Raw genomic sequence first — 72089 nt, forward strand, 5'->3', positions numbered from 1 at the left:
AGCACAGTTCATTATATACAAGATAACTTTAACGATCTCAAGTCTAAGGACACTTGTACAACTATCACTCAGTGAATAACTATTGACACGTAAGTAATCTCCATTAGTTGTTCAACTTATCGAGTCATGTTTAGTGAACTTATTCCCTAATAAGCACCTACATACTAGCTATAGTGCCACCACACAAATGCTTATGAGAACAGACATCCTCCTGAAGGGAGCAAGCATAGTATGTACCAATCTTTGCGGATCCATTAACATCCGATTAGTTGTCCTATGATCAGGAACTGTTTAAGTCCAGAGTTATCATCTTCTAGATCTTACTATTATAATCTCATTATAATTCTAGAAGCTTTACTCTAAACTATGGAGCATCTTATTTAAAACACTTTAAATAGATAAAGCCCATAATAAAACCTAAACAAGTCTTTTATTAATTTCAATGAAATCAAATAGAAATACAAGAAAGTTCTTCCTAACTCATCATACATGATTGGATTTAGGACAAACACTTTCACAATGCTCCACATTTCTCCCCCGTTCCCAAGTATATTGGTGTCACATAATATCCAGATCATGAAGTTCTGTATCTCTTAAGCAATCATTAAAACCTTCAATGAGCCAAGTCGGATATAAGTGACCTCCTCATTTATCCTGCCGGGAAGTAACATTATTAAAATCTCCAATCAAATACCATGGCAAATTTGCATTTCATGCAAGGTGACGATGTTAGGTCACACAACAATGTAGAAGGGGGTTGAATACAGTGTAAAATATAATCAAATCCATTTAAAGCACAAGTAACAGAAAACAAATGTATTCGATATAATAAACTCTGTTACAATGGAACTGTTCTCTCTCAGTGATAAACAAATATCACGAGAGCTGTTAGGTTACTATATATGTTCTTCTCGATGATCGTAACTCTTTTTGAGTAAACCCTATGACTGTGTTTATATAGACACACAGTTACAAGATAACTTCTAGTTGATATGGAATATAATTTTGTATCCTAAAATATATCAACCAGATATCTTATATAATTCTTCTTGTCCTCTAACTCTTTCCATGCATATCTTCTTCTTTTATTAGTCTCGATCTTCTTTCCTGTGAATCAGCTTCCTTCTTTAACTGTTTGTCCTCCAGTACTTAAGTTCTGATATCCATCTTCTGATATTATCTTCTGATAATCTAAGTCCTGATATCCTTAAGTCCTGACTTCCAGTAAGTTTTGATTCCAGTAAGTACTGATATTTCCTGTTAGTTAAGATCTGAAAACTAAACATGAAACATATTAGTCATGACATATCAAATATATCCAACAATCTCCCCCAACTTGTAAATTATGCAAGAATGTACAAGTTAATAGATTTGATGATGTCAAAAACATTTAAGTTCAAATACAATAAGAGTTTAATAAGACTATTAATTACAACTTACAAAACATCCAGTTTTACCAACATTACTGAATTAATCTGAATCCATAATGATTCTTAACAAAATTATTTATCAGATTATCTTCAGCTTTCTTTAGAACTTCAGCTAATTATGCTTTGACCTGCATCAGTTCTTCTTCATTACTATACCAATTTGATAAATAGCTGTTCTGAGAGCTTGAATGGATGTTCTTTCAAGTCCATCACCAAGTCTGATAACCTTAGGATGTGAAGAGTTTTCATTATAACATAAGCATCTTCCTTTCAGAATAACTTCCACCTTAGCAGAATTCTTCAGCATAGGAATTTCTCTTCCATCACCTTTAGTAATTATTGGACTGTAATGAGAAGTCTTTGTACCAGAGATTCTGAATAGATCTCTTATAGCCTTCAAAATGTATTCTGACCATCTTCTTGTTACATCAGATTTTACTTTCAGAAGATAGTGAATATGTTAAAGTTCTCTGATAGACTTTTTTAATACATCAGTATCAGCTAATCTATAAGTCCTTCCATCATTGAGAAATAAGATTAATTTCTCTTTTAGATTCTCTTTGTCATGAGCATCTATCACAACACCTTATCAAGGTGCCTTTGTTTGATTTGTTCATATGGTTTGTCTGTCAACATGAAAGGATCTCTTAGAGTAACCTCTACTCCTGTTTGAATCTTCTCTTCGTCAGAACCTAATCCAGCTCTATCTCTAGGTTGCTTGGCTTTCAACCCAAATGTAGCAAGTTGATTAATCATGAGATTGGATTTTGGTTCAACTAGAGTAGCTTTCTTTCAAAACAGCTTCTTCTTATCAGCAATTGTCATTTTATCCAAATCAACTTGAGCATTGTCAGTAGTTGATGTCTTGATAGCTTGATTAGAATTTGCTATTTCTTCTGTACCTTCCTGTCCTTTATTCTGAATAACAACTTGAGCAGTGTCAGAGGTTATTTTAGAATCTTCAATTATCTTTCTTCTTTTCAGAATTTGAACAGTTTCATCTTCAACAAGATTATCATCAGTTACTTGAACCAGTTTACACACTGGTTTCATCAGAGCTTGAGAAGTTTTCAAGTCCAGTGACTTGGTTGGTTCATAAATTTTTCCTTTCCCTTTGTCTTTGGGATCACTCTCAGTCTATAATCTAGTTTTGACCTTTGAAGTTTCTGAATTTGACTTTTCCTTGATCACAATGCCTTTTTCCTTAGGCCTTGGAGGTTTTTTTGCATCAGAAGCTTTAGACTTATGATTTGTCTTCTCAACAGAAAATCTAGCTTCTTCCTCCTTGAGAGTTTCTAAATCCATTCCTGTATTGTGTTTCAGAAATAATCTTCTTGCTATCTCCTCATCAAGTGTCTGGATTTTAGGATCTTTATAATAAACAGTAGTATGCTTCCCCTTTAACTTCAGAGTTTGCAAGAACTTCTAAGAGTCTTCCGATCCTGACTGAATCAAAATATCAGAAGTTGATATCAGACTTTGCTTATCACCACTTAACTTTAATCTTTGAGCATTCACAACATCAGAACTTGACTTGCTCTGAATAGAAGTTTTTCCTTGAACTTTTCTTTGACCTCTGCTCTTTTCAGAGTTTCCCTAATCATCACATTTATCATCCTTTTTCTTCAGTTCTTGAGTAGGTGAGCATTTGGACTTAACTACCTTCTCCCCCTTTTTGGCATCATCAGGAAGTAAGAGAGAAAGAAAAAGTTCAATTGAAGATTGGATTTCATCCAATTGAGCTTTCTGAGAAGCTTGATTAGCCAGGAACTCAACAATTTGGGCCTGTTGCTTCTCTTGAGTTTTCTCAATGGCTGCAACTTTTTTAGAAGTAGGTCTGATATACCTGTTATTGTCAAGCTTGATCTGTAGATTGAACTTATCAGCTTGTTCCCTGAGTGTATCAACCTTTTCATGAGTAGAAGTATGTAGACCTTGAAGATGTTTTGTAGACAAAGCTGTGATCTTGAGTTGTGTCTTGAAATCAGCATTTGTAAGCAACCTAATCAGCTTTTGCAATATGCTCTGTCAGAATTGTAGAACATGGAATAAAATCTGATTCATTCTACTTCTTGGTCCACTCAACACCTCTGTGAGTATCCTCCCAAGGAATAGGTGCTTCATTTTCAACAAATTTCTTCACCAATTCTTCCTTGCCCAGAGTAGGTACTGGAGTCTCAACAGAAACACTGTCATCAGAACTTGAGGAAGACTCATTCTGTTCTGATAGCTCAACAGTGTGTGAAGCAACTGGAGATTCAGGAATAACATCATCTAAATTCTGATCAGCAGAATTTATCTCCAGAGCTGGTGTCTTTGATATAGATGGAGCTTCCACATAAAGAACTTTAGGTATATTCAAATTATGAATATCTATTTCAGAATTATCAGTTTTTTCTTTAGCATCATTTGTAGCTTTAATAAGAGAGATAGGAGGAGTAACAACTGTGTCATTAGCAGTGTCTTTGGCTTGAGCTGGAAGGGCTTCAATGATAATTGGTTCTTGTGAAATCAGAGATTTCTGATCCCCTTCCTCAGCTTCTTCAGTATCTTCTGATATAGCCTTAGCCAAATACCTCATTGCCTTCATTTTCTTCAATCTCCTTTCCAATGAAGGAGTTGCTTCAGCAACATCAGAATTTACAGATTTCCTTTTCAAAGTATCAGAACTTTGAGCTGCTTTCCCTTTCTGAGAAGTAACATTCTCAGCTTCAACTATCGCAGGTTCAGATGCATGAACTCGTGCTTCAACTATTTCCTCTTCACTCTCAGTCTCATCACTGAGAATCATCTTCCTTCTCTTTTGTGAAGGTTGAGGAACAGACTTTGTCCTTTTAGAAGGTTTAGAAGATGAAGGTATGTTTGTGTGTGCTGATGGTTGAGAAGTCTGAGGTGTTTGTGTAGAGGTGGTAGGTGCTGATGGTTGAGGTTCTGATGGTTGGACATCAGGATATAGTGCAGTGTATTTAACTGGATCATAAATTATTAAGGCTTGTTTGACAGATAAAGGAACTCGGAGGGGTCTTTACACAGCCTTCTTATTATCAGTAGATAATAAGTCATTAAAAGCTCTTTTAGCTAGTCTGAATGATATAATTAATTCAGTAGCTGATTGAGGCTTATCATCACAACAAAAACTATATATAAGCTGACAGAATCTAGCAAAATAAACAGTATTTTTGTCTTCTATCATCCTATCTCCAATGAACCTTAAGACAACACTTGCATAATCAAAATCAGTTTGATTAATGAGAGCATACCCGATTTGTTGACTGAATATGGGGATTGCATCGAAGTTAGAACATTTGTTTGCAAAAGCCTTGGTAATGCAGTCAAAGAAGAAACTCCATTCCCTCCTTATGTAAGGTCTCTTCAATTGACCAAGCTTTGCTAATGTCTTTTCATACCCCAGACTGGCCATCATATTTTGAAGAACTGGCTCCTCAACTGTAGAGTAAACGCAGTTCTCAGGCAGCTGCAGTGCTTGTCGAACCGTGGCCAATGTCACGACATGCTCGTCCTCCCCTGATGAAAAGATAATACTTGGGGCCCTGGAGCACCACCATCATCATATACTCCACTTCTCCAGAACTCCAATACTTGAGTTCCAGAGACTGCATCAGGTTGGGTCAGAGCATACCTAATATCAGAATTAGCGAGAAAATCCTGAATGAAGTGAAGTTTCGATGGAGCTTCAGCCTTGCTAAGAATGGCGGAGTAGTTGTTAGGAACAAACTTAGCTTCATTGAAAATTACGTCTTTTGGTGTCATCTCTGTAAGAAATTGAGAAAGAGAGTGTTTGCAAAGTGTTTGTTATAAGTCCTGAAAGAAAACGCTTCAGAGAATATTATAGAGAGAGAGAATAAGAGAGATGAAAAATAGAAAAGTATGTAAAAGATTATAAAATCCGTTAACTCCCATATATATACTCTCTCCACTCAACAGTTATATTTTTGAAGCATAATTACACTTTACACGTGGCACTGTGTGAACAGTCAATAAACGGCTAGAGGAGTTAATGGGCACGTAAAATAAGCAATAATTACCGTGCACATGCAGGTTTTCAGGACATACACGTTGACCACTAACCCATAATGATTATGACTGTTTTTATCTCACCCAAATTTATTCTGATTTAAATATGACTGTTTCAGATTTTACCATAAATAAGTCAAGTAAAGAAAAATGCCACGTAAGCATCAAAGATTCCATCAGGATTTAATATCAGAACTTAACTTATATCAGATTTTAACAGTCATCAGAACATGGCTTCTGTACTCAAAAAGTGAATATCTTTTTCAGTGATTTTTCATACAAATAATGACTTGTTTTCTTCAGAATTTAATTATCAAAACTTCCATCAGAACTTGTCCTCAGAAATTATGCAAATGACACTTAACTGTTTGTCAAAAATAACTTAATCATCACCGTAATTTTCATCATTCATATGGAGTGAAAGTGTGTTCATTCAGCAAAATATCAGATAGAGATTAAAGTTTGATCAACTTCAGTACATCTTAGAAGTAAGGCATAACTCATAAAAATGCTTAAAATCTGTCATCAATCATGATGTCTACTATAGAACAACTTTATGCATGAGTCCACCTCAACTGTTTGTGCTCATTTTATGCATATTTTGAAATTCCTTTTTACAGTGGCTTCTCAGTGTAAGTGAGACACTACTGCTTATCAGGATTTATGTTGTAATCAGAGTGTGTCTCCAGTAATCATAGAGTGTGAAAAGTCACCAAGAATTTTTTTTTGCTTTTCTAATGCATATTACTTAATACCAGCAATGCACTTGGGTCTTCCCTTCCATATTTTTACTCTAGATCTCAAAGGAGTACCTGACTTTTTTTTTTTTTTTCTTTTCTTTTCTTTTGATAAGTGAGGCTTATCAGTACTTAGTTCATTCTCAAGATTTACTGACAACAGAATTTGACAGATAAGAAACAAGAATCTAGTTTGTGCCTTAGTAATAAGATATACAAAGTAAACTTGACTAAGCTCAATATCATAATCTGCTTGTGTTAATGAGTTTCCACATAAACAACTAATTCAAACATGGGATTTCTAGTATGTTAAAGACTACTAAGTAAGCATCTAGCACAATTATCCTCATTGGATTGAATAGTCACAGAACATTCAAAACACTTATCAGAGTATATAAATCCACCTAGATAACAATCAGCATTTAATGAATTTTCAAATTAAGCACATATTACATATAGATAATACAATCTGTAAACACTGATCATAAATTCAGATGCAAGAGAACAAAAACTAAGCAGATTTAGAGAAAGAACCTGAAACCATTCCAAGTTCATTTACCAATCTTATAAAAGTAGCTTCACATAGTGGTTTTGTGAAGATATCTGCTAGCTGTTGATCTGTTGGAACAAAATGCAATTCCACTCTACCTTCATCCACATGTTCCCATACGAAATGGTACCTTATGATGATGTACTTTGTCATTGAGTGTTGAATTGGATTACCTGTCATAGCAATAACACTTTGATTATCACAGTAAATAGGGATTTTAGAAAATTCTAATCCATAATCCAGTAACTGATTCTTCATCCAAAGAATATGTGCACAACAGCTCCCTGCAGCAATATATTATGCTTCTGCAGTTGATGTGGAAATTGACTTTTGTTTCTTGCTAAACCAAGAAACCAATCTGCCTCCAAAAAATTGACAGCTTCCACTAGTGCTTTTTCTTTCTATTTTGCTTCCTGCAAAATCTGCATCTGAGTAACCAATTAGCTTAAAATCTGATTCTCTAGAATACCACAATCCTAGATTAGTTGTACCCTTAAGATACTTGAAAATTCTTTTCACAACTAATAAGTGAGGTTCTCTTGGATCAGCCTGAAATCTTGCACAAAGACAGGTAACATACGTGATATTAGGTCTACTTGCAGTTAGATAAAGTAAGGAGCCAATCATACCTCTGTAGTTAGTAATATCTACTGATTTACCAGCATCCTTATCTAACTTGGTTCCTATGGCCATGGGAGTGGATGCAGTTGAACAATCTTGCATTCCAAATTTCTTCAGTAAATTTCTCGTATACTTGGATTGACTGATAAAAGTGCCTTCTGCAGTTTGCTTGACTTGAAGGCCCAGAAAATAGCTGAGTTCTCCCATCATACTCATTTGATATCTTGACTGCATTAGCTTTGCAAACTTCTCACACAGTTTGGAATTAGTAGAACCAAATATGATATCATCAACATATATTTGTACCAAAAGTAAGTCATTTCCATGGTTGAGGTAGAATAAAGTCTTGTCAATTGTGCCTCTGTGAAATCCACTTTCCAGAAGGAATTGAGCTAAAGTCTCATCCATGCTCTTCGAGCTTGCTTAAGGCCATAAAGTGCTTTGTCAAGCCTGTAGACATGATTTTGTAATTTAGGATCTATAAAGCCTGGAGGTTGTTCAACATATACCTCTTCATCCAATTCTTCATTAAGAAAAGCACTTTTTACATCCATTTGAAAGACTTTAAACTTCTTGTGAGCAGCAGAAGCCAAAAAGATCCTTATGGCTTCTAATCTAGCAAATGGTGCAAATGTTTCATCATATTCAATACCCTCTTGTCGAGAGTAGCCTTTAGCAACCAGTCTTGCTTTATTCCTTGTAAATATGCCATCACTGTCAGTTTTGTTTCTGAACACCCATTTTGTACCAACAATTGATCTATTCTTTGGTCTTGGCACCAGGGTCCAGACTTTATTTCTTTCAAATTCATTTAACTCTTCCTGCATTGCTTGCACCCAGTCAGCATCTTGAAGAGCTTCTTCCACTTTCTTTGGTTCAGTCTGAGATAGAAAAGAATGATAGAGACATTCATTTGAAGTTGCAGTTCTAGTTCTGACACCTGCTTCAGGATCTCCAATGATCAGATCAGGTGTATGTGCTTTAGTCCACTTCCTTGCAGATGGAAGTTGATCTCTAGAACTGGATCCTCCCCAATGATCCATGCTGTCTCCGTCAATATTATCTGATGCTCCCCCTGTAGTTATGCTCTCTGAGACTTCAGAAATTGAATTTGATTTTTCAGGAGTTGAAGAATCAGAGCTTCCAGAATTATCAGAATTTGGCTCATTAGAACTAGATGAATCAGAACTTGAAGAGCCAGTGACAGGTTCTGATGCTTCTTGAGAGTCTTGAGATGTGGTAGTTTCTTCAGCTTGCTCCTCCTGGACAGGTGCATTTTCCTTTAGAGTTGTTAACACAGTTTCAACGACATCAGAACTTAATCCATCAGAACTTACAGGATCATGATTTAAGTCATCAGAATTTCCAGAATCAGAATTTAAATCTTCATTCTCAAATCTCAGCTGATCATGATCATCGAAATCTTCAAGTCCGGTAATCTTCTTATCATCAAAAGAGACATTGATAGATTCCATGACAACTCTTGTTCTCAAATTGTAGACTCTGAAGGCTTTTGTGGGAAGTGGATATCCAATTAAAATTCCTTCATCAGCTTTTAGATCAAATTTGGACATCTGTTCAGGATGAGTCTTAAGAACAAAACACTTACAACCAAATATATGAAAGTATTTCAGATTTGGCTTCTTCTTTTTTACCATCTCATATGGTGTTTTTCAATGCTTATTTATAAGTGTAGCATTTTATGTAAAACAAGCAGTCTACACAGCTTCAGCCCAAAAATAGGTTGGTAGCTTTGCTTCATCAAGCATTGTTCGTGCAGCTTCAATGAGAGTCATGTTCTTTCTTTCTACAACTCCATTTTGTTGTGGAGTTCCAGGTGCAGAAAATTCCTGTTTGATTCCATGATCTTTGTAGAACTCTTCCATTACTGAATTCTTGAACTCAGTGCCATTATCACTCCTTATGATTTTAACAGAATATTTGATCAATTTATCCAGTTGTCTGACATGATCAGTTAGGGTAGATGCAGTTTCAGTCTTCTTGTGGAAAAAGTACACCCAAGTGTACCTTGTGAACTCATCCACTATAACCATAACATATTTCTTATTTGCAATAGACATGACATTGACTGGACCAAATAGATCAACATGTAGTAGGTGATAAGGCTCAAAAATTGAGGACTCAATTTTGCTCTTTAAAGAATATTTTCTTTATTTTGCCTTCTAACATGAATCACAAAGGCCATCAGGAGCAAATACTGTTTTTGGCAGTCCACTCACAAGATCTTTCTTTACAAGCTCATTTATATTGTTGAAATTTAAATGAGAGAGTTTCGTGTGCCAATTCCAGCTTTCTTCAATTGATGGTCTACTCAACAGACAGATTGCAGAACCATCAGTACTTGTTGAAAGTCTGGCTTCATAAATGTTACCATGCATGTATCCTTTCAGAACCACTTTGCCTGTTGAATTACTTATAACTTCACAGTGTTCTTCAAAGAAATCCACATGATAACCCCTGTCACATATTTGACTTATACTCAACAGATTGTGTTTAAGTCCTGAGATAAGAGCTACTTTTTCAATAATGACATTCCCGAGATTGATCTTGCCATATCCCAGAGTTTTTCCAATGTTGCCATCTCCATAAGAAACTTCTGGGCCAGCTTTCTCCACAAAATCTGATAGTAGGGCTTTATTTCCAGTAATATGTCCTGAACATCCACTGTACAGAACTAGGATATTCTTCATGTTGCCCTGCAATCGCAAAGACCACTAATGGTTAGTTTTAAGGACCCAGACTTGCTTGGATCCTTTAGCCTTTTTAAGTTTGTTAACATTTGCAGCGGATTTAACATCAGAGTTTATGCTAGCAATTTTAGTATTAACAGTATCAGATTTTGCATCATACTTTACACTAGAAGGAATTAAAGCAACTTTCTTCAAAGAAAGTTTTATATGATAATAGTCATAGTACAAACTATGATATTCCTTACAAGTCATTTTATTCCACAATTATAAGTCATTACACCTCAAAAGGGTTTCTGAATAAATTTACATATTCTTTGTCATTATTACAATTCATAAATATACATAAGTCTGGTACAACAAAAGTTAAAAGCCTAGCCTATTGGTAGTTCCTACCTCAGCTACAACGGCATCAACGCCTACAGGAAACTGCGGAATGTTTCCTAACCGCTCACAAATTGGGAGCTTGATCATGTTCATCTTGTCTATCTGTTGTTGTGTGATGAAAGAAGAAAGCAAGGGTGAGCAACAAGCCCACCAAAATAATATGTATAATAATTACAATATATGAGCATTCTCATAGTACTCAAGAAAGTCTTGGTCAAGTAAAAATGAACCAGTTTGATACCTTACCGCGACCAAGTCGCAAAATATTCAGTATATATGTATATATACTTTTCAAAATCTTGGAAGTCCTCTGCCATGCATAATATACACAGAGTTCCAGTTTATAACTGTATAAAAATATCGTTGCAAGGTGATCTCATATATTTAACCTTGTCTCAACGTTTTTTTTTGTGAAAATCTTTGTCATGCATAAGATAATCATTAACCAGATATAAGTTGAAAAGATGAAGTTACAAGATACTCCAATATACTTATATCTTTTCCGGATACTACTTGAACTACCACCGTTCAAGGTATCATCAGTTTCAAAAGTTCATCACACAGATGAGACTTGAATATATTCAATCTTTGAAATATTATTGAATGAAATGAAGTTACGAGATACTTCATTAAGTCCCGATATATATATATATATATCCATATATATCTCTCATACATTTCCTGAAAACCTCTGTCATGTAAAGTATGAACAGAGTTGCAATATCCAATGAATTTGGAAAGAAAAGAATTTTGGCATAAACCCGATATCTTGCTGATCAGGCAAAGATACCAATAAGTAACCTTTTCTACCGTAGATGGATGAATTCCTCGCCGGTCATCACCCTGGCCGCATTAGAACCTCGCGCTAGACCGTTACCCGGCCACTCACGCGTGGATGGACTGTCACCCAGCCTCTTACACCTTCATAGACCGTACCCCGGCCTGTCGCTTATGCCGACTCAATTAGATGGACTTACTTCCCGAACGTTGGGCAAGTAATCAAATTGTTTTCTCAAAACAGCAACCTCGTTGCGAATATAAAATACACCACAAAGCCGGATCCCTCAGATTTTTTAGCAAGTATTCAAGTCCCCTTCGAAAGGAAGATCTTAAATATAAAAATGAGTTTTGGGATCCGCTCTAACTTTTAAAAATCATTTTGAAGACTCGAATTTTTTTTTAAGAATGTTTGGAGTAATGCTGATTTAATAAAATAAATCAGTCCTGATATATTAGGAAATATCTGAATATTATTATTTAAATAATATTCCCATAAAGGATGATCTTTATAAAAATAATTGAAGTAGAAGTTTTAAAACTTATACTTGGAATGAATAATAAATAACCCAAGATATACTTATACGAAAGTACGATCTTTATTTGAATAATCGAAAATAAGTCTGATTATCGAAACATTATTCTTTAATAAAATAAAGAATATTATTTAATAAAATAAGCGGAGTCATAAGTCCTCGAATGAATATTCAAAATAATATTCATTAAATAGAATAAACAGAGTCATAAGGCCTAGAATGAATATTCAAAATAATATTCATTAAATAGAATAAACAGAGTCATAAGGCCTCGAATGAATATTCAAAGTAATATTCAATAAATAAAATAAACCGAGTCATAAGTCCTCGAATGAATATTCAAAGTAATATTCATTAATAAAAATAAATTTATCGAATAAACCTTATTCAATTAATAGTTTTGAAAACTATATATATATATAAATATATATAATATACTCGGGAACATCGACTCCCGGTTTTAGAAAATGTTCACCTTTGGGTCCCCTATACTAAGGGTATACGCAACTACTGCTTATCTCTAGCATATGTATTATGCAACTTATAAGCATTTGAATTGATAATAGAATATCAAGATTACAAAACAGGCATGCATATATATATCATACCACATGCTCCAATATATCGCAAGATTTTGCTAATAACAATCATGCACTTATCACAAGATAATGCATATACATATATACATCACAACAACAGTATAACAGGTAGAAAACTTGCTTGAGTGTTCCCGGATAGACTTAAGCTTAGAGTGGGTCCGATAACCTATGAACAACAACATAAGTCGGAATTAAACCCCGGTCGCTTAAGAAACTAGACTTTAACCAATTAGACTCTAACGCTCGCTTTTGCGCTTAACGATTCACTTAAGTCGCTCGAGTACCCTCGGCTCCACCATTTTTAATAAATTAACCATTAAGAATTTTAAGGCGATTCTTTCGCGAGTCCCCTACCAACTGCCTAACCCACTTTACATAATTTTTTCATACTCCAATTAGTCATTTAAGGGCCTTAACCAAGGTTTTAAAGTAAGGTGAGGGGTAATGGTTCGTTCGCGAAACGCCGTTACTTGAAACGGTCGTTTCTCCTAAACCGTACATCGGATTCAAGCGAACCATATATCAAAACGAAGCTCGTAACATGAACTATCTAAACATGGCAAAGGTAGAATCTTTCAGTGAGTTCACGGGTCCTAAAGTTAAGAACAGAACAGTTAAGGAAAATCGGGCATTATGATATTTCTGTTTACGCGATTTCCAATTTAATTAACACTCTAAATTATCATCAATTCACTCACAACTACCAATACAATAATATTCAACCATCATACTACAAACTCAGTCCCCAACTCCAAGTTTTACCAATTTATCCAACCAATCAAAGACCTTCAAAACCAATACAAATCCACCAAAACTACTTATAATCAAAGATCAAGCCTTAATACTAACAATGCTTCAATAAAACTTAATGGAATCATAAAATCAAAGCTAGGGTTTGAAGTTGATACCTTACTTGGTAGGTGTTAAGTTGCTAGGAAGCCTCAGAGAGCCTTAATCTAACCTCCTACAAGCTTGATCTTTCTAAATAAATCAAGAACACAAAGTTAGGTTTTGAAGTTTCTAAAAGTCATATTTAAAGAACTGTCAAAACGAGGGTCTTACCATGCTTATTTGGATGAGACTTGTGAACAAGAGTTGTAGGTCATCTCAATACCTTTCCAAAGAGCTATAAAACATACTATTTGAGTGAGTATTGAAGGAGATATGGTAGTTTGAAGTTGCTGCTCTGGTTTTTGCCGAGAGCTTGCTTCTTTAAAATGAAAAGTCAAGTTTGTGTTATGATTTTTTTTGTTTTGTTTCTTTGTTTATGTCTTTGCTAATTTTGAGGATTTACCATGGTAAAAAATTAATGGCTCACAATCAACCAACAACACACTTCTTTTTGTCATGCTTAGGTCATCATTCTTATGTCATCCAATTACCACATGTCTCTTCCTTGTGGTTTGATGATGTCACAATCCCTGGCTTCTTGTACAAGCTTGTCTCTTGGTCGCTTATTTGTTTTACGGTTCGCTTAACTTTCGTTCTCGTTCGTCGTTTGAGGGATCATATCTGGGATCTTATTACTTGGGTTCCCCTAAACCTTTCTCAATATTTTATATTCCTTTTTATGATCCCCTCTTAAAATCCTTGAATTTAAATCCTTTTTATCCTGTCACCTTATACTCAATTCTTTCGGTATCTGGTGGATTTTCGGGAAAAAATTAAAGTGTTCGAATTTGGATTCTGACGATCTTTACATACATTTATTTACTTTATGGAGTACTAATACGATCTTAGAATTTCCATAACAGTACTCCTATATAGCGTGGTCTGATAATTTTCCTTAATCATCATCATCAGCAAAAGTTACTATTCATCCGTGTTTCAAAATTTTCCAAAAATTGGGGTTATTACATATACTACCACAATGAAAACAAGGATTTTGTGGCTTAAATCTAACAGACTGACTCTTAACTCCTGACTTAGAAGGTAAGGAGTTTATATTCTTATTCTTTCTGCAAAAAGAAGCCAGATGGTTAGAGTTTCCACAGTTATAGCATTTCTTTCTAGGAGCATTAAGAACAGGCATATAATTGTTACTTTTATTCACACGTTCCTTTCCATTCCTATTTTTCCTTGCTACCTTTACCTTGTTTACACTGGTAATCTCTTTCAGCTTATGTTTAAGCTGCTTCTTTGTCATTAAGCCTATGTTAACTTCAGTTGGTTTATCCTGTTCTAATTTGTCAGAAGTTGACTCTACTATCACTTCTGTCTCAATAGCTTTCATCTTTTCAGAATCAGACTTTACAGTTTTAGCTACAAATTTAACATGATTTACCTTTGGCTTAGTATTCTGTTTAACAATATTTGGCTTAACTTGTTCAGTTCCTTTTACACTTTTCTAATCTCCATAACCTAAGCCCTCTTTCCAATTTCCACTACTTAGTATATCCTGAGTTGCTCTGCCAGAGTTAGTCCAAGTCCTGATAATCTCTCTCTCCTTTTCTAACTCAGTTTTTAGAGATTTATTCATTTTTAGCACTTCATCTCTAATATAGAAAGCATCATCTCTATCCTTCTGAGTTTGATGGAACATAATTAACTCTTTTTTTAAATAATCATTCCTCTTTTTAAAAGCAAGATTTTCAGAAGTTAATCTTTCACATGTTAAAGTTTGATCTCTATAGCTAATAAACATGGTTTTAAGATATAATCTCAACTCAGTAATATCATCAGTATGAAAGACATAGGTTGTTTGAGGTACCTTTAACTCAGCAGCATCAGAACTGCTATCAACATTTGCCATCAAGGCATAGTTCTCCTCATCTTCAGAATCTGAGGTGTCTGTCCAGCTTTTCTTCTTTGTGATAAGAGCCTTGCCTTTATCACTCTTTCCTTTCTTGCAGTCAGGAGATATGTGGCATTTCTCACCACAGTTGTAGCATTTGACATTTGAGTAATTTCCTCTGTCAGACTTTCCTCCTTTGCCTTCAGATTTTCTGAAGCCCTTCTTATCAGAACTTCTACCTTTCTTGGAAAACTTCTTTCCTCTTCTGAATTTCCTGTAGGCTATCTTTGTGATACCCTTCACCATAAGAGCACACAGCTTCATCATCTCTTCATCAACATCTACTTCAAGTAGACTTTCAGTTTCTGAATCATCATCATCATAACTTGATAATTCTGAATCAGACTTTGTGATGAGAGCCTTGCCCTTGCCTTTCTTTGAGACAACCACTTTGGGGGATTCCTCCTCAACATTAAGAGCAATTGTTCTTGACTTTCTCCCATGTCTCTTGCTTCTTTGATCCATCTTAAGTTCATAAGTCTTGAGCATTCCATAAATTTTATCAAGAGTAGTTTCATCAAGAGCATAGTTATCTCTTATAATAGTAGCTTTCAAATCCCAACTTTCAGGAAGAGCTAAAAGGAATTTTAGATTTTAATCTTCAATGTCATATTCCTTGTCCACCAATGACAGATCATTCAAGAGTTTGACGAATCTGTCATATGAGTCAGTTAATGACTCATCACTTTTTTAGTCAAATTGCTCATACTCTTGAGTGAGTATAGTCCTCCTATTTTCTTGATTGCATCAGTTCCCTGACACCTTATCTCCAAAGCATCCCATATCTCCTTTGCAGTTTTGCATTGAATTACCCTATTTGACATGACATTATCAATGACACTATGTAGCAAATGTCTTATCTTTGCATCCTTGGCAATAGATGAGATATCTTCATCTGTGTATTCACTTTTCTCCTTTGGTATTGTCTTTGCTGGCTGATCTGCTACTATAACATAGAGCTTGGTTGGCTTATGTGGTCCTTCATAAATTCTGTCAAGGTATTCTGGATCTGTAGCTTCCAGAAACATAGCCATCTTCACTTTCCATATGGGATACTCAGAAGGTCTCAACATGGGAACCCTGATAGTCTCATATCGACTATGGGTTTGAGTCTTTGGAGTTTCTTTAGTTTTGGCGGGCTTGATTGGATTTTCTTCTTCTTCAGACATGATTGTTTTAGATCTTTACTGTATGTGTGTTAACAGATTGCTCTGATACCACTTGTTAGGTCACACAATACTGTAGAAGGGGGTTGAATACAGTGTAGAATACAATCAAATCGATTTAAAGCACAAGTAACAGAAAATAGATGTATTCGATATAATAAACTCTGTTACAATGGAACTGTTCTCTCTCAGTGATGAACAAATATCACGAGAGCTGCTGGGTTACAATATATGATCTTCTCGATGATCGTAACTCTTTTTGAGTAAACCTATGTCTGTGTTTATATAGACACACAGTTACAAGATAACTTCTAGTTGATATGGAATATAATTCTGTCTCCTAAAATATATCAACCAGATATCTTATATAATTCTTCTTGTCGTCTAAGTCTTTCAATGCATATCTTCTTCTTGTATTAGTCTCGATCTTCTTTCCTGTGAATCAGCTTCCTTCCTTAACTGTTAGTCCTCCAGTACTTAAGTTCTGATATCCATCTTCTGATATTATCTTCTGATAATCTAAGTCCTGATATCCTTAAGTCCTGACTTCCAGTAAGTTCCGATTCCAGTAAATACTGATATTTCCTGTTAGTTAAGATTTGAAAACTAAACATGAAACATATTAGTCATGACATCTCAAATATATCCAACAGAAGAAGTAACTCCCAAGTTTTACGAAGTTGAGCTCTCACAGGTTCACCGTAAACTCCCATAAGCCTCCAGAGTTCTTTGCCTACCGTTTTAACTGACACATCTATATATTCCTTGACATACTCAGTAAAGTGACATCCTCCGTATTCTTCCACAACAAAGCAAGCCCACCAATCTTTCCTTGCGGCTCAACAGTAATTAACCCTTCAAACTTGAGCTGCGAACATAATTCTTCTATCTTTTTACGACTGGTAATAGTTTCACACAAATAGACACAAGACGGTTGTTCATAGCGGGTGACTTCTCTAAGGAACTGAATTTTCCCAGGTGCACCCAACCCCTAGCAGTTACAAGATAAAGTATTCATAATGATTGGCGGGTCTGCACAACAGCACCCGCCAAAAAATCATTTTTTAAGTTGTTCATGTCCTCCTCACCTGTCTCCAAATTTGTGTCAGTCTTTGTTTCATGTTTATCACTTATTTGTTCGAGGCCCGGTCTACGTCTTTTCAGGTCCACTATGAAAAGTTCTGAAGAGTCCAACCCACTAGAATTTTGCCTCCCCATGATTTTTCAAATTCTGAATAAAATCAATAATAGCCCGTGATAGATTAGAATTAACTCTTAAATTATCTCCTTTACTTACCTACAACCTATCACCTTTACTACCTCCCACAATATATGATTTCTCAATAACCACCTTATCCAATCCAGTCCCTTAGTTCATGCTGGTTTGTTGAACGGTACTCAGGGCCGTTCCATTAGATTAAAGGGCCCAGGGCGAAATACTAAAAAAGGCCCTAATTCCCCTCCCCAAAGATTAGACTATAGTAATATAAGCAACAATTTAAGTTAAATTTAAATATAAGTTACAGTCATTAAACATTATCATACTCACATAGAAATTAATGGTAATAAAACAATTTTAACTAAAACTTGAATAGCTAACAATAGGAGAGTATTTATTATTTAACATACCGTACACAAGTGATGGATAATGAAAAACAACTTCTCCTAGCACTCCTGGATGCGAAATCAGTGATAATTGTATCCACGTCAATGTTCTCCAACATGTCTCTTTCAATACATAAAACAGCAAGACCATTTAACCTTTCTTGTGACATCGATGACCGTAAATAACTTTTTAATAATTTCAACTTAGAGAAACTTCTTTCAGCTGATACCACACTCACAGATATAGATAGTAGTATTCTATAAGCAATGATAACATTTGGAAGACAATCCAAAGATCTGACAAACTCGAGAATCTCAATAGCAGATGTCAAGTCATCGGGAACATAAAATTGCAACCCCAAAGTACTAAGACATCCAATTCAAAATCTGACAACCCGTTATGAGAGAAAGTAGTAGCTAGATTACTACAACATTTTTTTATTTCACCATACCCCAAAGATTTCAAAATTTATGGATCAAATAAAAACCCAAAAACACTTTTAAATGCATGTAATTGTTCAAAATGATTTTTCAATGAACTAATTGCTAATTGCAATATCAACCAATCGCACAAAGAAATCAATTCGAAAAGACTCCTCAACTGTTCTCACTTCTTCACCATCATCACTTTCATCAAATTGTTTTTTCTAAGGGCGCGACGCTTAATAGGAAAAGTAGGCTCTATATCCATATCAATTGCAATTTTTTGGCAACTTTCATGCTAGAGACAAATCCTTCTTCCCTATACTTTTCAAAAAATACCAACACACTTTCCAATTATTTCATAATAGCATCAATGCACATAAATTTAGATTGTAACTTTTTACTTACCATATTAACGGAAAATAAAATGGCATGCCAAATGACCATACCAAGTAAGAACTCAAAACTCTCAATAAAACCGATCAAACTTTTGACTTCACTAACCGACTTAGGATCATTAGAAGATTCTTTTAATTCCAACAAATCCAACCTAATTTGTGGAGCTTGAAATCTAATTGCTTTCACACTTTTTACTCGACTTTCCCAACGAGTATTACACAAAGATTTCACAGTCAAACCCGAAACATTGTCAAGCAAAATCTTCCATCTTTTTGGAGAACTTGAAAATAATGTGTAGATTCGTTGCACAACACTAAAAAAAGAAATAGCTTTCACACAAGAATTAGCCGCATCACAAAGAGTAAGATTAAGACTATGACAAACACATGGCAAATACAAAGCTCTTGGATTTATATCAAGTAACCTTTTTTGAACTCCTTGATGTTTTCCTTTCATATTGTAACCATTGTCATAACCTTAACCTCTAATATCCTCTACATTGAGATCAAAAGACTTTAAAGCGCTTATTAATTCATCAAATAGGCCTAATCCGGATGTGTCATCTACCTTTAGAAATTCAAGAAAGAACTTCTCTACTTTGATTTTATTACTTGACATGTTCACACATCGCACAAGCAAAGTCATTTGTTCTTGATGACTTATATCCGGAGTGCAATCAAGAATAACCGAGAAGTATTTAGCCTTTTTAAAACACTTAAAATGGAACTTCTAACAATATGAGCCAAAAGAGAAATCAACTCATTTTGAATTTTGTGGCCAAGATAATGATGATGTATCTCGTGATTTTGGATTCTTCTAACATGATCTGGCATTACCAAATCAAATTCCGCAATCATCTCAATTAATCCCAAAAAGTTACCATTACTTTCTTGGTGAAGTTTCTCATTAGACCCTCTAAAAGCAAAATTATTTTTAGCAAGACACTTCACAACCGAAATTATTCTTATCAACACTTGTTTTCAATATTCTTTCTCCTTGGATATTTATTGGAGACCTTTATCAATGGTTTGATTTTTATTCATTCTCACTCTAAATTCATTCCAATTGTTCATGTTAGTAATATGCTCAACACTATTTTCATGTTGTTTGAACCTCTCCCCATGATGTTTCCAATCTCTCAACCCATCATTTATTAATGAACTTTTCATTTGATGATATTTGAATAACTTACAACAAAAACAATAGATCTTATCAATTGATCTACAATAAATCAACCATTTTCTATAAACAATCTCCCCGTTATTTAATCCTCTATAATAAAAGGCATACGAAAAATGTCTTGAAGTATCATCTAGTGGGAAAGTGAGATTTAATTCTCTTAGAGGCCCTTTTTTAACTAAAATATCCCTCTCATTGTTGTTTAAATTATCCCAATTTCTAGGATCATAAATATCTTTAAAAGGAAGACAAGACTCATCTTCTTCAACACTTACATTTTCCTCATTCAAATTTTCATGTTCTATATTTAAATCCTCCAAATTTTCATTACCAATTCCCGAGCCCTCCAAATTTTCACTTAGTTCTTGTTTCGAAGTTTCTACCTTTTTAACAACAAAGTTATCCATGGCTCCTCTTTGTGACTCTACTAACTCATTTACTCGCTTTCTTTTTTTCCTTTTCTCATTTTCGGATGGTTGTTTTGGTGGCATTGTACTCCAAAAAAAACAACTAATCTATATATCTATATAAAGGAGGATCTCGGGTGATCCTACGTGGCAGCCTCCCCTTTCTTCCGATTCATTTTCTTAGCTACTAGCCTATTTTGTCACGATGGATCTCATCTCACCCAATTGAATGCTTATTATTCCAGAAACTGAGAGGTCACTTCTTTAAAATTCAGTTATGATCTCGCTATCTTCCATAACCGATAAACTTATATCTATATTTATATATTATATATTACCTGTTGTCCGAACCGGCCCTCGCATCCATTTCTAACTCCTCCGCCCCCAATCGAAGCCCTGGACGATATTGTTCTGATTAGGTAAATTATGCTTTCGATCAATTTTATCTTTTTTCGGTTATTTCTCAATAACTTTCTTGGACTTTATGTTATTATACATATGTCCTTCTAATTCTCCAGTGCTTAATTTTATGTACTGTCATATTTTTTTATTCACACACACCATGCTTGCATATGCATATATAGATTTGTGTCTATATCACAAAAAAAAATATTTAAAGTGAGCTATTTATGTGTAGATGTTATATATGGTATTATTATGTATCTCATATATTCTGAGATAATGGTAATTTATATTTACAATTGAAAATCAATTGATGCTTAATTGTATTTGTCAAATAAGTTTGGTTATTTGAATTTGGGTTGATCATTCCATCGGATACATTGAACAACACGAAGAGATGAGAATGGAAGCAGTAGCAAAACTACTGGTCAACCAATTCTGAACTCAACTTTATTGGGAAGCGAATCAACCATTTTAATTTCTCTAGATAGAACTTTACTTAAAAATTATAATAATTTTTTTCTATTAATGCTAATTTTGGTTGAGTCGATTTATAAATGAAACAGTGAAGTCATTGGTTTACTATATAGAATCTTAAGTTTATTAGTGGATGCAGGGAAATAATTGACAGCTTGAACATTTGGTGGATCACCCTTTGTGAAGAATATGTATTCTGAAAGAAGCGGAGCACATGTACATTCCAGTTAGTATGCTTTTTGTTTGGATTTGGTTGGCTATAATATATTGTTTTTTGCTTAATTATGAAATATCTTTAGCTGTCTAGATAGTGTGTAGACCCCTTATTTGCTAAATTGTAATCCTAGCTTTATTTTGAAAAGGGCATGGTTAGGGCTGCTTAGGTAATAATGTGTATAAAACATTATACTTGCAAATATTGATGAGTGGTGTATATTTATATGATGCTGGATAGTGTTCTTAATTATATGATGAAATGATCAGGCTTAAGTGGTCTTAAGAGCCTAAAAAGAAAGAAAATCGAAGGCTTTTTAAAAATTTTGTGAGAATTAATGTATGTTGTCATCACATTTTTTTTACTTGGCTATTTGGGCACATATGCCATTGAATTTTCTGTAATAATAATTTTTTATGGTATGCAGCGCATACTCATATTACATTTTTGGTGGAGAACAAGGACAAGGCAACTCTTACATGGCCATGGTAGAGGTAATGTCTCCTCGAGCAACATATATTTAGGATATAGGGAAATGGAGACTTGTTTTAATCTATGAGCACTTCCAACATATTTTCTGCTATTGGATTCTTTTATTGAGATTTGAGAGGGAAATGTAGGCAAATTGCTGGTTGTTTTTATTTTTTTTATGTTTTGATATTTTGATTTGATATTCTTGGGAGTGGTTTACTCCTAAAAAAATATACTCGAAAGTCATGGTGGAGTGCTAAACCTCCCACATAATTCTAAAAAAATATCTTCCCGTACTTGAATACATTAATATATATTTTTATCTATCTAAAATAATGAATATTGAATAACAATTAAGTAGCTTATGACATGATGCATGATTTCTTTTTTTAAAATGGCTAACACAGTTGCCAAAAACTATATTTTCTTTTCTCCAGCATTTCAAGGTACTTTTTTAGGCATTTACTTGGAGGTTGTACAATTGTTAGTACTTGTGTACTACATTTACATCTTAACTTATGTTTAGTCCCTACCATTCTTTTTGTTCCAAGCAAGTGAACATTCTAAATAATGATAAGTATTTAGATTATAGTGACATTTTACTCTTCAGTTTTGCAGATCAGGAGATCATCTGCTCAACTTCAGTACTCGAGTTTCAAGCTAATGGACAAAGATAATTTTGTCCGGATGGTGCGGGTTCTTTGTAGTTTGTGGGTATTTAATTTTTCCTATATATGTGTTATATGGTAGATCCAACTATTAATATCACTATTAAGTTACTAATGTAGTTCTTCATTTACAATTAGCTCAATTGATTAATTTGATCAATTGATATTTTTTTTAATTTATTATCAGGCTATGTATTCCTTCCAACAACTTGTATCCGGAGTGCCATTTTGCCATTTCTGGTTATCTTCTGACACTGATATTTATTCTCTATTTGAGTATTTGAGTCTATCGACCCGTGAACACAGATTTTTGACTCCCCGTCTTAAGATCTATGATTTTTGTTACTCTAAGTTTTGAACTTATAATAATAAACATTCAGTCTCTCGACCATTATTACATTTTCCTTGAAATTAGCTTACAAGTTTTCTTGGATATATGAAGTAATTTTAAGGTTTTGCACACACACTATTAAACTTTTAAGTTTTTATGGCTTTATTAGTGGTTTGATTATGCAATTTGATTACTAATTAAACTATTATTCTACAGGCATCTTTGCTGTACATCAAGGCCGCCATCAACTGTTGGAACTCTTACTCGTATTGATCCCATTGTTATGTCTTGCATTGAAAATGATGGAAAAGTATTTGATGCAGAACGAGTATTACTAAAGGTCCCAAAAATTTAAGGTGGTTATCTACGCCTAACAAATAAAAGTTAAAGTTATATCCGTTGAAAAAAAGAGACAATTAAACAAGGAATTGTAAAAGATATGTACTACAACTTGTAACATATGCCAACTATATAATACTACATGTCATATTCTCCTTGACAAATTTATAATAGTAATGTGGTTTAAGCAATTGTATCATTTCTTAACCATTAACTGGCAGTATATATCATTGAAAGATACAACAGAGCAAATGTTGGGTGCTTAGGTTGATAATGATTTGGAATGTGGTAAAAGGTAAAAACATGAGTTGAAGATTGGCGTTCCAGGTAAAACATTATCATACTCACATAGAAATTAATGATAATAAAACAATTTTAACTAAAACTTGAATAGCTAATAATAGGAGAGTATTTATTATTTAACATACCGTACAAAAGTGATGGATCATGAAAAACAACTTCTCCTAGCACTCCTGGATGCGAAATCAGTGATAATTGTATCCACGTCAATGTTCTCTAACATGTCTCTTTCAATACATAAAACAACAAGACCATTTAACCTTTCTTGTGATATCGTTGACCGTAAATAACTTTTTAATAATTTCAACTTAGAGAAACTTCTTTCAGCTGATACCACACTCACAGGTATAGATAGTAGTATTCTATAAGCAATGGCAACATTTGGAAGACAATCCAAAGATCTGACAAACTCAAGAATCTCAATAGCAGATGTCAAGTCATCGGGAACATAAACTTGCAACATTTCTACTTCATGTACTAAGACATCCAATTCAAAATCTTACAACCCGTTATGAGAGAAAGTAGTAGCTAGATTACTACAACATTTTTTTATTTCACCATACCCCAAAGATTTCAAAATTTATGGATCAAATAAAAACCCAAAAACACTTTCAAATGCATGTAATTGTTCAAAATGATTTCTTAATGAACTAATTGCAATATCAACCAATCGCACAAAGAAATCAATTCGAAAAGACTCATCAATTGTTCTCACTTATTCACCATCATCACTTTCATCAAATTGTTTTTTTCTAAAGGCGCGACGCTTAATAGGAAAAGTAGGCTCTATATCCATATCAATTGCAATTTTTTTGGCAACTTTCATGCTAGAGACAAATCCTTCTTCCCTATATTTTTCAAAAAATACCAACACACTTTCCAATTGTTTCATAGTAGCATCAATGCACATAGATTTAGATTGTAACTTTTTACTTACCATATTAACGGAAAATAAAATTGCATGCCAAATGACCATACCAAGTAAAGAATCAAAACTCTCAATAAAACCAATCAAACTTTCGGCTTCACTAACCGACTTAGGATCATTAGAAGATTCTTTTAATTCCAACAAATCCAACCTAATTTGTGGAGCTTGAAATCTAATTGCTTTCACACTTTTTACTCGGCTTTCCCAACGAGTATTACACAAAGATTTCACAGTCAAACCCGAAACATTGTCAAGCAAAATCTTCCATCTTTTTGGAGAACTTGAAAATAATGTGTAGATTCGTTGCACAACACCAAAAAAAGAAATAGCTTTCACACAAGAATTAGCCGCATCACAAAGAGTAAGATTAAGACTATGACAGGCACATGGCAAATACAAAGCTCTTGGATTTATATCAAGTAACCTTTTTTGAATCCTTGATGTTTTCCTTTCATATTGGAACCATTGTCATAACCTTGACCTCTAATATCCTCTACATTGAGATCAAAAGACTTTAAAGCGCTTATTAATTCATCAAATAGGCCTAATCCGGATGTGTCATCTACCTTTAGAAATTCAAGAAAGAACTCCTCTACTTTGATTTTATTACTTGACATGTTCACACATCGCACAAGCAAAGTCATTTGTTCTTGATGACTTATATCCGGAGTGCAATCAAGAATAACCGAAAAATATTTAGCCTTTTTAACAACACTTACAATGGAACTTCTAACAATATGAGCCAAAAGAGAAATCAACTCATTTTGAATTTTGTGGCCAAGATAATGATGATGTATCTCATGATTTTGGATTCTTCTAACATGATCTGGCATTACCAAATCAAATTCCGCAATCATCTCAATTAATCCCAAAAAGTTACCATTACTTTCTTGGTGAAGTTTCTCATTAGACCCTCTAAAAGCAAAATTATTTTTAGCAAGACACTTCACAATCGAAATTATTCTTATCAACACTTGTTTCCAATATTCTTTCTCCTTGGATATTTCTTATTGGAGACCTTTATCAATGGTTTGATTTTTATTCATTCTCACTCTAAATTCATTTCAGTTGTTCATGTTAGTAATATGCTCAACACTATTTTCATGTTGTTTGAACCTCTCCCCAAGATGTTTCCAATCTCTCAACCCATCATTTGTTAATGAACTTTTCATTTGATGATATTTGAATAACTTACAACAAAAATAATAGATCTTATCAATTGATCTACAATAAATCAACCATTTTCTATAAACAATCTCCCCGTTATTTAATCCTCTAGAATAAAAAGCATACAAAAAAATGTCTTGAAGTATCATCTAGTGGGAAAGTGAGATTTAATTCTCTTAGAGGCCTTTTTTTAACTAAAATATCCCTCTCATTGTTGTTTAAATTATCCCAATTTCTAGGATCATAAATATCTTTAAAAGGAAGACATGACTCATCTTCTTCAACACTTACATTTTCCTCATTCAAATTTTCATGTTCTACATTTAAATCCTCCAAATTTTCATTACAAATTCCTGAGCCCTCCAAATTTTCACTTAGTTCTTGTTTCGAAGTTTCTACCTTTTTAACAACAAAGTTATCCATGGCTCCTCTTTGTGACTCTACTAACTCATTTACTCGCTTTTTTTTCCTTTTCTCATTTTCAGATTGTTATTTTGGTGGCATTGTACTCCAAAAAAAACAACTAATTGATGTAAAGGAAGAATATCACCTTGAATAGAAAATTTCAAGATCCAAACTCCAAAGCATTCACAATTTTGAAATTTCAAGTAAGATTGCTTTACTCTTGATTATAGCTGTGAAATCATAACAAGAAAATAAAAATATAATCATTAAATTAGCATAAAAAAGACATAAACTAAATTTGATCACAAACCCTAAATCTCCCCTAAATGTATAAAATATATTATATATTATAAACATAATATATAATATAATTATATTCATATATTTCTAAAATACTATATAATATTAATAATATAAAATATAGAAGTAAGAAAAGAGGGAGATTGGTGATCGAGTTGTTTACCTGATTTCGTGAGTCGTGACTTCAAAAGATACAGTAAAAAAGCCAAGAAGCAGTTGGGGCAGAGACACAGAGTTTTGCAAAATAAAATAAAGAAAGACTCTTGGGCCTATAAAATATTACATGAAAGAGGTATACTAATATTAATATTACATGGGCTTATAAAATTTTGGCCCCCCAGACAAAAAAGGCCCAGGGCAGTTGACCTGGTTGCCCTGGCTGTAGACTGGCCCTGACGGTACCACTAATCAAGGAGGTCGTCTTCCCCGAGTTCTACTCACAGTTGGCACCAGAATTTGTTTCCTGAATTATGTTTGGACCTCTCAACCATTTTGACCCCAGTGTATGTGACTTACGCTTGGGTTCTGCACGAAGCCATGATCCATACGCCTTCTCAATATTAACTCATGTTCCTTCAAATAGTTTTGCACATAATTTCTCCCCATGGCCAATCATTCCACAGATAAAACAAAATATGAGAATTTCCTCATATTTAAAATTAACCCAACACCAGTTTTCTGCTGATTTTTTAAGCTTCATTCTCCATTTGATTGGAATATCCAAAGGTATGGAGACCCGAATTATCAAATACTCTCGCCAAACACCAACGAAATTGTTCGTGTCACTCTCTATGAATTTACCAATATAGTTGCCCACATCCGTAACCTCCAAGTGATATAAAACCCGCACTCATGTCATGAAGCTGAACCCATGTTCCATTAAGAGAGATACTATATAGAAGTTGCAACTAATCATTCAAGAGTAGATAATTTCTTATTCCAAACCACATCATTTATATATATATATATAGGGGGCTACTCCAATAGAAACCAATTTATAATAGAAACTAGAAATCAAATAATTTTTTTTTAAAAAATAGTTTGAAATATAACACATATGGTATGCAAATCGATTGTTGAAAGATGTAGAAAAATACAGTGAAATCGGATTTTAAAAAAACTTACGGTTTGACGGGAAAAATTAAATTAAAAACGGAGGGGAAAAGCTGAAATTAGGTGTGGGAGGGTGCAGAGTAGTTGAGTGGGGTGATTTAGGGGGGACCATTAGATTAAGTAGATCTAATGGCTTAGATTGATTCCTAGTTTCTATTTTAATTTTATTTTGTATTTGATCATTCCCCTATATATATAATTTTGGTATGGTCTAGAGTTTGTAGAAGTTTGCAAATCTCCATTAAAGTATGAAAAGCAAGCATGAAGCAAAAATGTATACACATATTATTATAAATATATTTATATCTCAACAAATGATAACATAAATGTTTACTTGAAAAATCAAATGAATTGAACTACAAATGTTCTAAATGGTGTCTATTTATTGGTGGACTTGGTTTAATTGATTGTTAATTACTTGTAGAGTTAATACTTTTCCGGCGAATTGAAATGTGATAAAGAGAAAATATTCAATTTGGAAAGCATATTCCGTTTAACTGTGCGAGATAATCCCTTAGTTAAAATGTCAGCAAGTTGATGAGTTGTATCAACGTTATTTGCACATGTTCCCTGACAAAGTGGCATTCAATAGCAAAATGTTTAATTTTCGGATGAAATATAGGGTCCACTGCAATTTCAAGTACAACATGACTATCACTAAAAATCGCAGTTAGATATAATTGAGGAATAAGAAATTCTTGAAGCAATAAGTGCATCAAAGCTAGATCACAAGCAGTTAACATGTTTCCAGTGCAGAAAAATTAATGATCAACAATTCAACATCAAGAATGACAAAATCGCCAGTTAAAATGACAAGTTTATTCTGCATTTACGTATGATTGATTGCGTGTGAAAGTCACTAAATCAGTATAAAAGCTTAAGATTAGTAGCTTCATATAAGTAGTGAGAGATCAATAAGAAGATTAGGAGGGAGATTGATTATGAAATCGAGAGAGATCACGAATAGAGAGATATCAAGAATAGAACGTAAATCGCAAAGAAAATCAAATCTTAAATTACTAAGAGTTAATATTTTATAATATTTATAAGGAACCAACTAGAACATTGTTGGACTTGCTCTTATAAGTTAAAAATTCGACTTATAAGTTAAGTCGACAAACACTCGTCGATAAATATTTACGGTCTTAGAGCATCTCCAATAGCTTCTTAACTTGGCTCTTAACTTGGAATTTGAGGAGTATGATGATTTTTTTTCTCTCCAAGAGGCTCTTAATTACTCTTAAATTCACCAAGAGTCTTCTATCTCTCTCTCTCTCATAAATTTTAAGAGTTTTTTCCGACTCTTAAATAATATTATTTATATATTTATGAAAACAATCTATTTATCTCTCCACTATCTTTTGTTGTTTATGAATTCAACTTCCATTTAATATTAAAATATTAATTAAAAATTTATATAAAGAGTATTATTGAAGAATAACACACATGAACTCACTAGAGTCAATATTATATATTATATTTAGAGTATAAACAGGAGTCACTTACAAATGCTCTTATAGGTGAGTAAGTCAATGGTATGCTCATCACCAAACAAGTATAATATATAGCAAATTTTGTGTTAGCGACTTAGCGTTGATAAATCTTTGCCACGTAATAACCACTAGAAATCTCTGTTATAGAAATCGGGCGATTTTTCAGAAATCAGGCGATTTTTCGAAAATCGCTGATAAATCGCTCAAAAATTGGTCAAAAATATTTGTCCGATTTGACCGATTTTCGATAAATCGCCAATTAATCATCCAATTTTTAAATCGCCGATTACCTCAACCGAATAGTTCTGATTTCCGAAATCTGTAACACTTCTAGAAATGAATATTACGCAACCATACTTTATTATCTTTTCAAAAGATAATGAAATCGATATTTAGTTCCTCAACCAATTTCTCAACCATATTTTCAAAACATCAAAATCCATCTCTCTCGGAATAAAAAGTCGGGCCAGAATAAAAAAACCCAGGCCCATATTGCAAACTCAAAGTCCGCTGTGACTATAATATCCAAACACAAAAAGCTGAATAAATAAATCACACACTCCCCGCTGAATCACGGATCATTTCATTTCATTTCCTCGCTCTCATCATCCAATTTTCAATGGTACTCTATAATCTCCATTCATTTCACTTTTTTTTTATTATTTCGATCCTATGAATAATATTAATTTAAGTTTAATTTGAATCGAGCATGTTTGATTTGGGATTTATTTCTTATACTAAAACCCTAGATTCCACTATTTCAATTGACCCTAGTTCGTGGGAACTTTATAACGTCTTTATTGTTATGTGTATGTGTACAAACATTATAATTTACTGTATTGTTTCTTTGTTTTTGATTAATCTATTTTCGAGTAATTGGTAGAATTATTGGGGAGGAAGGGAGAAATGATTGTTGATGACTTGTGATTTTCTGGTTTTTTGGTCATTTTGGAGGATTAGGATTGATGGGTAGATGTTCGTGTTTCGAAATTGTACTGGGTTTGAGTTTTTGACTATATAGGTTGTTAGGAAGATGTAGATAAGTTTGATATGTTTTTTTAATGCGGGGTACACAAGTTAGATCGGAAGTGTTCGTTTTACCGCATTATGTGTGCGCAGAGGTTTGGCATTTGATTTTGAAGTGTTTTATTAAAATGCTGTGTTATTAATCCTTAAATCTAATTTATATAGATGTAGCAGTAAGACTAAATTCTGTGTATACCTAAGGTCAGCTGAGCGATATTTAGTTTCGTTTGGTGATTACCTGGCCATACTTTTGTTAGCTGCACTAGCCAAGCCAGTGTTTTTTGATTTGTTGTACATCTTGGCTATGAGGCTAAAAGAAATTAAAAAAATAAAACTGACACTTGAATGATTGTCTGGTTCAACGTTGGGGTTAGAAATGACAGTTTATTTTTCGGTTTCTTAGAAATATAAAGTTTTGAGTAATTACTTTTAGATTCTATATCTTTTAAGTTATTTTTTAGCTTTCTTTCCCAACAAAGTTTAAGTATTAAGGTGTTCTTGATATAGGTGCAAAGCTTGAAACTCTTCTCCAATAACGAACACTTCTATCATGAAAATTTTCAAGTCAGTGTTTGGTTAGTTCATCTTGTGAAATAGGTGCATCAATGTACATGCCTGATGTCTCAACTCTCAGTATCTATATGAAATTTTATATAAATGGCTTTTATCAAATTGGTCGCTTTTTCCATCCAAATACTGATGTAGTGATATGGTGAATTGGTCATTTATTTAAAGGCCTTCATTCATGAGAACATAAGTTTATCACGTCTCAGTTGACTCGTGTAGCAAAAAAAATGCACATTGCACTGGGAATTAGATGAACAATATACTTTTAGTAAGAAAAAACCCAAACCTTATGCCATGAGCTTGAACTTCCAAACGGTCTGGAACAACTATGACATCCTGTTCTTTTTTTACAAATCTTTTCTGTAACTCGTCGGCTTTCTTTCTTCTTCATTTGATTTTCCAATTATATACTAAAGGATATTTGGAACTTGATATTTGTCAATAAATCTCAAATTGGTTCGTAATTGCAAGCTTGGTTTAATCAAAAGTGGTTTTAAGCATCTTGCTCAAATTTTCCCCATTCAGTACTAAGATTATTTGCAACTCACTGAAGTTTGGATATCTTACATCTAAACAGTAAGTCAAAGGTTGTCGCAAGTTTGTTATTTGAGGTAGTGGTTGTCTCAGATTTGTTATTCGAAGTTTGCTATGAAAGCCAGTCAAGAACTTGCCAGTTCAGTGCGAGCATAATATTTTTTGAGTATTTTTAGTGTACATTCTTTTGTTTCATTAGTTGCTTGAGAATTGAGATGTGAGTAACTTATGTGACAAACATAAGATATTTTGGACAGGAAAAAGAAACCACATTGATAATTAACCTTTTATCTAAATTAAAATAAATAATACCATCCTTGTGTTATCTTAATTGAGATTTGTTGAAATTTTCAAGTTTCACCTTATATAGTCAATTCCCGTATTATCTAAATCATGATTCGTTGAAAGTTGAGAAATTTTAATAGGAAAAAGTGACCTCTTTAATTATTAACCCTTTTTACATATGTATATAGTCCATCCCTGTGTTATCTTAACCAAGATTTACTGAAACTCATAAATTTTTACCTTACTAAGGAGGTGATTTTTTTGTACCAGTTACTTGACATACTGATTTTAGTACGATACTCAAAGGCTTATTTATAAAAGTTTAATAAAGTGGATGTACTCATTCAAGACTTTAAGGAACAGTTATCCTAATTTCTATGAACTTTAGTTTGACTGCATGATGTTTGTAGTAATGTTTATTGGCAAGTAAGGTCGTTCTAATATTTGTGTAAATCTGCTATGTTTTTTATAGGCACCTATGAAGGGAATACTTTCTCTACGTAGAGCTGCATTGTTTCGGCATCACAATGAGCATTGGGGAATGGGTAGTAGATTGTTCAGTACTCAGTCTGCAACTACTGGTACTACTCCTCAGCCTCCTCCACCACCTCCTCCTCCTGAGAAAACCCACTTTGGTGGCCTGAAAGATGAAGATCGTATTTTCACCAATGTGTATGGTTTACATGACCCGTTTCTCAAAGGTGCTTTAAAACGAGGTGATTGGCACAGAACGAAAGATCTTGTACTCAAGGGCACTGATTGGATTGTAAATGAAATGAAGAAATCTGGCCTTCGGGGACGTGGTGGTGCTGGTTTTCCATCTGGTCTAAAGTGGTCTTTTATGCCGAAGGTATCTGATGGCCGCCCTTCATATCTTGTAGTCAATGCTGATGAGAGTGAACCTGGAACTTGCAAGGACAGAGAAATCATGCGTCACGATCCACACAAGTTACTAGAGGGATGCCTGATTGCTGGTGTGGGAATGAGGGCTAGTGCTGCATATATTTACATTAGAGGTGAATATGTGAATGAACGACTAAATCTTGAAAAAGCTAGGCAAGAAGCTTACAAAGCTGGATATTTGGGGAAGAATGCTTGTGGATCTGGTTATGATTTTGATGTACATATCCACTTTGGTGCTGGTGCCTATATATGTGGTGAAGAGACGGCACTTCTAGAGAGTCTTGAAGGAAAGCAAGGAAAACCTAGACTAAAGCCTCCTTTTCCCGCAAATGCAGGGCTTTATGGCTGCCCCACAACTGTTACAAATGTGGAAACTGTAGCAGTTTCTCCAACAATTTTAAGGCGAGGACCAGAGTGGTTTTCCAGCTTTGGCAGGAAGAACAATTCTGGTACAAAACTATTTTGCATCTCCGGTCATGTGAACAAGCCGTGTACGGTTGAAGAGGAGATGAGTATACCATTGAAGGAGCTTCTAGAGAGGCACTGTGGTGGTGTCAGAGGTGGATGGGACAATTTGCTTGCAGTAATCCCTGGTGGATCATCTGTTCCATTGATTCCTAAGAATTTATGCGAGGATGTGCTGATGGATTTTGACGCACTCAAGGCTGTTCAATCGGGTTTGGGAACTGCAGCTGTGATTGTCATGGATAAATCGACTGATGTTGTAGATGCAATTGCAAGGCTCTCTTACTTTTACAAGCACGAGAGTTGTGGACAGTGCACACCTTGCAGGGAGGGTACAGGATGGCTATGGATGATCATGGAGAGAATGAAGGTTGGAAATGCAAAGTTGGAGGAGATTGACATGCTTCAAGAGGTCACAAAACAGATTGAAGGGCACACTATTTGTGCCTTGGGTGATGCTGCTGCCTGGCCTGTTCAGGGTCTTATCAGGCACTTTAGGCCGGAGCTTGAAAGGAGAATCAGGGAGCGAGCAGATAGGGAATTGCTGCAAGCTGCTGCCGCCTGAGTGACCTTATCAGGTTTGCTCTTGCCCTTTTTTCGTTGTTTAATTCTTGAGACTAACATCTGCTGGTTGTTCAGTTGACAAGTAAAGGTAGTCGTTATGCTATCCCAGCCTGACCTTTTATTTTGTTGACCATATCTAAAAGTAACAACCATGAGATTCAGTCATTCAAAATACATCTTCAATAAATTAAGAGAACAAGAGGGTTTCTTTGTTCAGTTATCTAAAAAAATTGGTCATTCATTAAGCTGCTTACTATAACTTTGTTCGAGCTAATTCTAAGTTCTATCCCATCCATACAGTGGATGCATAGAGAGTCGCCCAATGTTAAGGTTTAGACTGTTCAGTGCCACTGAATAACTGATGCTTTGACCTTAGTGCTGCAAAGTAATTGCAATGTTATTAGCAGGTCTGCACTGAGTCTGAGATTATTATGGCATTTCTGGAGTAATGTTTATTACAGGATCAGATACATGTTCAATGGTGACGGTCTCAAATAGCGGAATTGATTGCCGTCACCTATTGATGCCTTCTTTTTTGTTATAAAATCACATAGTTTGTTTGCTTTTATTTTTTGAGCGAATTCCTTTGTTTTTGTTAGTTTATCGATACAGAGCAGGTGGGAGGAGATGTCCGTTATACCCTATTAAAAAGCTAAACTTTTAATTAGGTCTTATATGTGCCTCATTTCAACTTACAATTTGGATACGTAAGTATCAGAAATCAAAAAAGCTTTTAACATATATGTGTTTTCATCACAAGGACCCGGGATTGACAAAATTCTAAATTGTTCTTGTTTCAGATTGCTATAAAAAATACTTATCTATACTATACTATACTATACTATACTATAATAACCGGAATGAGGTATAATTTGTAGTTTGGTTGACCCCTCATTTTGGTTATCCCTTTACATCACGACCGTCGGATCTTCTTCATCAAATAATCAGAGCCGTTAGATCCACATACTAATAAAATACACTCCACGAGTTTTGAGGTTCAAATCCCGTCAACAACAAATATTTATATTATTATTTATAAAGATACATATAAGTTCTCATGTTCGAATCCCGTTAACAACAAACATGTATATTATTTATAAAAATACATATAAGTTTTCGGATTCCAATCTCTCACCGACAACAAACATTTACATTACTATTTATGAATAAGATCTCATCAATCATATACTATTTATACTATTTAAACCTAACTTGAAATTATAATTATATAATCATTATTTAGTATTTAATTATTTATATAGAATTTTAATAAAATTATATGAAATAAAATTAATAATATATAAATATTAACCAAGCCCGTGCACGGGACGTAAGCTAGTATATGTAATTCAAGGAATTTGTGTTGGTAATATATAATGTTCTTCTCCTCCATACAGATGCTGCATCCCATGGAATAAAGATGTAGAATGTACTCTCTGGACATGATGAAGTGAAGTTACTCAAGACGTCATCTGGAGTTAAATGTTTGTTATATTATAATTTTTATTCTCAGGCTGCACAAAAATGAGATGCTATAATTCCTTTTTGATGTATGTGAACTAATATGCCCAGGGTAACTTGTCTGTATTGAAGATTTAAGAGCCTTCATGCTTACATTGAAATATTTTATGTTGTTAATAAGACAAATAATCGATGCTCTTCATTTACTTGATCATACTGTCATGGTCGGAACCTTCAAATTCCGAGGTGCTGGAGACTTTACCATTAAAATTAGGAGGGAGAGGGGGGGGGGGGGGGTGGGATTAATTTTAACTATTTTGTATAGTTTAACAGTAATGTATCTGGCCAGCATAAACATGCTTTGCTATTTCAAGACATTTTTTCTGCTACAGCAGTTTTCTAGCACCTTGATGAAAAAAAACAGATTATAGAATACCTTTTTGGGTGTTTAAAAACCGAGCTAGTATAGTCATAGTGAATCCAATCTAATATCTCTACCGAGATCCTTGAATGCAATTCTGCGCATATTCAAATTGATGTTGTTTAACACTGTCTCTTTTGAATTTACTCATTTAATCCGTTTACTGCGTTATTTGCAAAGCAAATCCTACTGGCTACCTGAAGCTCTTTCTCAAGCATTATCGTGGAAGCAACTATGAACTGTGGAGAAGTTAGGTTTTGGTGCTATAATAAGCGTATACTAGAAAAGGCGAACTTGAGATGACAGTCTAGATCTTCAAGTCTCCTGTACAATTAAGAAGGCTCGAAATGTAAAAGGGTGGTCTAAGTGTGCCAGATATCAGTTCATCGGAGATTTTTTTTATCCGTACTAAATGTTTTTTTTTTCTGAAAGGAATTTTTTATTAAGTTGGAACTGCAATTTTATGCTCCAGTAACACTTACAGAAGAATCATATAAGCTGTCGCCTGTAGACTTAGGCCCTCACCCTTGACATCGGACCTGAGCTTTAAAGACTTTTGTCAAAATCAGTTTTTGCATACACAGCATATTTTGCACATTCGTATTAAAGGAATTCAAATTTTGAGCCACTTCAGTAAAGACCTAGCCAAGTATCTGAAACACTAATACAATATAAATCTTCTGATTGCCACCTTTTTTCAAATAAAATAAATATTCTGATTCCAGTGTGATTTATTGTAGGTAAAATTTTATAAATTAGATAAAGGTTTAATTGAATAAGAAAAAAGTACAAACAATAATACATAATTAATTATTAAAAATTTAAGAAGTAACAAAAGAAGCTCGCATTACATATAATATGCATTAATACATTTTATTCTCCAAATTAATTATATCCTATTCATCATATACATATACATGTACACAATCACGGAAAATTAAAGAGAAAAAAAAATCGTTAAAATAAACATACCCTAAACTTCTTGAATTATTATGCAGGTTCCCTTTACTCCACATTTAGTATTAAATATTTCCCTAAGCACACCTAAATAGCAAAAAAATAAACAGAATTTTATACTTCCAATAAATACTAACATAAATACAGAAGCGTTCAGACACAAATTCCAACCTGTGTTGATAATTAATGACGTATTTGTCAATTATTCTGTCCTCATTCCATGAGTCATATCTGTACAATGCTGCAGTAGGATGAGTTGAATGTGGGTACTTTCAAGTTTCAACTTCCCGGGGCCTTAAGAAAATGATAATTAATTTATTTAGGATGTGAACAACATCAGCAAAATAGACACCAACAAGGCAACAACTATATAAAATTGTAGAGTAATCCATGCGCAAAGATAATAGGTTGGGCCGGAAGATACATTATTCTACTTGTCCTAATTAAGCTCTTTCTATAAATAAACACTCTTTACATTTTGCATTAAAATAAAAGAAATTTATTTTTCCCAAGTAAATACTGAAATAATTACAGAAGCTTAATACACAAATTCCAACCTGTGTCGATTCTTTTACCATAATCATACATATTCTAGCAATTCTGGATCCAGTGGTATATTTATCTTCTATATCAAATCAGCAAAGACCTCGTTTTCCAAATCCCCGTAGACGTGAAAGGGAAAAACCTCTTCTCCAACTCCAGGCCAGAGAGCCCTTCTAACAATCCCAATTCTGAAATCCCATAACAGAGAGTTAAAAGAAGAACCCCAATTCTGAAATAAGACTATAATCCTCTTGCCAAGAAGTTGGGAAAATCGAACCCGGCTTCCATTTTTACGTCTAAAGACGGTGTCTAGATCCCAGAACATCTCCGGCTTCAAATTCTTCACCATTTCAATCTCTGAATCGACAGCATTAGAAAACACGAATGGGTATGCCGAAACACCACACCCTAGCAAAATGTTGGCGCCATATTTTTCGGCGAAATTTCCTTGAGGTCCAATAATCACCAGACTCGGATCTGGCTTTTGGCCTTCCAGTATTTCTTGGGGATACTCGAAGATCCTCTGCAACTGCTTACTACGATTTGTGTCTTCGAAAGGGAGAGACAGCCAAGGCATTTCCTCGAATGCTTTCCAGAACAAATCTTCATCATCCCTGCGGCCCCAAGATTTCCACCAATCATGCGGGTAAATGAGCACAACCTCAAAGTCTGCCATATTTCTAGATAACTCTTCATAAGCTGCCTTAAGTTCTATTGTGATGTTTTTGTCATAAAGATCGGCACAAAAATATAAACCTACCACCTTATCTTCAAGGTTGTGAAGAGGTACCTGGTTTCCTTTGTTAGTGATGAGATAATCATGCTCAGCAGAGGCCAAGATTCTTTTTATCGAAGGCTGCATTCTGGCTACATTATCTTCATATTCCAGGAATTCTATTCTTTCTTGGGTAAAAGGATAACCCGCAGCTCCATACCTACACAAAAAATCGGTGGCATCACATTGTAAAACCACACCTCTCTGGTCAATGATAAACGAGTGAGATGAAGGGTCGGAGATGCCAAATTTTGTTTGCAAGAGTTTCCTGGATTTGATGTCTGACAGCGGGATGGCAGGCCATGTAACCTTAGAAAATATTTCCAAAAATAAACTGTGAGTAGAATGCATAGACGATTGTGAGTCATACTGGCAAGTAAAATCATCCCCAACTGCAACGAAGATGATCTCAACACCGCCTATGGGCTGTAACTTACTGTAAATATCCAACAAGTGTGTTATATCGTACCTCCAAGAGCTACTTTCATTTGGTGACACAAAAAGTAAAATAATAACCTTGCCATCCAGCTCCTTGGCCTGGACCTACACAAAAAACCAGAATTCAGTATGGTATAGTGAACAAACATTAGTAAGTAAAAAATTACTCTAATATTCAAGATCAGGAGGGAAATGAGCAAGGAATAAAAATGGAGCATTCCTTCCTAAATGAGTGGATTGTAGGTTAGAGTTCTAAATAAAATGTTAGAATGGAATGAAGAAAGGAATAGAAGTTATGAATATATATATCCTCCCAAAACACCCCTAATAAGAGTATAATTCTATTTCTATTCTCTTCCTATTTCATTCCCATCCAAGTGAACAAAACCTAAGTCATTTAAAACCTACATTTTTTGGTCACAAATCCGTGCGTCCAAGAAAACATAAGAACACTAAACTTTGCCTACATAATCCCATAAATTATTTGAGTTAAAATAGGTAAAATAAGCAATCTTGAGGGAAAATATAAGTTTCAATCTTTAAGAGTGTAAAGCTTCAAAATTATTTAAATATCATAAATTAAGCTTATGCAAACTTATAAATTAAAACCCTAAGTCCCTGTATTCGTTAAGAGGATGGTGGAATCTTCAGCGTAAATAATAGTTTAATTTATTAAATAAACAAACAAAACTTAAAGAAAGAACAACAAAAAACAAAGACAAATAAGAAAAAGAAATAAGACAGGGACAGGGACATGGACATACCCGTTGGTTTAGGTTGTAGTTGAAGAGGTAGTTTCTGTGAGTGGTGAATAGAAGTTTCGATAAATCGACTGTATCTCCTGTCGCAGCAACAACTTTGCTTCTCCACACTGCTCCTCTTCCTCTTTAATTTATTAACTTCGCTGCACGACGTCGTCTCTTTCCCAGACCTGGTTGTTGGCATCTTTGTATTCTAATAATCTCTTCGCCTAGATCCTTTTGTTTTATGCGATCGTGTCTATACTTCAATATATATATAGCAGTTGCTTAATTTGCCCTGACCATTCGTATTAGGAGTTCTATTTCCCATTCAAACTAGAAATCGTGTTAGGAGTTATATTATCCATTACTTAATATTAATTCCTTATTTTGTACACAGGCACGAATTTGTTTAAAATACGAATAACTGTGTTAAAAATTTACATGATTATTGATTTTCGTCAAAATATCTATTATGAGATTAATTATTTTTGGGGAGTTTGTGTCGTATAATTAATAATTCTACAAATTTGCTCACCAATTTTCTTATATACATGAAAGTTCGATATTTATTATATATAAATATATTTAAAACTTTTAACATTATATCATATATATCTATTGATCTAATATTTGTGTACGTTTGATTTCAGTCGTATGATGACAGCTATATATGCTTTCTTATAATAGTTTTTATAACATTTTCATAAAACTAATTTATGCCTATATATGCTTTCTTATAATAGTTTTTATAACATTTTCATAAAACTAATTTATGCTCGTCACCCTGGAATTTTCGTATTGTGGAATTAATAATTTTCAAGGAGTATGTTTCGTAAGATTAATGATCCCATAAGTTTGCTTAGCTGTATTTCTTATATACATTAAAGTTCGATATTTGTTACATTTATATACGTTTAAAATTTTTAGCATTATATCACGTATATCTTTCGATCTAATATTTGTGTACGTTTAGTTTTGGTTGTATGATGACAACTACGCGTTTTTATGATAGTTCCTTCTAATGATTTAGGGCAGTTTTCTTTTGGGATCAATATCCCATGAGACATTGGGACATATCCTCTTTTTGCCTTTTGCATCCCAAAATGATGCAATACTTTGTCAATGTATGTACTCTGACTTAGGCCGATCAATGCCTTGATCTATCTCTATAGATCTTGATCCGGTAGCATCGCCTAAGTCCTTCATTGAGAAACAATTTCCCAACCTAGTCTTGACAGCCTGTAGAGAAGGTATGTAATTCCCTATTAGTAATATGTCATCTACATATAGTACTAGGAATGTCACATGACTCCCACTAACCTGCTTTAAAACACATGGTTCATCTTCATTTTGAATAAAGCCAAATTTCTTGACTGTTTCATCAAAATGACGATTCCATCTCCTTGAGGCTTGCTGCACGACGTCGTCTCTCTCCCAGACCTGGTTGTTGGCATCATTATTTTCTAATCTCTTCGCCTGGATCCTTTTGATTTATGCGATCATGTATGTACTTTACTACTATATAATATATATCAGTTGCTTAATTTTTCATCTCAATTCGTATTAGGAGTTTTATTACCCATTCAAACTATAAATAGGATTTCATATGAGCAAAGCTGGATTTAACCATTAGAATTAAATTTAGTAGAATAAATTTTTATTTTGCAAAAAAATATTTTGATTGAATTTTTGTAAAAAAACAATACAAACAAAATCAACTTCGATTATTATCAAGAAAACTTTAATATAAGTTAAACATGATTGTTTTTAGTTACAAGTCATATTAAAAAAATTACAAACCTTATTTTTTAATATATTTTTAAATATTGAGATATAAAAATTTATTTGAACAATTTCATTTTAAGAAGATTCAAAATAATGTACAGACTTTTATATCTAAAAATAAATAACCAAATCGAACATATTCAATATAATCCGCTTCGAGCGCGGTGGGTTTGAGAAAGATAAGATATAAGCAGATTACGTGCTTATTTCAAAAATAAAGAGAATATTTTTGTGAAAACCCAGAACAAGATAAATGTGTATATGTACTATACCGGACTCGTGATATTCTTCACGTGAGACTTACACTTGAATAATCCACATCACTGTCTGTCGAAATCTGAAATTCTACACTTTCAGCTAACATATACGAATATATTTAGAAAATCATATATTTGATATATCACCTGCAACATGAAACTTCACAACAGAATTTGGTGTTAGCCATGAGACCCGGCCTCTACTACTTTAATACTCCGTCCCTAATTAGCGCTATCTAAAGTCATATCACCCGTGAGATTTAAAACCGTCATATACAAACTCAATTGATCATGCCACGTCCGAAGTAGTCTGCCTTACTTTCATTTTCCCCAAATCAAAATATTTTTAACTTGTCTAATTGAGATTGAAGTACGTCTGCGTCTGACATGCCCATACCAACATAAAACGTCACTCCCTTATTTTTATTGAAATAGATTCAACACTCAAAACTTTTCTAGAACTATAATTCGAAATATAATCCGCTATTTTGCGATCATAAATCCATCGCAACATACGTATTTCCGCATTCTCCAATCTAGGTTTCTGGGCGTTCCTTAATGACCAACACTCGAGATCATACATCAATGTCAGTCAAACTACCAATCTATAAAATTTACCCACTCAACTTTAAAAATTTACCTAAATAGCAAAAAAATAAACAGAATTTTATACTTCTAATAAATACTAACATAATTACCATAATCATAAAAAATTCTAACAACCTGTGTCGATTCTTTTACCATAATCATAGAAATTCTAGCACTTCCGGATCCAGGGGTATATTTATCTTCCGTATCAAATCAGCAAAGACCTCGTTTTCCAAATCCCCGTAGACGTGAAAGGGAAAAACCTCTTCTCCAACTGCAGGCCAGAGAGCCCTTCTAACAACCGATCCATCACGATCAAATGCAAGAAGTCCACTATTAACACCTCTAAAAGCATCATCTATAAACTTGTGACCAAACGAGTCTTCATTAAAAGGAATATGGATCAACCATGGCATAGCTGCAACAACGCGATAAGACCTCATCCCATGATGGACGTGGATCACTTCAAACTCATCACTTGTACCCTTCATCTTCACATACATTTCTTTTAAATCCCATAACAGAGAGTCAAAAGAAGAACCCCAATTCTGAAATACGACTATAATTCTCTTGCCAAGAAGTTGGGAAAATCGAACTCGGCTTCCATTTTTACGTCTAAAGACGGTGTCCAGATCCCAGAACATCTCTGGCTTCAAATTCTTCACCATTTCAACCTCTGAATCCACAGCATTAGAAAACGCGAATGGGTATGCCGAAACACCACACCCTAGCAAAATGTTGGCGCCATATTTTTCGGCGAAATTTCCTTGAGGTCCAATAATCACCAGGCTCGGATCTGGCTTCTGGCCTTCCAGTATTTCTTGGGGATATTCGAAGATCCTCTGCAACTGCTTAGTACGATTTGTGTCTTCGAATGGGAGAGACAGCCAAGGCATTTCCTCAAATGCTTTCCAGAACAAATCTTCATCATCCCTGCGGCCGCAAGATTTCCACCAATCATGCGGGTAAATGAGCACAACCTCAAAGTCTCCCATATTTCTAGATAACTCTTCATAAGCTGCCTTAAGTTCTATTGTGATGTTTTTGTCATAAAGATCGGCACAAAAATATAAACCTACCACCTTATCTTCAAGGTTGTGAAGAGGTACCTGGTTTCCTTTGCTAGTGATGACATAATCATGCTCAGCAGAGGCCAAGATTCTTTTTATTGAAGGCTGCACTCTGGCTACGTTATCTTCAGATTCCAGGAATTCTATTCTTTCTTGGGTAAAAGGATAACCCGCAGCTCCATACCTACAGAACAAATCGGTGGCATCACATTGTAAAACCACACCTCTCTGGTCAATGATAATTGAGTGAGATGAATGGTCGGAGATGCCAAATTTTGTTTGCAGGAGTTTCCTGGATTTGATGTCTGACAGCGGGATGGCAGGCCATGTAACCTTATAAAATATTTCTAAAAATAAACTGTGAGGAGTAGAATGCATAGACGATTGTGAGTCATACTGGCAAGTAAAATCATCCCCAACTGCAACGAAGATGATCTCAACACCGCCTATGGGCTGTAACTTACTGTAAATATCCAACAAGTGTGTTATATCATACCTCCAAGAGCTACTTTCATGTGGTGACGCAAAAAGTAAAATAATAACCTTGCCATCCAGCTCCTTGGCCTGGACCTACACAAAAAACCAGAATTCAGTATGTCATAGTGAACAAACATTAGTAAGTAAAAGATTACTCTAATATTCAAGATCAGGAGGGAAATGAGCAAGAAATAAAAATGGAGCATTCCTTCCTAAATGAGTGGATTGTAGGTTAGAGTTCTATATAAAATGTTAGAATGGAATGAAGAAAGGAATAGAAGTTATGAATATATATATCCTCCCAAAACACCTCTAATAAGAGTATAATTCTATTTCTATTCTCTTCCTATTTCATTCCCATCCAAGTGAACAAAACCTAAGTCATTTAAAACCTACATTTTTTGGTTACAAATCCGTGCGTCCAAGAAAACATAAAGAACACTAAACTTTGCCTACATAATCCCAGCTAAATGCCAGCATGGCAGTGCAAGAATAATTTTTTAATCTTTCTCAATTCTCCTTTTAAGTTGTCTCTGTCTCGTCTTTCTTTCTCAACCTAAAAGTCTGGTTTATTGCTTTTCTATTTATTTCTTCTAATGATCATTTATTTAGGGTTTGATTGTTAACCAAACATGGGTCGATTTGAGTTTAAATAGGTAAAATAATCAATGTTGAGTGAAAATATAATTTTCAATCTTTAAGAGTGTAAGGCTTCAAAATTATTAAAATATCAGAAATTAAGCTTATGCCACCAGTTATAAAACCAAATAACAGTAAATTAAAACCCTAAGTCCCTGTAAATAATCACGTTAAGGGTTCGTTAAGAGGATGGAATCTTCAGTGTAAATATAGTTTAAATTATTAAATAAACAAACAAAACTTAAAGAAAGAACAACAAAAACAAAGACAAATAAGAATAAGAAATAATACAGGACATGGACATACCCGTTGGTTTAGGTTGTAGTTGAAGAGGTAGTTTCTGTGAGTGGTGAATAGAAGTTTCGATAAATCGACTGTATCTCCTGTCTTAATGCAACAACTTTGCTTCTCCACACTGTTCCTCTTCCTCTTTAATTTATTAACTTCGCTGCACGACGTCGTGTCTCTCCCAGACCTGGTTGTTGGCATCTTTGTTTTCTAATCTCTTCGCCTGGCCTTTTGATTTTTGCGATCGTGTCTATACTTTACTACTACTACTATATATATATATATATATATCTAGCAGTTGCTTAATTTGCCATCACCATTAGGAGTAGGAGTTTTATTACCCATTCAAACTAGAAATAGGATTTCATATGAGCAAAGTTGGATCGTCATTAGAATTAAACTAGTTTACTGAGCCGCGTTTCACCATGGCTTTCTAAAATAATTTTTCGTCTTTTTTTTTCTTTTTTATATTTCTTATCTAATCTTTATCATTCAAGAATTATGAATAATAAATAAATACATTAAATTAAAAAGTTTGAAAAATCGTTTTCTCTTTAAACATTTTTATTCCAATGAGTCTTTCTCTCATTATTTACAAATTAACATAAAATTATATTATATATTAATCAATGATTAATGTATTATTTTTTTCTATTTAATAATATAAAAAAAATAGAAGATTACAAAAAATATATTGACACAATGTGAGAGCCGCCACCTCATCGCACTCGTCTTCGCTTTTACATAAGCATAGAAAAATATAATAATATAATGATTTTAAAAAATATTGAGAAAACTAATTTGTAAATACTTGCCTTTGTAGTATTTTATAGGCTAAAACTTAATTTTTTTTAAAAAAAAAGTAATATAATAAGTTGATATTAGGAGAAAGAGGAGAAACGATATTTAAATAGAAATTAATGAGAGTATCAAGATGATAAGTTGATTTAAATGTAAAGGAGAAATTTTAGGAAAATATTATGATGGTAAGTTGGTTTTAAAAATCTTAATTAAAGATTTTGTAAAAACTTTAGGAGAATATTACGAACGGTGATAAACTATTTTGAAGAATATAAGGTACCTGTAATTTTTGATATAGAAAAATAAAATATATTAAGTTATTTAAGGAGAAATAGGAGAATTGGTATTAAAAGGAAATTGGGAAAATATCAAAATGGTAAGTTGATTTAAATGTAGAGTAGAAGTTTTAGAAGAATATTATGATAGTAAGTTGATTTCAAAAATCTAAATTAAAGATTTCGTAGAAACTTTAGAAGAATATTACGAACGGTGATAGTATATTTAGGAGAATATAAGGTAATTGTAATTTTTGATATTTATTAATTCAAAAAATTAATAAAATTAGAAAAATAGAATGAGATAATCTGAGATGCGACAGCTAAACGCCTCCGTCTTCTCCTTTATATAAGTATATTGATTTAGTAGTAATTCTTGATTTTTTATTTTTTTAATGTTTAGGGGCATTGAATTTGTTTTATATTTTTAGAGCTTTTTAGAAAAATAAATTTTAATTCTGCAAAAAAAAAATGATTGATTTTTTGTAAAAAACAATACAAACAAAATCAAGTTCAATTATTATCAAGAAAATTTTAATATAAGTTAAACATGATTGTTTTTAGTTACAAACCATATTAAAACAATTACAGACCTTATATTTAAAATATTTTTAAAATACAAAATATTGAGATATAAAAATTCATTTGAACAATTTCATTTTTAAGAAGATTCACAATAATGTTTAAACTTTTATTTTTTAAAATATAATAAACCAAATGGAATATATTTTTGATACCCGCTTCGAGCGTGGTGGTTGGTTTGAGAAGGGTAAGATATATACATTATACCCCTATTTCGAAAATAATAAGACTGTTTTTGTGAAGAACCAAGACAATATAACTGTGTATATGTGCAATACCTAATTCATGATATTCTTCACATGAGAGTTATATGTAAACAATTTTTATGTAGAAATCTGGAATTCTACACTTTTGGTTAACATATAAGAATATATGAAGAAAATCATATACCTAATATATCACATGAAACATGAAACTTTACGATCGAACTCGGTGTAAGCCACAAAACTCGGTCTAAGCCCCGAGATTACGTTTGCGCTTGACATGCTCATACCAATGTAAACGTCCATTCCTTATTTTCTTTGAAATAGATTCAACCCAAAACTCTTCTAAAAGTATAATTCCGTATATAATCCGTCATTGTGCAATCGCAAATTGATCGCAACGTAGGTATTTTGGCCTTCTCCAATTTAGGTTTTTGGGCTTTCCTAATAACCAACACTTGAGATCATACATTAATGTCAGTCAAACTTTCAATCTATAAAATTTACCCTTCAACTTTAAAAATACACTATTGTCATATAACACTTCAATAGCAGGTCTCTATCTAACCCAACCCGCCTTAATACGATTCGCATCAACAAGAATATCATCGTAGCTCGTTATGATACAGCCTAAATACATGAAACTATCAGTTTGTGAAACACGAACATCAACAATGCAAATGGTAACATCCTCCTCTTGATTTTACTCGCCGGAATTTGTCCAAAGATACTCATTCTTAGAACAACTCAGACGCAATCCTTTAGCCTCCAATGATGCACACCGTTTTAAGTTTGAAATAACCTACGCTCTAGATTCAGTGATTAACATAATATCATCAGCAAACAACGTACACCAATGAACAGTAGCTTGAATGGTACAAGCAGTGTTCCAGAAATCGCTAGGCGTGCCAGGGCGGTGATGGTACCTTCGAGAGATTAATGGGCAAGTCGGAGATTAATCGGACCGATTAATCGGAACATTAATCGGAAGAATATAAATATTATTTTTAATTTTTATAATTATATAATGATCAATATGTCAAATATTTGTTTGAAAAAAAGAAATTAGAATGATATTAAACAATATCTACACATTTGACATGCGTTATGTACTAATTATTGAGTTTACAATATTAACTATATTTTAATTCACACTTTTAAATTAATTATAATATGTTAATTTTATATTTTAAGTGAGAAAGTAAATATATTTGATTACTTGTTACTTATTACCAATACTTTATATTAGAAATTGACATGATATTGTGTGAAATTATGAAATTAATGAATTAAATTATTAAAAGGTAAAAAAATATTTTTTTTAATTATTTTCCGCCTAGACCGCCTAGGACCGATTTTTGACTGCCTAGCCCGCCTAATCCCGATTTTTTGAAAAAACGCCTAAATCACCGCCTAGGTCCGAGTCGGGGCGTTTTACCACCGCCTAGCGCCTAGGCGCCGCCTAGGCGGCCGCCTAGACCGATTTTTAGAACACTGGGTACAAGTAATCACATTCAAATTAATAATGAAAAGCAAGGAGTTTAATACCAACTCTTAATGAAGACCCAACTCAACTGAAAATTACGGAATATTTTCTTGTGGTATTTGAACACATGTCCTTAACGTTTAATACATATTCTAAATAATACTTTTATAGACACCATATGAAGATCCTTATGTACTCTCGATATTTCTCCATGAGACAACGAACAAGAGATAAATTGCGTCAATAGGTACTAATTGGTTTAAAAAATAATTAGGAATTAACTGGTTTTACAAATAATTAGAGATAAATCAATAAATTGATAATTATTCGGAACAAAAATAATTTATAAATATTAATTAAATTTTAAAAATTAAACCGGTCAAATATTTTTAAAGAATTAAACGATAATTTTTTGAAAAATCAAGAATTTTTAAAACACTAACTTTGAACTGGAAATAGGATTTCACGTGAGCAAGTCAGGAATCTAACCATTACATGAAATTATAATCCTAAACTTTTTGAATATTTTTTAATTTTTTAGTAGGTATTTGAATTAAATTTGTTTTATATTTTGTAGAGCTTTTTTAGAAAAGTAAACTTTTTAATTTTGTATTTTGCAAAAAAGAAATAATTACATTTTTAAAATAAAAGACGCTGCAACTAAATATAACCGGGCACAACCATAATTATAGGCCATTTATGAGGAATTTGATGAATCGGTCAAAAGATCAAATATTTGACAGATTTATAAACTCAAATACACAGAAAATTAACTTCAATAATTATCCTATAAAAAAATTACATAACCTTATCTCATAAATTTTTTTAGAATACAAAATATTGAGATAAAAAAATTATTTATGAATTTCATTTTTAAGGAGATTCAAAGGATAAGAGATATTTCTCCATGAGGCAACGGATAAGAGATCAATTGCTTCAATATGTACTAATCGGTTTAGAAAATAATTAGGAATTAATTGGTTTAAAAATTAGTTAGAGATTAATCAATAAATTGATTATTATTTGGAACAAAAATTAGATTTATATATTTTAATAATATTTAATATATATTTTTTTATTAAATACGTAATTCAAAAATAATTTATAAATATTAATCGGATTTTGAAAATTAAATCGGTGAAATATTTTTGAAGAATTAATCGGGAATTAATCGGTCAAATAGTTAGGAATGTGATAGTTTTTTATTTTTTTTAAAATGGTTATATCCTATGTCACATCGAGTTCGAAGTTTGGGCTACAAATGCACAAAAAATGTGAACCCGAAAATTTGACCAGGCCCGAATTAGTTAAAATCTGGTGATAGATATCCTGATCCAGATCGAGATTAGGGCCTTGCGAAATCCATAATTTTCGCCAAATTTCAGGCCGACACGAATTGATCAAAATCCGGTAAATTCAACCTGATTCGGATCGTGATTAGGACCTTGCACATAGGGGAGGATCTGATAAGTGGTACCAGATGATACGTGTCTCCCATAAAATCAAATTTTATGTATTTTAACCATTAATTTTTTTGAAAATATATGAAACTATCCCCTCAAAATTAAAAATATAAAGATGTATTTTCAAAATTTGGCCAATACCCACCTAAACAAAAATTTCCGAATCCGCCCCCACTTACACATAATCTATATTTTTAGCCAAATTCTAGCCCGACCGAGTAAAAGCCCCGGTCCTTTGAGAAACCTGGCCTAGCTCGGCTCGAAAAGAAAAAAACTCGTTTTAAAGCTCGATTCGAGGGCATAAAATCCTAAATATTCTCAAAGTTTGGCCCGTCTTATTCTATCAAAGTCAAAGACCAAATTTTTTAGGGTCCTGCCAAAGTCCAGGAAGCAAGCCTTTTGTGCATTTGTAAACGAGTATCTATACTATCTATAATATAATAACCTAACAGAGTATAATTTAATATGTTTTTTTTGGTTGGTTTATTTATCTCCATTTATTACCGTTATATTTTTTTAATAAAGTGATCACGATCGTTAGATTCAAATATTAAAATAATATACACTACTCAAACTACTAAGTTCGAACTCCGCCAACAACAAATATATATTTATACTCTATTCAAGATTCAGGATTGAATTCTGCCAACAATAAGTATATATGTATTATTATTTATAAGTATATTAATAAGATAATGATTCAAAAAAAATTTATTTTTATTTTAAATAATATAAATATATTAATAAGTTAGCTTTATATGATCAGACTTTAACTTACTTCAGATTCAAAATTCGAGATTTTACTGCTAGAAATTTGACCCAAATTATTATAACACGTCAGTTATTTGCATAACTTTAACCAAATTAACTTCAATAAAATAAAGTTAAAATTGCAATATTTTATTTCATAGTGAACCATTTCATCGAAAGAAATTAAAAAATATTTAAATTTCTAAAAAAAAATCCTAACTCCGTACCCGATTCTTATTCTAATCATCAGCAATTTGAATGCGAATTTGATTTGAATTTTAACCCAACAAATTTGAATTAGACTACATTAGGAGTTGCGCAGCACCCTTATATTATATATATGTACAGGTCGAGACACGAGAAAAAGATTGAGGTTTGAATTATGACAACATCGTCCTCAACTAGGTTTATGTCAAGAAGATGTGTCCGAACAAAATGGCACCATCATTATTTATCAGATGAATTGATATTCAATATACTATCATGGACTCCAGCAACATCATTGCTCCGATTCAAATCCGTTTGCAAATCCTGGCGATCCATCATTACAGACCCTAATTTTATCCAAACACACCACACTAATTCACTTACAAGACCATCTGTTCTCCTTATTACATCCTCCGCAGCCGATGAAGAAGAAAAACAAACACGCCACAGCCGTTGCGCCGCCAGTGTTGTTTGCTCAGATTCTACTTTCATTAAACTCGAACTGGGGTCGCCTTTTCGTAAGTTGGATTTTGTAAGCTCATGTAATGGTATTATTTGTGTTTCCAGTCCTAGTGGTGATGATATTCATTTGTTTAATCCGTTCATTAGGATGTGTAAGAGACTTCCTGTATTTAATGATCAACCCCAAACTGCTGATGATTTGGAAGCCGAACCTTTTAGAGTCGATGTAGCATTTGGTTTTGATTGTTTTTCGGACGATTTTAAGGTTTTAAGGATTGAATATGATGCAATTAATCATGTTCAGCCTGTTACTGTACGAGGAGTGTATTTGTACACACTTAAGTCTGATATGTGGAAGGAGATCATTGTTGGTGTTACATTACCTAGTTTTGTTTGTTACGCCTTTTGTCCTGTTTTGATATCGGGTCCAGTTGTAGACGGGGTATTGTATTTGGAAGGTATGAATGAGATGGTAACTTTTGATTTGCATAACGAAGTGTTTGGACTCATTGAGTTCCCTAGCTTCGTGCAAAGAAGGAAGTCAAATGTTTTCAATTTTCAAGGCTCTGTTGCGGTATTTGCTGAAGAATTGATAACTGATGATGATGGATCATCAAGTGAGATTATTAGTCTATGGACTATGGCAGCAGCTTCAGATAAAGTGTTTTGGAACAAGGCATTTACTATCGACCCTGGTCTGGAGGTAGATTGGGTGTTTGAGCATTTCGGTGCAAAGCAGTTTCTTGGAAGGGATAAATTAGGAGAAACGGTGCACGACTTTGGGAATAAAAAGACCAAAGCTATTGAATTTCCATCTCAAAGCTTTCTGGTAAAAGCTCTCAAGCACAGCGAGAGCTTCCTCTCAATAGAAGGATTTAAGCAAATCAAGGAAGACTGAATGAAGTTGCGAAGTACTTCTAGTAATGCTTTCAGGGCACAGTTTATATGTTACTTTTCTCAACCTTTAGACATTTCGACTGCGAATATTCTGTCCTGGTACCTTTTTCATTCAAAATTCAAAAAATCGTAGCTTCTTTGGACAGCAACATAGCCTGCGTTTATTTATTTTTAATTATGTATTGAGTCTATTGTTTAAGTATAGCTTGATTATATGCTATGGTGGTTTTTCCTCCTCACCATTGTTGATGTAATTTGATCTTTTTATGGGGGTTTGATCCTTTATTTGAATCTTTAATGGCAACTTAGTTTATATTCTTTGAGTTATTGCTAAATGTTTCAAATACGCCAGATATATAATGATGTGATCCTGGAATATTCTTAAATCCTTAATTGTATTAAATATTCTTAAATTTATAAGATTCAGCTACATATCCTGATACTTGTATAAAATAAAGACAAACCAGTTTAATAATTTCTTAATACACATCATTCTTTTTTCCTTGCAGATTATTCCTATGTTACCCCGACTTTTAATTTTCCTCAAGTACCTGTGTCGGACATTCGACACTAAGACACCTATTATATGCCAAAATTATGTAAAATTTTCAAAATATTTCAGAGTCCGATACTTGGACATGTTCCCATGTTGGACACTTTTGGATGAGTCCGGGTGACATTGCATTATTCTCCTCTCCTTTACAAAATACCCAACCATGAGTTTTGTATTGAGGAAGGATTCATGAACCTTTTATAATGCCTGCATATGAGGTGTGTAGGCCCAATATGAATTACCTGATTCTTTCTTCACTACATCACACTACTCTATAGATACACTACTACATATGATCAAGGTACTGGGATGGGAAAAGGTGCATGTGGCTAATAATTATGGCAAAAGGTATCATAGCTTGCTTTAGCTCAGCAGTTACTTAGCCTTACCTCAGATCTGTTATCTTTGGCAATGAAAGCTTTCTTTAGTTCTAATTGTAGCGAAACAAATTTGAGAGGCGAGGGTGTAGTTCAAGGTTACATGCTATAAAGAATTAAGGTTGTGTTTTACTTGTACTAGAGTTATATTTATTCCTAAGCTTCACCAGACATTTAACTTCCTTTTGGCACCCTTTATAGTTACCACACATGGCACCCTTCACTATAGAATTAGGGCATCTTGCCGTATTGCAAAAGGTTCCTGCTGATGAACAAAAGATTGTAAGCCTCTTACGGCAATTTCTCTTGTACGTACATGTCCTTTCGTCCTTTCATTCAATTTTAATATAAATTTTAGTTGCAGATCATTGATAATCTTTACCCACTTGTAAAAAAACTTGAACATGACCAATCAACTTAGGTCACAAACATGCTTCCGAAAATGGACAAATGAAGCACATGCTTGGACGAGTTAAAGGAAAAAGTTTGCAGATGCAGTGGAAATTTGGCAAAAGGTATCACAAGATATCTGTGCTGATTAGTTAATGGGGAATCAAGAATATCTAGAATTAGTTTGTAATCTATTTATTTTTAAACTTATCATTAAATGTGTTTTGCTATTTAAAAAATTCAACACTGTAACTATCTATAATCGAGATTCTTGTTTTAGTGCAGTTTTTATGTTTTTATTTTGTCAAATGTGGTCTCTATTGAATTTAGATGTGAATCTTTGGTCGTTTTAACTTGCGATATTGTTATGCATAACCGCTTTCAATTTGGTTTTTAAATATTTGATGATCTGGGAGTCTGTTTATTATATTTATCGATCTTTATTATCTAATTTGGCTGGGTCATTAGCTAGTATGGGTTTGGTATATTTACTTGTGACGCTTGTCTGATAAATGTTGTTTCAATAATTCAAATCGCAAAGAGTCTTGGTCTCTGTTCAATGGCAGTGTCTCATTTCAGCATCTACAAATTTGTGCTTCTGCAGGGTGGAAATAGGAAAATGGAAATTGCCTGGTATCTAATGTTTACAGATTTTCTGTTTATGATATGTGTTGCATTTAGTGATCAGTACACCATGCTGAGAAGCTTTTTAAAAGTTTTTGGCGACTTTATACAAAACGCCCTGCTCCTGCTAGGATGTTTGCATATAATTTTTGTTATTGGATGAAATACCTGCCAGTTGCGACTTAGCGATTCTACAGTAAAATCTAGGGTTCAATTAACTCTTCAAACTTCTTGCTACTGGTGTTGTGCTTCTAGTTTCATGACTAGGTTCTTCCACAAGCAAGATTTAATGTTGCCAATATAAGGTGAAACCCCTAATTTCTAAATACCTAATTTCAATTTTATATCTTTTTGAATGAGCAACCTAGAAATTCTTGTTATTTAGAATTTAAGATTTTAGAGTGACGGGAAAAAGTTTTGCATACCGGTGCTTTCTTCAAAGGTCTTTAATATCTTGATTCTTGGGGTTTGTAGTTTGGTTTTTGGACTAAATTTTTTTGATCTTTAATGTACTCCTAAAAAAAGAGATCTTTTTTCTTAGTAAAATCAGTAAAATGATCAGGAGTAGATTACTTTGATTTGTTGGTTTAAAAATTTATTCAAATAAAATGCTTGGGGACTTGCTGATTGATTTACGACTTAGGCTCGAGACTCTCACGAGTAACATGTGACATATAGTTGTTGTTTTTGACAGGGACATGCAGTTGTATTTAAAAAACAGAAAAATAACATTTTTTAGGCAAAGTGACAATAATTCCTATTTTCAATATTTTGACCATTTTTACTAACCGTGTATCGTTTGGGTATCTCAAAAAATTTTATTTTCCTTATTTTCTGGTGTAAATATCCAAAAAAATTGATTGAAATACATGATATTAGATTTATTCGGGCATATAACGGTTTAAAAAATCTTTCTCATGTTCACAATCTCATAAAGTGGAATTCTGCTAAAAAACAATAAATAATAGATCAAATACAGAATATGAGATATTATATTTCAAATTATCTTAATATTTTGGATCACATTTCTCAAATTTAATATTTAGGTCATCAATTTTAAGAAATGTGATAATTTGACCACCACTCATTATTTTTTAACTAATTTTCTTTCGACGGGACTAATTAAATTAGTTGTGTTTTAATTGCGTTCTTGGGGTGCACATTGCTTGTTTGGTTTTGGTCTTAAATTCTCTGTTTTTGACAATTGTACTATCTTGTTGCGGAAAAGTTCTAACTGCCATTTTGTGTAAAAGTGACGTCATGATATGAATAAATATATTGTCGGAACTAGTTTTCTACCGATAAATATTTGTTCAGATAAATTGACTTGATCTGCAAAGAAAAAAAAATACGAGGGATGATATTTCGATTCACCTCCGATATGAGAATAAGTTAATTAATTTTTGTGAGTGAATCATAATACAATATAGTCTCTCAGTGATATATACTACTACGTGTGTTGATGAATTAAGATCATCGTATATATAACCAGAATTGTTAATGTTTCACCCTGGGACTTCGGGTGGTTCCATTAGTACGTCCTTGCCTATCTTGGGCTTTTCCACTATCTTCCTTAATGGACCGATCTTTTTTCGTCAGCTCGGCTTCCTTTGTCATCGGCCCAACTACCCCATTATGGGCTTGGAATGAGTGGGCCTCCAACATGTCCCTGGACTTCTGTCGAAGATAAAAACTTGAGCGAAGTCCAACCTTCTCGGTCCAAAAAAGGCTCAAGACACGAACCCTAATTTTCGGTGCTTCGGAAATTGATTGAACACAGAAGTGTCGCTTGGGAAGCTGTGACTGTCTTAATGATGACAATTATCACGTCTCGAGATTATAACCACCGTCCCACGATTGAATCCTAATCGTTTTAAATCTTGACCGTCGATTTTGAACGCAATATTCTTGGGTGTGTAGGCAGCCAAACGTCACTTTATTTCGTATATATATACACGCTTCCACCATCATTTCAATATTTCTATTTTCATTTGAAACTCCAACCCAGGGCATAAAATATTTACAAACCCTCGCAAACACGGGAAAATCTAAATCAAAGTCTCCTCAACAACCGTATCATGCATCTCTTTTTCTACACGAAAGTAAGTTCACCGTCTTCTTAGTTTTGATGCTTCTTCATTGTAAACTCTACATCTTGATTTTGATGCTTTTGGGTTAACCGATTGCGGGTTTACATGTCATGTATGTCCATACGAGTAATTTAGACCAATTTACTTTGAATTTTCTGGGTTTTGGAGTCTGTCTCTGTAGTAGTCTAGAATTGTTTCCCTTTGTTTTGCACTTTCAGGGGTTTCTAGGATTTAAAGATGGCATGCGAGTGCATTTTTAGCCTTAAACAATCTTCGGATTATTTAAGTTTATAAACACACTTCGGGAGCTGATCCTTGAACATCTTTGAGTCCACTCTTCATCTTCGTCCTTTCAGATTGGTGCGGCCTGTTGTACTCGACCTCTTTCCTTTTCTTCTTTATTTATTTGACCGAGTACACGACCAACGTTTCCTCATTTTAGGATACATGAACATGGATCGATCTGATCATGACATTGGCCCTTCAAACAGGGCAGGAATTTCCTTCGGACATGCGCACTTCAGCGATATAGCCTCATTTTCAGTCGCCAAAATCTCCGACCTAATTAACAAAGACAAATATAGAGGCTTTTTTTGCCAAATACCACATTCTTAGAGGAGCCTACCATATTTATATGTCGACGGCATCCGATAGGATATACCACACTCAACCCGTCCCTGCTACTTCGGGCGGTTGTGCCATAGGAATTGTCAAACTGCTTTTCGATGTTGTTTTCGGGTTTCCCTTCTGAAGGGAGATGAAGATTGCCTTAGGCTAGATGGACCCTAACGGGTTCATTCACATAAATAATTTCCATTTCCGATGCCAGACGACGAAGGTCAAGCCTTCGACCTCCCTGTTCTGGTTTCACTATGACTTCCGTAGGAACGGAAAGAGTGACGACTTCTTTACCATCAGCCAAAGAGCCGGTCGGGCAGATTGGTGTGCCACCAACTTTAGTAACAAGAAAATCCACACACACTGGTGCTACATCTTCGGTATTCTATTGACTGAGTTCGGCGTTTGGCAGGATGTCGACCCCACGTCCATAGTTCTGCCGGTTCTTGGAGTCGAAGACTCCACGTACTATCATAAATTAGTTAGTGCTAAACTTCCAAAGTTGGCGCTTACCAGCAGTCGTGATCCTGAATGGTTATTCGTCCTATGGGGTAGTGGTAACATTTTTTTACTTGTTTATTTTCTTCGTGCACTGTTAGTTGTAGATATGATTCACCTACTACCATTATTATTTTGGTTTACTGATGTTTGCCTTGTTTTTATGCAGAGATTGGCCCAATAACGGGCTATTGAAGGGGACTCTCGACCTGATGGAATCGATGTCTGTGTCCCGATGCCTTCCCCTGCTCACTCGCCCACTCCCTCTCTGGAGCTCACGGGCGAAACTAGATCTGACTCCTCGGACCAGGAGGCGATTCCGGCAAGAGGCTTCATTCTCAAAGCAGGATGTTATAGAGACGTGTGCCCCGAAATGGGTTGTGCTATCTTCAGACTTCATAGTATCGAGAGCTACTGCGGTCGCGAGGGAGGTCGGTCCTGATCTCTGAGGGGGTCTGATGCTTCTAAAGGATCAAGCGGTCTATACCACCGTTGATCCAAATGATGCCTGCACCGAGCTCATGGCTCGTCTCTCCATGGTATGTTTTCACCTTAGTTTTTATTGCAGTTCCTTTTCCTTCATCTTTTTCATCCTTGTTTTGATGTTGTGTTATGACTCCTTTTTAGGTTGTTCTTTGGGCGGCTGTCCTGGCCGACAGGGTCCAAGATGAAGGGCGTGACGCAGGTGGAGATCAGGGCGACCAAAGCGGAGGAGGATCTGAGCCGAGTACAGAAGGCGCTGGGTGACCAAAGCGGAGGAGGATGTGAAGGCGTTGGAAGTGTCATATGGACAAGCTTCGGCCTTGTCCATTGACAAGAAGAACTTGGATGAGGAGCCGTCCTAACTGAAGAAGAAGGTCGAACAGAGGGATGCCCAGCTGAGGACTTCTAGGAAGATACTCTGTAAGGAGAAGAAAAAGTTGAAGGTCATGGAGGAGCGGTACTTCCAGATACGATTTGATGACGCGGCCATTCGGGCCCATAATATGAGCTGGGATCACAAGCTTTTGCTTGATATTGGCATGGACGACCCTGTCGGTCAGCCTGCCTAAGATGAGCCCCGTGTCTTCTCCTCCGGTCCCGACGAAGACCTTTCTGACTAGTTTATGTTGTTATTTTTAAAACTTTGTAAACTTAATACCTTCGGGCTCAAATTTTTGTGCCTTCGGGCCTACCTCCCTGTTGCCTTCGGGCTTTATTTTATTTAATTGCATTTTTTTTTCGCAACTTTGGTTGGTTTTTTCCTAGCATAATTTTATGTTTCACTCACTTCTTCGGCCTTATTTTGGGACTTCATAAAATTTAAGAAAGTTTACTTTTTTTGACCTAGTTTTGGGCCTTAGTAAAATTTTGAGAAAGTTTACTCCTTCGGCCTCATTTTGGGGCTTAGTAAATTTTAAAAAAATTATTTACATCTTCGGCCTCATTCTAGATCTTAGTAAGTTTGAAAATTTTATTTACATCTTCGGCCTCCTTCCGGGCCTTCGTAAATTTTAAAAATTTATTTACATCATCGACCTCATTTCGGGCCTTAGTAAATTTTAAAATTTATTTACAACTTCGGCCTCATTCTTGGCCTTAGTAAATTTGAAAAACTTATTTATATCTTTGGCCTCATTCTGAGCCTTAGTAAATTTTGAAAAATTATTTATATCTTCGGCCTCATTCCGAGCCTTGTTAAATTTTAAAAAATTATTTACATCTTCGACCTCATTCTGGGCCTTAGTAAATTTTTAAAATTTATTTACATCTTCGGCCTCATTCTGGGCCTTAATAAATTAAAATTTATTTACATTTTCAGCCTCATTCTCGGCCTTAATAAATTTTTGATTACTTTCTTGCCGCACAGTTTTAAGACAGAAGTATGATAACTTCGGATATCTAATAAGTTGGCTGATTTATTGCCTCTATCCGAAGGTCCACGGTTCTATCTTTAAAATATATCAGGTGTTCAGTAATTAATAGAGATATATTTATATATATTCTAAGGGATTTTATCTGCATATTTATATGATTTTATATTTAATTGGGCATTTATTAATATTATTTTAGTATTTAATGAAGGGAAATAATAATTCTCAAAGTTGGAAGGGATTTGGCCTATTTGGGCTAAAATCATATGAAAATTCGAATTTGTTGGAGGGCTTCACATCAATCGGTGTTTGGGCCTTAACTCGAGTTCTGGACATCAGATTTGGGCCATCTACCAGTCCACCCGAAGCTAAAAGAATTATCTTCAATTTGGAGGTGATCTCATATTTTATTTTGGTCTAGATCATATCATAAACATGACTGCAAATCTGCATATGAATTTCATAATATTATCCAACTTCAATGCAGATTATATTTTATGAAGGAAATAATTAAAAACACTTTTCTATTAGGTTATATAAAATCATTCATAATTAGAGAGCATGGATTGTATTGAGAGAGAAGCTTACTTGAGTAAGGATTGAACAGATTCACTCCAAGTTTGAGGGATTTCATAAAGTTGTATCTTTCTTAACTCTATACTCTTCTAATCATTATTTCAGTTATAAATATATGTTTGTTTTCTCATATATTATGAGTAACTAATTCCATAATCTGGGAATTAGGTAGTATTCATTGGTTAAATATGATTGTGTGATTGTACTGTGATTTCTCTATCTTGCTAATCTGTTGTTGAGTGCTTAACACAATTGAGGGAGTCGCGAGCCCTTTATTGTATCTTTAGGAATTATAAAGAATCGGGGGAGAATTTATAATTCTAATTTATGATGCAATAGACATTATTCAAATATTTAACTGGGAGATTAATATGCGAGTTATGAAACAGAAATTTCTTAGGGTTTAACAGTTTACAATTGTATGTTGATTGATCATGGGAGTGACTTCAATGTGTAGTTGGAGGCTTTATATTGTTTCTTGGGAGAGAAAAATATAAACTTTAGTGGGATGTTTTTAGCAAGAGCACGAGACTTGAATATCACGTACTAACACATTCATTAATACCAATGAAGAACTCTTATTCCTGGATTGCTTTCTATCATTGTTAAATCATTAATTTTATTTTCTCATTAGTTTAAAAGCACAAACCCAATTATTATTCTCACGTCTAAACGGTAAAAGAATTACAACCTGAACTAGTATTAAATTCAGTCCTTCCCTGCGAACGATACTCTTAAAATACACAACAACAAATTGGCGCCGCTGCTGGGGAAGGCATCAATATTAATTTTAGGTTAATTATTCCTTATTGTTTATATTTTATCAGATTTGTTTCCAAGATCCATCTTATTGTGTTTCTTTTCAGGTGGTATAACTCTTATATGCGATGCTCTACAAGTGCGGGAAATTTAGAGTTTGACCCAGAAATCGAACACACTTTTTGAGCTTTAAGGAAAGAGGCTAAGCAAAGAAAAGAAAGAGAGAAGATGGGTGACCGTCAAATTGCGAATAATGTCAATCCTGATGAAACTTCTATTTGGGATCATGAGACTCCTAATCTTGCAAACTGCATTTACAAGACTCCAGCAATTAATGCAGCTCAGTTCACTACTAATCCGAGTTTAATTCAAATGGTGAGCAACTCTGTTTTTGAAGGAGATATTGAGCGAGAGGATCCACACCGTCATCTAGAGCATTTTGTGCAGATGTGTGGTTCATTCAAAATCACTGGAGTGAATGCTGACCAAATTCGTCTTCACATGTTCCCTTATTCTATAAAGGGAAGAGCTTTGGAATGATTTCAACAACTTCCAGATAATATAGTGGATAATTGGGAAAGTCTCTCAACTGAGTTTTTATCAAAACACTATCCTTCGGACAAGACTCAACAAATGAGGGCAATCATCATAAGTTTCAAGACGAAACCAGGTGAAGGCTTATATCAGGCATGTGAGAGAGAGATACAAGTCATTGTTAAGAAAATGTCCGCATCATGGATATTCAGAATGTATGCTTTTGAGTACTTTTTATGGGTCCTTGAATAAAGAAATTCGTTTGAGTTTGGATGTGACAGCTGGAGGAGATTTTAAGGAATCACCAGTAACCAAGGCAAAAGCACTTCTCGAGCAACTGGCTGCAAATAACTATGAATTGGCACCTAGTGGTGCAAACTCTGTTAAATCAACACAAGATACTGAGATGATGAACTTGCTCACCCTTAAATTGGATTCCCTGACTCAAGAGGTACATGGACAAAGGGCCGATTTTAATGTTATCTTTGCTCCAATGCGAGAGTATAATGATTATGGTGTTGATCAATATTCATATGTTCAATTTCCGGAGGAAGCATCTTTCATTCAAGGAAGACAATCTTGGCCTGTGCAAAATAATTCTTATTACAATCCAGATCAAAGGCCGAACAACAATCTCTCTTACAGAAACAACCATACTTAAATCTGACATATGTAGTTCCAAGACAGAATCCACCTCCAGGTTTTTAGCAGCAACAACAATATCAACTTCCGCTTACGAAAAAGAAGGAACCTGCTGATTGGGAAGTTGCACTCAAAAAAATGATACAAGGAACTATTGGGGCCTTCGCCAATATAGAGACTAAATTTATAAAGGTTGAGTCAAGGCTTGATAAGATGGCGTCATCTCAAAAGATGTTGGAATCACAAATTGGCCAAATTGCAAATAAGGTTGGTTTTCGTGAACAAGGAGCACTTCCTAGTCAACCCGATGTGAATGTCAAAGAGCAATGCAAGGTTATCACTTTGAGGAGTGGAAGAGAACTACCAGAAATTGCGGCTCCAACACTTAAAGATGAGATTCTTCCTCCTAAGAAGAGAAAAACACATCAAGTTAATATGGAGATTTCTGAAAGTGTTGACGACGAACCAGAAAGGGAGAAGCCCACACAGAAAGTTCCAATGAAACCATACATCCCTCCAATTCCTTTTCCACAAAGATTAAAAAATTGCAAGTTAGAGAAGCAGTATGAAATTTTTTTGAAGATGTTTTGTGAGATTCATATTAGCATTCCGTTCGTTGATGCATTGGCTCAAATACCCCTTTATGCAAAATTTATGAATGAGGTATTGTCCAATAGGAAGAAGTTTGAGGAGGTAAAAACAATCACTCTTCATGAAGAATGTACTTCTGTCATTCAATACACAATTCCTCCTAAACTAAAGGATCCTAGGATTTTTTCTTTGCCATGCACCATTGGTGAAATCGGAATTAAAAAAGCCTTGTGTGATCTTGGAGCTAGTGTGAGTTTAATGCCACTTTCTATTTACAAAAGACTTAACTTGGGAGAGTTAAAAAAGATAAGAATTTCACTGCATCTTATAGATAAATCGATAAAATATCCACTAGGTGTACTTGAAGATGTTTTATTAAAGGTGGATAGATTTATTATTCCGTGTGATTTTGTTGTGTTGGAGTTGAATGAGGATGCTGATATTCCAATTATTTTGGGAAGACCATTCTTGGCAACTGCAGGAACCAATATTGATGTGAAAGCTGGTAAGCTTACATTGAACGTGGGAGAAGTAAAGGTTGACTTTGATCTTAATCAAGCTGTGAAAGGGTTGTCAGTTAAAACTGGGTGCTATCTAGTGAATGTTAGGGAATAACTTGTAAACGAAGTCAATGATCATACTCATGGAGTGGAAGCTAAAATTGATGCACGTTATTCTATGGCATGTGGATTGCAAGTTGTGAATAAAGTGGATATTACAATTGGACCATTAGAGATGGTTTCGAGATATCCACCATAAAATTAAAAGAATCACAGGCGTCGAGCTAATGACGTTAAACATGCGTTTCTTGGGAGGTAATCCATGCATATTGTATATAAATTATATTATATAATTTTTCAGGTTTAAAATATCCCCACTTAATGCTGGATGATTATCATGAGAGTTGAGGTTGATTTTTCTGCCACTTTTCACATATTCAGAAGAGGAAAAAGTTATGGAAATTCTCGCATTTATGCACCAATATAGCACGTTTACAAAACTCTGTTACGTGATGAAGCCACGCAAGTCAGCTACGACAGAGTTTCAATGTTTCTATTGTTTATGCCAAACTTTGGCATGCTCGAGCACACAGAATTACAATATTTCTGGTGGTTTGTAATTTGGCATGAATAAGAACACGATCGACGTGTTCATGTTATTTTATAATAGCTACACCTTAGAAGTATCGCGTGCCAGTTATGCATGTTCATGCATCACTCTAAAAAACAAAAGTAGGCATGGTCATGTTGCTAGATGATATCCTCATGCCTCCCATGTCTCTAGCTACTGTGATTTTGGCATGACCATGCAAAAGTATAGCATGATCATGCACCCCATTACACATTGATGTGTTCTAGGTCTAGAGTTTCTGTGATTTTGGCATGATCATACAAAGTTCTAGCATGATCATGCGATGGTTTCTTTGGGCATGTTTCAGGTCTTCACAGTGGCGTCTCCACATATGACATGATCATGCACAAACTGTGGCATGATCGTGCCTGACTACCTTGGCATGTGTATAATCTACTGGAAAGTTAGCAGGATCATGCTACTCTTGGCATGGTCATGCACGCCGAAAGCACTACATGTTCATGTAGCATCCCGATAATAGCATACACAAGCTCATTTTCCTTGTTCTTCTGCAGCCTAATTCATCAGTCTTTGTGGATATTTCTTCAACATGGTAAATATTTATAAGAAGCATTGTACAATGACACAATATCAAAACAAGGGTACCCATTGTATATGACACTGGCCGCGCTTACACCTAATCAGGCTCCTTCAACACACTCCCCCACTCAGGCTTCCGCATCTATTTATTTTTCTACATGAACATACAACTTTATGGCATGGTCATGCCACAGGAGCCATCCACCCACTGTGATGTTTGGTTAATTTGGAACACTCATTCTTAAAAAGCCACACTCCGAGTTTCGTTACCCACGGTTAAGAACTCTGGAGCCAGCATAATGGGGAAGAAAAGAAAGCCTTGAGAACTTAAAGGTTGACATTTGAGTTGTTCGGACGAACGTGGCAAATCAACAAAACTTGTTGAATGAGATGTTCAACTACAGGAAGTTTCATTTTCCTCAACCGCCATCGCGGTAGTCTTGGTTGTCGGCACTTCATGCTTATCCATCTGGGAGTACTTCTTCCTTTCTTTGTATTATTGAATTATTTGTTTAGTGTGTGTGTTTGGAAATGAGGACAGTGATCCATTCAAGTTTGGGGATGTGTTCAAATTATGTTATAGTTTGATATATAAAAAATAATAATTTTTTTTGAAAAACTCAAAACAAAAAAAATAATAATTATGGACTTGCAAAATGGTTCATATAAATTACATTGTATCATATAGTGACATTGTAAGTTAGTTGCATTGCATTGAATCATATCATATCATGATCTCAAATTAGTAGTAGTCCAAGTTGGTGACTTATGATGATACTATGTGTACTTTGTTGTTGACTAAGTCTTGCTATGATCATGAGTCAAAGATATTACGTGCGTAGTGTCACTTGTGCAGAGCTTATTTCTTCACACACTCTTATCCAGCTCTTGAATTGAGACTGAGATATGCTTGTTTCTTGAGGGGTAGCCGCTTGTTGATGATTAAAATTTTTACTATTCTCTTTTGAGCTTAGTATGTGCTTAAGTTTGGGGAAGTTATGGGATGTATATGTCTTCTAAAAAAATGAAAAAAAATGAAAGAGAAAAAAAGGAAAAAAAAATAGATGTATGAATAGTAGCAATAAAGTACATGTTAACAATTGTGGTATGATTGACTAGGTTGAGCTCTTTAATACTCAAGTAATTAAGTCTGAGGGGACTTTGTGCCTAGTAACCTAAAGCCTTTTATGATTTAGGATTGCTGACCCAACACTCGCTACATGGGTATTAGTGCATAAATCTTTCGGGATCTCGACCATTGCACAGTTAATAAACTATTTAATATATATGTGTGTATAATATGGTTGGCAAAGTCTGATGGAGGTCGTAACTCACTTACACTGAGGAGCCACCTAACCTTAGACCGAGCTTGTGAAGTCTTATGCCGGCCGTAACTCACTTACACCGAGGAGCCACCCAACCTTAGACCGAGCAATAAAAAAACCATATGTAAATATAGTAGCATTGTAGAAATAAAAAAATATATGAAATTCCCTTGCTAAACTTGAACGATAGCTAGTGCTAAGTAACGAATGTTTAAGATCTATTCTAGTACTCAACTTGGGGCTATTGACTCACATGCCTTGTCATGTTGAAACTTGTGCGTCTTTGTTCTTGGTACATTAGAGAGCATTTTGTTAAGCTAAGCACACACACACACTATGTACTTGTGTTAACTATATGATGATATTATGTGTGAGCTTGATTTTTCTAAATTTGGTGCATGAGTTGAGGGTTATTGTTGACTTGGCATATACTATGATGTTTGAGATCTTTTCATTTTAGACCATTTAGTTACATTCATATAGTTGCATATTATATGGGTTAAATGGATTTCGTAGGTACATTCACTATAGGCCCTCACGAGACCTTACTCGTCCACTAGGGCTACCTTGGGGTTTAAAGGGCTTGTTGCATATTCCAAATACAACCGTGATCACCTTACGAAAGTGGTATTAGTTAGTAGTTTACTATATTAGTTTGCCTGAGGACGTGCAAAATATCAAGTATGAGGATATTTGATAGAAGATATATTTATATATATATTAAGGGATTTTATCCGCATATTTATATGATTTTATATTTATTTGGGTATTTATTAATATTATTTTAGTGTTTAATGACATAATTCTCATAGTTGGAAGGGATTTGGCCTATTTGGGCTAAAATCATATGAAAATTTGAATTTGTTGGATGGCTTGCGCAACAATCGGTGTTTGGGCCTTAACTCGAGTTCTGGACATCAGATTTGGGCCATCTACCAGTCCACGCGAATTAAAAGAATTATCTTCAATTTGGAGGTGGTATCATATTTTTATTTTGGGCTGGATCATATCGGAAACAGGCCTTCAAATCAGCCTACGAATTTCATAATATTATCCAACTTCAATGTGGATTGTATTTTATGGAGGAAACAATTAAAAACACTTTTCTCTTAGGTTATATAAAATTATTCAGAATTAGAGAGCGTGGATTGTATTGAGAGAGAAGCTTAGAGAGAACTTGAGTAAGGATTGAAGGGATTCACTCCAAGTTTGAGGGATTTCATAAAGTTGTATCTTTCTTAACTCTATACTCTTGTAATTATGATTTCAGTTATAAATACATGTTTATTTTTTTCATATATTATGGGTAACTAATTCCATAATCTGGGAATTAGGTAGTATTCATTGGTTAAATACGATTGTGTGATTGTATTGTGATTTCTCTATCTTGCTAATCTGTTGTTGAGTGCTTAACACAATTGAGGGAGTCACGAGCCATTTATTGTATCTTTAGGAAGTGTAAAGAATCGGGAGATGATTTATAATTCTAGTTTATGATGCAACATACATGATTCAAATATTTAATTGGGAGATTAATATGCGAGTTATGAAACAGAAATTCCTTAGGATTTAACAGTTTACAATTGTATGTTGATTGATCATGGGAGTGACTTCAATGTGTAGTTGTAGGCTTTATACCCAAAGTTCCACTGCACGTTCATTCAACGCCTGAGTGTTTCTTGGGAGAGAAAAATATAAACTTTAGTGAGATGTTTTTAGCAAGAGTACGAGACTTGAATATCACATATTAACACATTCATTAATACCAATGAAGAACCCTTATTCCTGAATTGCTTTCTATCATTGTTAAATCGTTAATTTTATTTGCTCATTAGTTTAAATTAGTTTAGAAGCACAAACCCAATTATTCTTCTCACTTCTAAACGGTAAAATAATTACAACCTGAACTAGTATTAAATTCAGTCCTGCCCTGCGAACGATACTTTTAAATACACAACAACAGTAATTTGCTAAACCAGACATTTATCATTCAGTGATAAGTGAAAATGAAATGGGAAACATGTAACTTTCATTTAAAAAATGGGAATTCGTACATGTCATGCATGATTCGTGTTAGGGAATTCGAACTGCAATGTTGAATTAAATGACATAATTAAAATAATCTAAAATAGACTAGAAGGGCTTCAGACAAGCTTGCTGGAAAAGTTTCCGGAGTCTAGGGGCATGCTAGGTGTTTTTGATGGGCTCTCCTGTCAAACTCTTCAGCTTGTACGTTCCTGGTCTGACCACTTCGGCCACATAATATAGGCCCTTCCTAATTGGGACGAAGTTTGTTAGGGGGAATACACATAAATATAGAACCAAACAAACAATGCAAAATACACACTCAATATATTTGACACGGAAAAATCCACGTCCCAACTTGTATTATTAATCCAAACAATTATCAATAATACAATCAATCTCACCAAACGGTATTCACTCAAGCGATACTTAAGTCAAACAATACTCAAGCATACATCAAAATAATAACATGACTATGTATATATAGCCATTACAAACTTAGCCAACAAGACATACCTAATCTGATTACAATAATAATTGTCTACCCATACAAATTTTACCCATTCCCATTATAATAATAATTGTCAACACATACAATTATTACCCAACTCAATTATGATAATAATTGTCTACCCATACAATTATTACCCAACTCAATTATGATAATAATTGTCTACCCATACAATTATTACCCGATCCAATTATGTTTTCTATCACCAAGCCCATACTACCTATTGGGTTCAACCCCAACAATCCTCCCCTTCAACCCAATATGGTTTCATGCACAACCGAATTAAGGGTCACCATCAAGCCATTGACATTTATCTGCCAATACCTCCCTCGAAAAATAACCTCTACTTATAGTATAAAAAGATTTCTCTTATCTTTTCGACCTTTGAGTATCTCTAAATCTCCTTTAGTGACTTTCTGTTGTGCAAGACATGCCTGTACTTTAACAAGACTATGTCAAATTGACAACCCTAAGTAAGTTGTATTGTAATCTTAGTTTGCATTTTGTATTGTAACATTTAAAGTCTGTAAAAATATCAAAGAGCAGACTGTAGTCTTTTTGTTTAAACATTATCAGGCCTAAGATTTCTATCTGGAAGAAGATCAAGAAGATCATGCCTCAAAAGAATTATGAAGAAGCTTGGAGTTGAATAAATCTGTTTTGAGAAAAATATTCTAAGTCAAGATCTCTACAAGTCACAGATTTAGTGTTATAGAAAAGTCATTTGAGAACTCCAAATGACTTATCGAGAAGTTAGAAAAGCTACTAGAGAACTCAGAGATAACGACAAGCCAATTGAAGACATGAAGATTGGAGATATCGACAAGTAATTTCTTTACTAGAGAACTCAGAGTTATCGACAAGTCAAATATCACTAGAGAACTCTGAGTTATCGACAAGCCAATTATCACAAGAGAACTCTGAGGTGTCGACAAGTCAATTAGTCACTAGAGAACTCAGAGATGTCTACAAGCCAAAGTGAAGACATGAAGTAGAGAGATCTCGACAAGCTAAATTCTCTTATAGAGAACTCAGAGACCTCTACAAGTTAAATCTATTATGGAGTATTAGAGATCCCGATAAGCCAATATACTTATCGAGATGTCAAGATCTCTATATGCCTAACTGAAGATCTCGAGGTAAAATCTCAATGTACAAATTGCAGACCAGTTCAATATCCAAGATTAACAATCAACAAATAATCCAACCAGATGGATTGACAAGTCTACAAAAAGCAGCTTGAAGGATATGCAAGATCAAGGGTGAAGATTAACTGACAAATGAAGATATTAGTTAACACAATGTGCAAAGATATGCTAAGCCAGAAATGGAAGATATACTTTTCCCAAAATGAAAATGATTAGTGACAGCTTACCAAAGTGAATAGCATGTCTTATTATACATTGTGTAAACCAGTAGTTAACTAAGATATAAAGTGAACATTGGTCCTTTGTTAGAAAAAAATAATTTAGATAAGAAAATCTTGTATTTCTCTCAAGAAGAAGCTAAGCTCTTTATCAACAAAGAGTCTAGAAATTTTGTAGCAAAACATTCTTAATTTTAATATAAAATTAAGTGAGTTATGAAAGATCTGTGTTCACTGTTATTGTTTGTTTAAATTTCAATATTAACACATATCACTGCAAGATTTATATTTACTTTGTTCAAACCATAAATACTTCAAAGAAAAGCACAAAAACACTAAAACACATTCACCCCCCCTCTGTGTGTAATTCATTACATAAGAAGTGGTATCAGAGCAAAATCTAAAAGTAAACAGATTCAAGATCTTGGAAGAATGAATACACAGAAAATCAGTAGCATCAAAATCCCTACTTTTGACAAAGCTAACTATACTCTATGGAAGAAGAAAATGATGCTGTTTATCAGAATGGCCAATCCACTGTACATTCAGATTCTCAAAAATGGGCCCTTCATTCCTATTATTACAGTTGATGAATCTATAGATGGAGACATGGTTATCCCAGCTCATTATGCTCCTAAGGATCCTGCAGAATACTCTGAGCCTGAGAAAGAAAAGTCTCCATGGATAGTGGCTTGCGGTTAATCTTAATAGAGTCACTTGACAATGTAATGTATAACAACATTGTCAACTGTGACACTGCTAAGTAGATCTGGGAAAAGATATAGATACTGTGTGAATGAACTGAGGAAGTTAGGTCAAATCAAATAAGGATACTGATTTCACAATATGAGGGTTTTATGGCTAAGCCAAAGGAAAGCATTACTGAGGTGTTTGAAAGGTTTAACAAGCTGATTAATGACTTGCAGCTTCATGATAAATATTATGAAGCTGAAGAAGTGAACTTAAAATTTTTGCTTACTCTCCCTGATCATTTGGAACATAAAATCTCAGCAATCAGAGAAGGGAGAGACTCGAGTAGAATAACTCTGGAAGTCCTGTATGAAATCTTAAAAATATATGAACTAGAAATGATTCAAAGGAAATCATTAAGATCTGGTCAAGGGAATGTTGTAAATGGTTCAAGTGCCATAATTGTAAATGAAAGCCAGACCTCTAATGATGAGCCAAGATCCCAGACTTCGGCTACCTCAACAAGTGAGCAAATAATCAATGATTCACACGAACAAGTTATACTGGAATTCAGAGCCGACTCCAGCATACTGGAGGCCTGAGGAAAAATAAAATATTGAGGCCCCTAAATAATTCTTCTTGCCTTTTGATGTACAAAAGATTCAATCAAATTTTTGTAGTCTAGTTCAGCGGCCATTTTCTTCTCTATATATAATATAGCCAAACCATTTAACCTCTCATGTGACATAGTTGATCGAAGATAATTTTTTATCAACTTCAATTTGGAGAAACTTCTCTCAGCAGTAGCTACTGTAACGGGTATTGTCAATATTATTCTATAAGCAATCCATGTGTTAGGAAAAATAAAATGCATATTCCTAATATATTCCAGCACTTTAATTGGTTTGCTTAAATTATCCGGTAGTGACTTCCTCAGCAATTGCAACTCCGAATATAATTCAAGTCCATCAATATCATAGCTATTATCATGTCTCAAAACATTCTCAAGAGTAGCACATGCATTTTTCATACTTCCACCATCTATACCTCTCAATCTGCACAAATCAAATAAGAACCCAAAAGTATCTTCATATTTTTTAAACTGCACTTGTATAGTAATATTTGGATCCTATTTATAAGCTTTGTTTTTTAATTTTTTAATTATAATTAATTAGATCCATATTGAAATATAATACTATAAAAAAATTTGGAGGCCCCTAAAATTGTGAGGCCCTAGGCACCAGCCTAGGCCAGCTCCCCCGGGAGACGGTACTGCTGGAATTGGAAGGAGATGAGTTCTACACCCTGTATGAACTTTATGAGCTAGATCAATCAATGGCCTATTTGGAAAGAAAGTTCTCTAACGATAGAGTAAAGAAGCCAAAATTATTCAAGGTTAAAGGACAATCATTCAACAAAGACAACAGCTGGAAAGGAAAAGGGAAGTACACATCTGATAGTAAAAATGGCTACAAAACTGGATCCGTGGATAGATAAAAGATAAGGTGCTTTAACTGTGATGAGTTAGGCCATTTTGCTATAGAATGCAGGAAACCCAAGAAATCTAAGAAAGACAAAGCTTATCTTGAATTGGAAGCAAAATATGAAGCTCTTCTAAAGAAACAACAAAGCAAAGCCTATATTGCAGAGGGTAAAAGTTGGGATGACTCTGACAATGATGAAGATGAGGAAGTTGGAAATTTTGCACTAATGGCATTAGAGCAAGGAGAGTCATCTTCATCAAAAACACAGGTACCAACTCTTACCACTATTGATTTAAATGTGAATCAATATAAGGAAACTGTTGAAAAGATGAGCACAAAAATGTTTCACATTCATACAAGTATGGTTGCTGCTAATGAAGAAGTTAGCAGACTGACAAAGATAAATGAGAAGCTTGAAAATGAGAAACAGGAAACTGAATTGTTGATAGTGGAGCTTGAAGCTGTAAAACAAGAAAATGTATATCTGAAAAACAAGCTCAAGTGTGCAAATGAGATTGAAGCTGTATTGAGAGAGAAGCTAGAGAAAAATGAAGTGAAGTTGAAGTCCTTCAGGAATGCATCTAAGTTGGTTGGACAATACCATGAGAGAAAACAAGCCATGTGCAAATATTGTTATTGGTCTTGATTATGATGCCTTGAACAGTAAGAAGAAAAACATTGGTGACAAAGGAAAAGCAACAGAAAATGAAAATGTTCCAACAATGCTGAAAAAAGTTGGTTCACCTATGTTCAAGGCATGTGAAATTAACTTCAGTGAAGAAGAGTTGATTATCAAGCAAGAAATTGCAGATGAGGACAATGAGAAAAAATTGCAAATGCAACTCTATCTTCCAAAGCTGAAGAAAATCTCATGGACAACCAAAGCACCAAGACACCTATCAAAGAAATCAAAACTGAAGATGCAAGAAAGAAGAAGAAAAGTAGAAATGGGAAAATTGGGATTAATAAAAGCAACAATTTTGCTTATGTTGCAGATGCTCCAAAAAAGAAATGTGAGAAATGTGGCTCTGTGTATTACCTAACTCACCTTTTTAAAAAGGACGTTAGCAAGCCAGCTGAAGGAGCCTGCAAATGCAATGAAGCAAATGCAAATGATCCCTACCCATTCTGTGACAAGTTTGATTGCATTTCTTGTAACTTGAAAGTGATGAAAAGATGCCACAAGTTGAGAGTAGACATTAAAGAAACAATAATTGGGTCTACAGCAAATGGGGAAATGCACAACAGTCAATGAATTCTATTTTATATGAAATAACTCATTCTACTTCTGCTAAATCAGTTAACAAGAAGAAAGTGCCCAACACTGCTTGGGTTGCTAAACACACTTAAAACTCATTGTGTGCAGGGCAAAATGAAGAAGGTCATATGGATCATAGACAGTGGATGTTCCAGACATATGACAGGTGATAAAGCCCTGCTATCACAATTTGAGGAGAAGGCTGGCCCTTTGGTGACCTTTGGAGACAACAACAAAGGATTCGCAATGGGATATAAAAAGATTATTTCTGGAAATGTTGTCATTGATGATGTAGCATTTGTAGCTGGTCTTGGAGTGAATCTTCTCAGTGTCAGCCATTTTGCAGACAAGGGTTTTAATATTTTATTTGACAAAGAGGAATGCACCTTCATCAGCAAGAAAACCAATGAAGTTGCTCTAAAAGGAGCAAAGAAAGGAAGCTTGTTTGTTGCAGACTTGGACCTAACAAATGAGAATGGAATTTGTTGCTTCTATACCAAGGCATCCACAGAGCAAAACAAATTATGGCACAAAAGACTCTCCCTTCTGAAATACAAGGCAATCAACACTCTGGTCAAGAAGGAGTTGGTGAGAGACATGCCAAAGCTGGAGTTTGCTCAAATTGAAGTTTGTGAAGCCCGTCAGAGAGGGAAAATGAAAAGATTAAGTCACAAGTTAAAAACTGTGAATTTCATAAGTGCACCTTTGCAACTTATTCACTTGGACTTGTTTGGGCCAGTAAATGTCTTATTAATTTCAAGGAACAAATATGCACTTGTGA

At 34.3% G+C, this 72089-nt stretch overlaps 7 protein-coding genes and 1 pseudogene across 7 annotated transcripts; 4 read left to right on the forward strand and 4 right to left on the reverse strand.

Moving 5' to 3' along the window:
- Positions 1-19426: 19426 nt before the first annotated feature.
- LOC141711756 (uncharacterized) lies at positions 19427-20437 on the reverse strand. Its single transcript, XM_074514434.1, is given in 1 exon segment — positions 19427-20437. A coding segment is annotated over 1 exon segment (1011 nt).
- A 3-nt stretch (positions 20438-20440) lies between these two features.
- Positions 20441-23378, forward strand: LOC141722156 (serine/threonine-protein kinase SRK2A-like). Its single transcript, XM_074525028.1, has 6 exons — positions 20441-20772; positions 21372-21458; positions 21874-21940; positions 22536-22631; positions 22773-22825; positions 23133-23378. The coding sequence occupies exons 3-6, from the start codon at positions 21926-21928 to the stop codon at positions 23269-23271; spliced, it is 303 nt and encodes a 100-aa protein (XP_074381129.1). The 5' UTR covers positions 20441-20772; positions 21372-21458; positions 21874-21925; the 3' UTR covers positions 23272-23378.
- An 892-nt stretch (positions 23379-24270) lies between these two features.
- On the reverse strand, positions 24271-26846 carry LOC141711765 (uncharacterized; annotated as a pseudogene).
- Positions 26847-29428: 2582 nt separating this feature from the next.
- Positions 29429-34972, forward strand: LOC141671724 (NADH dehydrogenase [ubiquinone] flavoprotein 1, mitochondrial). The gene is made up of 3 exons (XM_074478052.1): positions 29429-29583; positions 31846-33319; positions 34703-34972. The coding sequence occupies exons 1-2, from the start codon at positions 29581-29583 to the stop codon at positions 33304-33306; spliced, it is 1464 nt and encodes a 487-aa protein (XP_074334153.1). The 5' UTR covers positions 29429-29580; the 3' UTR covers positions 33307-33319; positions 34703-34972.
- A 1558-nt stretch (positions 34973-36530) lies between these two features.
- Positions 36531-38778, reverse strand: LOC141671733 (putative nucleoredoxin 1). Its single transcript, XM_074478064.1, has 2 exons — positions 38665-38778; positions 36531-38005 (listed from the first exon to the last, which is right to left on the reverse strand). Exon 2 carries the CDS (start codon positions 37811-37813, stop codon positions 36770-36772), a length of 1044 nt encoding a protein of 347 aa, XP_074334165.1. The 5' UTR covers positions 37814-38005; positions 38665-38778; the 3' UTR covers positions 36531-36769.
- Positions 38779-40855: 2077 nt separating this feature from the next.
- Positions 40856-43982, reverse strand: LOC141722172 (putative nucleoredoxin 2). The gene is made up of 2 exons (XM_074525029.1): positions 43766-43982; positions 40856-42913 (listed from the first exon to the last, which is right to left on the reverse strand). Exons 1-2 carry the CDS (start codon positions 43946-43948, stop codon positions 41432-41434), a joined length of 1665 nt encoding a protein of 554 aa, XP_074381130.1. The 5' UTR covers positions 43949-43982; the 3' UTR covers positions 40856-41431.
- Positions 43983-49657: 5675 nt separating this feature from the next.
- Positions 49658-51170, forward strand: LOC141722188 (uncharacterized). The gene is made up of 2 exons (XM_074525030.1): positions 49658-50032; positions 50124-51170. Exon 2 carries the CDS (start codon positions 50125-50127, stop codon positions 50872-50874), a length of 750 nt encoding a protein of 249 aa, XP_074381131.1. The 5' UTR covers positions 49658-50032; position 50124; the 3' UTR covers positions 50875-51170.
- A 9355-nt stretch (positions 51171-60525) lies between these two features.
- On the forward strand, positions 60526-61593 carry LOC141711774 (uncharacterized). The gene has a single exon (XM_074514456.1). The coding sequence runs from the start codon at positions 60526-60528 to the stop codon at positions 61591-61593; it is 1068 nt and encodes a 355-aa protein (XP_074370557.1).
- Positions 61594-72089: the final 10496 nt, after the last annotated feature.

This window comes from Apium graveolens, chromosome 1 (genome assembly GCF_009905375.1).
Source record: "Apium graveolens cultivar Ventura chromosome 1, ASM990537v1, whole genome shotgun sequence".
Taxonomy (NCBI): Eukaryota; Viridiplantae; Streptophyta; class Magnoliopsida; order Apiales; family Apiaceae; genus Apium; species Apium graveolens.

Excerpts from the sequence above, each read along its gene's own strand:
- LOC141722156 (XM_074525028.1), top strand. Across the intron at positions 22,632-22,772 it reads GGGTTCTTTGTAGTTTGTGG|GCTATGTATTCCTTCCAACA; the intron begins GTATTTAATTTT and ends ATTTATTATCAG. Across the intron at positions 22,826-23,132 it reads GTGCCATTTTGCCATTTCTG|GCATCTTTGCTGTACATCAA; the intron begins GTTATCTTCTGA and ends ATTATTCTACAG.
- LOC141671733 (XM_074478064.1), bottom strand. The coding sequence starts at position 37,813 with ATGCATTCTACTCACAGTTTATTTTTGGAAATATTTTCTAAGGTTACA.
- LOC141722172 (XM_074525029.1), bottom strand. The coding sequence starts at position 43,948 with ATGCCAACAACCAGGTCTGGGAGAGACACGACGTCGTGCAGCGAAGTT. Across the intron at positions 42,914-43,765 it reads ACTACAACCTAAACCAACGG|GTCCAGGCCAAGGAGCTGGA; the intron begins GTATGTCCATGT and ends TTTTTTGTGTAG.
- LOC141722188 (XM_074525030.1), top strand. The coding sequence starts at position 50,125 with ATGTGTAAGAGACTTCCTGTATTTAATGATCAACCCCAAACTGCTGAT.
- LOC141711774 (XM_074514456.1), top strand. The coding sequence starts at position 60,526 with ATGATACAAGGAACTATTGGGGCCTTCGCCAATATAGAGACTAAATTT.